The sequence below is a fragment of the Ascidiella aspersa genome, chromosome 4 (assembly GCF_963924565.1).
Source record: "Ascidiella aspersa chromosome 4, kaAscAspe10.2, whole genome shotgun sequence".
In the NCBI taxonomy this organism is placed as follows: Eukaryota; Metazoa; Chordata; class Ascidiacea; order Phlebobranchia; family Ascidiidae; genus Ascidiella; species Ascidiella aspersa.
The window spans coordinates 978210-1048413 of NC_139450.1; the positions used below are offsets into that span (position 1 = coordinate 978210).

The 70204-nt window shown below is 35.5% G+C and overlaps 4 protein-coding genes across 4 annotated transcripts; all 4 read left to right on the top strand.

Annotated features, from left to right (window-relative positions):
- Nucleotides 1-11328: 11328 nt before the first annotated feature.
- On the top strand, nucleotides 11329-15314 carry LOC146146534 (uncharacterized). Its single transcript, XM_083386845.1, has 2 exons — nucleotides 11329-14438; nucleotides 14525-15314. The coding sequence occupies exons 1-2, from the start codon at nucleotides 11329-11331 to the stop codon at nucleotides 15312-15314; spliced, it is 3900 nt and encodes a 1299-aa protein (XP_083242971.1).
- Nucleotides 15315-23740: 8426 nt separating this feature from the next.
- LOC146146535 (uncharacterized) lies at nucleotides 23741-34365 on the top strand. The gene is made up of 11 exons (XM_083386665.1): nucleotides 23741-23889; nucleotides 24139-24243; nucleotides 24770-25308; nucleotides 25666-25807; nucleotides 26277-26424; nucleotides 27289-27464; nucleotides 28343-28483; nucleotides 29026-29097; nucleotides 30643-30842; nucleotides 32105-32809; nucleotides 33261-34365. Exons 3-11 carry the CDS (start codon nucleotides 25300-25302, stop codon nucleotides 33396-33398), a joined length of 1731 nt encoding a protein of 576 aa, XP_083242791.1. The 5' UTR covers nucleotides 23741-23889; nucleotides 24139-24243; nucleotides 24770-25299; the 3' UTR covers nucleotides 33399-34365.
- Nucleotides 34366-34750: 385 nt separating this feature from the next.
- Nucleotides 34751-37344, top strand: LOC146146536 (A disintegrin and metalloproteinase with thrombospondin motifs 1-like). Its single transcript, XM_083386847.1, has 5 exons — nucleotides 34751-35054; nucleotides 35829-35903; nucleotides 36288-36417; nucleotides 37135-37275; nucleotides 37341-37344. The coding sequence occupies exons 1-5, from the start codon at nucleotides 34907-34909 to the stop codon at nucleotides 37342-37344; spliced, it is 498 nt and encodes a 165-aa protein (XP_083242973.1). The 5' UTR covers nucleotides 34751-34906.
- Nucleotides 37345-46744: 9400 nt separating this feature from the next.
- LOC146146537 (uncharacterized) lies at nucleotides 46745-50296 on the top strand. Its single transcript, XM_083386666.1, has 4 exons — nucleotides 46745-46867; nucleotides 47426-47559; nucleotides 49463-49545; nucleotides 50182-50296. Exons 1-4 carry the CDS (start codon nucleotides 46746-46748, stop codon nucleotides 50233-50235), a joined length of 393 nt encoding a protein of 130 aa, XP_083242792.1. The 5' UTR covers nucleotide 46745; the 3' UTR covers nucleotides 50236-50296.
- The last annotated feature ends 19908 nt before the right edge of the window (nucleotides 50297-70204 follow it).

Below are 70204 nucleotides of genomic sequence, written 5' to 3' on the forward strand. Positions count from 1 at the left end.
TTTTCAAAATGAAATATTTAACTGCTAAAAACTATTTTGCTTTGACACATTGCTGCGAATTTTGTATATTTAAGGTGGCACAAATAGCCGACGAGCACGAATAGCTAAGAAGAAGTCTAGCAGCTTTTCCCCGCTTAAAGTTCTTGTTTCAGTGACAATCGTGGTGTCGTTTGCTGGCAGCGGTGGTTTTATAACAATTGCTTTAACAGGTAAGTATCTTTTATTTTTTTTAACAAGGGGTATTTTATTGTTGAAGAGTTTTTTGTCAACAAGTCAGGGCCATATGTCAATCAAATATCTCTTTTTCTATAATTTCCTAACTTTTCTCATATATATCTTGATTGTTCATTGGAAGGGGTGATGTGTTGCAAGGGTAAGTAATATATTTGCTTAAGTAACCCCAGCGCACTGCCTTAGGCTGACAGCTTGAATCGCTGCATGTGCTATTTTGTGGCTGACATTTAACTGTCAATATACTCAACGAGCAATATCTACTGAGTTAGGTGACTCTGTCAATTCAAGAAGTTAAGGACTGGTAGATAAATGTATTTGCTTCTTGGAATCAGGCTTGACAAGGAGTGTGTAAGAGAATCAGGCATAGCCTCAAGGGCCAGGCACTCTAAGCAACTCCAAACTAAACCTTTTTTGTAAGGGCTGCATAACTGTCACCTTATTTTGAATACTAAACCCACCCACCTGTTGCAGCACTACCTTATACGCAACATACTCATACCAATAAGGCTTAACACTGTGCAAATTTATACAAGTAATGATTCTTAAGCTATCACATAATTTTAGTCTAATGGTTCTCGAAAGAGGCATTGAAAACGACCTCAGATGTGCTGGGACCATCTCCTTTACATGAATATTAAATAGATGCGCACAAACAGTCCCCAATAATAACTTTTTAATTATAACGCGACTGAAACTAAATATAATCTACTTATCTCAAGCACGTCTCTACCAAACTTTTTGCCATATAACTGTGCTGACCAAATATAAACAAAGATATGCATGAAATTTATTAATGTTATTGCTAGGTGCCACTGATCTTTGTCCTTATTTGAGAAGCTTGGTTTTACTGCACAACGTAACAACATAGTATTTTGTTCAGGGAGTTTTGACACAAAGTTTTAGGTGCAGAACAATTTAAAACTTGTTTCTTTTTATAACAGGCCCTGAGAATGATGCAATAGCAGAACAATATTTTTGTGCTGCGTACAAAGCAGGAGCCAAGAATCTTTCAGCTGTGGAGCTTAGTGTTTGCCAAAGTAATGTTTTAAATATGTATATCAAAACTGAATCAATATATATTTCAAAGTGTTTTAAACATTGTTGTGGTATTTCACTGTGTTAAACTCTGTATTTTTTTCTATTTGGTCACTAAATAAAACCCAAAAGGTTTTCTCCATTATATATTTATTGTTTATGTTGAACTAGATATCATTGAGCAACCATTTAAAAAGATAAATTGTTTTAAGAGGTAATATTTGGTCACTAAACACAACCCAAAAAGGTTTTATTAGTCATACAAGTAACTGTAAAAAACATCACCTCAGATATGATTTTATTCGGAACTTTAAGGACAAAAATAAGTATAATATATTGATTGTTCATGTTAAGCTAGATATCATGGAGTCATCATTTAAAACAATAAATTGTTTTAAAGGGTAGTATAAATTTTTTGCCTTATTTGCACTAAATAACAAAATAAAACAACTATTGCTTTTATTGCCAACTAATCATCATTATTTGTTTCGTAAATTACAAAATTTTATTTTTACATTGTTACGTATATTGACAATAATTATAGAAATACTGGCAAATAACCCAAGAGGTGAATAATAATCTCGCTTGAATTTAAAGAAGCTTTGGCATCATTTGAGATGTTCAAAAAAATTCATGCATAAATATTTCATCTTTACAAGCTTGTTGTCACAACAAAATTTGCTATTTTCATTTTATTGCTAGTTTTATTGCTAGTTTTGTTGGTGGTTTTTGATTGGTGGATATATATAGAATTTGTTTTCTTTAGTGAATGAATGTGAGTTTGACATAGCCTCATGTGATCTGCCTTGTCCTTTCGGTTACCAGACGGCTGGCAAGGGTGAGATTTGTCCAATAAGTTGTGATTGTACAACCTCTGGTAATTATGAGGGTGACATCCAATTCAGTGAGGATGAACTGCCAGTTATGCTGGAGGTAACAAGTCAAAAGTGAACCTTATGTCTACTTCGGTTTTAAATTGTTATATATTGTTATTTGTAATACATGATAGCTACGGAGTAAGACTTGGGACTTGAGTAAAACTACCTTTAAGTATTGTGAGTGAAGTTATATAACTCCCTCTTTGAGTGGATTACTATATTATTTTACTCATAAATGGGTTGAATACAGGCTATAGAGTTCGGACTCGGGAGATAACCAAATCGACAAATTGGCGGAATTTATTTGTTTATTTTTATTTTCTGCCCTGGCTGGTGGTATCCACTGTAAGATTACTGTGAATGTTTTAATGCATATAATATTTTTAGCATATATATAAGCTGGATGTTGTCTTAAATTTTTATTAAACAAAGGATTATGGAGAATGTTTCGAAGGTATAACCTACAACCTTGTTTGACTTAAAAATAAGTTTTTTTCATATTCATTTTTCTTTCAACTAAAACCTCAAAATCAAGATATCTAGCTAATTTTGGAATATCTGAATGTAAATGCAAAGTATTTTTTTTTTAAAGCAATCATAAAACGATATTGCTTTGCAGAAATTCGGACTTTCTCAAGGCGGAGGTGAAATTTCAATCTTCGCCGGAACAGTGTCGACCGATTCCTCGAAGAACAAGTGGCCAAAAAATAAAGATGGAAGGGTTCCCATTCCATACACTTTTGACAACTTTATAAGTAACTAGCATTATTGCGACTATATGTACTGTGTTAATCTATTTGGCTCTTTAGAAAAAATAGAAAATTACCCTAATTGTGAAACTAAAAACAGATAAAATAAATGGAATGTTGATTGTTTGATATCTTAGACCAGTAATTTTCAAAGTGGGTGCCTTAAAGCTTTATTGCAGTGTTTCTAAACCTTGTTCGCAGCAACCCAAATAATAAGCGTAAGTTTTACAACAAGGCTTTGGGCGACATAATTCTTTTCACTGACTTATGGTAAGCTTAAAATCAACAAAGTGCAAAAAAGTTTATTTATTTGATCCATGTCTATTACTGCTGCAATTTTTGAGATATATTTTAAATATTAAATTTAAGCATGTGAACTAATGCAGTCATCCACCCAAACAACATCAAATGGCCCTGCAATTAGCTTCACGACCAATTGGTTAAAAAACACTTCTTTAGCGGGCCCAACAAAGTTTATAATGCTACACCCTAACCAAAATAGGTAAATTATAAAAAGTAAACGTATGCCAAATAGGAATCATGATCATTTAAAACACTGCAAGCTCGTCAGCCACATAAAATCCTTTAAAGAGAAACTTGCGAATCACTGCTTTCGTCTTTATGATCTTTATTTCATTGTCAATATTGCTGTTAAAAAACAAAAGTATTTCTACCTATGTCTGTCTACTGCAGTTGTTTAAAAACAATCACCAACATTCCTAAAGTAATATTTTTTTCTTTTATTTTAAGGTGGCGAGATTAAAGAAATGGTTGGAAAAGCAAGCAAGGTGTTTTCAGAGCAGACCTGCATTGATTTTATCCCCAAAACTGAAACACACAACAAATGGATTATTCTTAGTGGAAAGGGGACCATTTGCAAGTAGATTAATGTTATTATTGTATATACATTCCAATTGCTGCTCATTAAATGGTTTCTCTAATTGTATTATGTTGTACTTATTTTTATAAGCTGTTTATTATAATATAATATTATTTATCTGTCATTAGTTAGTAGTGACTATTGTTAGTGTGACACTGCAACCTAATTTTTAGTAAGAATCGTTTTCACAATTTTTGTGTTCTTATTTAAATTTTTTTAAGTAACATTTTTTCATTTACTTGTGTATAATTCAGGTCAAATGTTGGCTGGAAAAATGAGGAATCACAAAAAATCTTCTTGGTAGAGCGATGTGCGAATGCTGGAACGGTTGAACACCAGTTTTTACACTTACTGGGGTTCTTTCATGAGCACGTGCATCCATTGAGAGACAATTATATTAGGATTGTGCAAAAAAATATCGCAAAAAGTAAGTCATTAGGTGAAAATCTCCTTCCTTAAAATAATTTATAAACTTTTAAAATTCAATTGATAAACGTTTAGTTATGTCTTTACTTTACCAATAAAAAACAACTTTATATTTAAAAATGAAAACAAAAACTTTTTCGGAGCTAAAACATTTACTTTCTACGGTTAAACTATTTAAATTTAACAAACTTAGTGATAAACTTTCAGTTATATCTAAAAATGTCTTACTCTAAAAAGGCTAAACATTTATTTTATTCAAAAAAAAATATATATATTTCGGAACTAAAACTTCCAGTAAAACTTTTCTACACTAAAACAACAAATTAATTTAAATAGATGAAGAAATAAACTTTAAGAAACTTAAGGATGACGACACAATTGGCTTAGATGTGCGTTACGACATAAATTCGATCATGCATTTTGGCGGTTACTTCTTCAGTTCATCTCCTTCTGAACCAACTATATTGGACAGGGAATCGAGTAAGTATAAGAAGGTGTATGTTTGCCTTGATTGCCAGGAACAGATCCAGGATAGGTTTTGGGTGAAAAACTATATTTTTAGCCGAACTTCTATCTATTTTTACTCCGTTGTTTTTCCGTTTTAATGAAATCTACGGCCAATGACGCCATACATACTATGACGTGTAACGTGTACTCATTAACTTTACAAAGTAAAATTTTGTTAGATTAAACTATTACTGTTGTTATTTCAACCAATATGTAAGTCTGTCTTATGTGCCTTATACGTCACGTACCCTTCTAAATTAAAAGTTTTGCGAATTTAAATTAAATGAACGCCTTTTTTGTCGATTCGATTGACTGGCAATTTGCACACGAATTCGCTTAAAACAGCAAGTGTTTTAAAGATGTATATTTTTATGACGTCACACCAGAGGTTACTTGGTGACGTGATCCATGCAAATTTTCATTTATAAAAAAAAAGCAAATTGTGAAGTAAAACTGTTGCCAATTGCTATCATCTTATCACATTGGGCATTTTAAAACCATTTTTTGATGAATATATAAACATTAAACATTCTTAATAGAATATTTGTTTCATGATTTCTATGTCGCATACAAAATTTTGATTTACAGATAAACCTATCAAATTTCAACGAAAAACGATGACATCCAGTGACGTTTTAGAGGTCAACAGACTTTACGCTTGCGGTGAGCTGCTTTTTGACGAAATTTCAGAACAAATTTCCTGCTTTAAACCTGTTTAATTGTCAGCAGCTTTTAAAAAGTTGGCTCCAATCGGCAGCAACCAACATGCCATGGTTGTGCCACTTGCCACTAGCACAACACAGGTTGCCAGTACGATGAAGCCACTTGACGCAAACTTCGTGTCAACCACAGTGGCCACAGCAAGCACAATCACTGCTTCCAACTCTGGTATTGAAGTTGCAAAAGGGAGTGAAAGTTCCAAACTAAAGGGCGGAGGTAATTGGAGCAAATGGACTGAATACAGCCATTGTTGGCAGACTTGCGGAGAAAAAAATGTTAAGAGAAGATTCAGGACTTGCAAAGACAAGGTTAGAAGATTGATTTTACTAAACCGGACATTAAAAACTACAAGTGGGCCGATAAAACCACAATTTTTCTTTACTTCAGTGGAAATAAACTGTTATGCCAGAATAAAACCTCCACATACGTTTACAGGGGTAAATCGAATCCAACTCAATTTCACTGATAAATCACTTGCGAGCCTAGTGGTCGCACATTCCAACGGTCGTTAGTTCGAATCTCGCTCAAGTTTTTTTTGTGGTAGTGTTTGTATATCGTACAAAAGTTACCTTATAGCTAAACTAATGTAATAGCTGAGTAAAAATAAATTGTTGGTCGCTGATTGCCACGTTCTTGAGTTCAAGTCTCACCCAAGCTAATTAATGTTCAGAATGTGGAGCATTGGGCGCATATATCAGTGTTTTAAACAAGTTATTTTTAAATGACTTTTCAAGTCAAATCTTTTGCAATTTATCAAGTCAAGTCCCAGTTCAAGTTATTAGAGCCAGCTTCAAATCAAGTCATTGGCATAAAATGAAACTTTAAACTATTACAATAAATAAACTTGTCCGATTTTGAGCCGTAACTCAACTAAAAAAATAACAAAAACACAACACAAAGCATGAGCAGCTCGACTTGATGGCCGTTAAGGTCCTTTTACTGTCCTTGTGTTTTTCTGTATTTTTTTTAATGTTTGCAAAGAAGCACAGAAATCAATTGAATCTGAATCTGACAGGCAAATTATTTTATTTAAAAATGGAGATAAAGGCCAAATGTAATTAAAAATATTTGATTGAAACACTTAATTTTAATCCAAGTCATTTGACAAAATTACTTGAGTCCAAGTCAAGTCATTTGAATACAGTGACTTAAGTACACATATGTTAATCGAATTAGGTCATTTTAACAACGGCATATTCCCACGCCTATGTGTTCGAATCCTGCAACCTTATATTTTTTCTGTATTTGTGTACTTTTTATAGGTGAACGGATGTACCGGCGAATTGGTGGAGAGTGAGTTGTGTCCTGCCCTGAAAAGTTGCATTGAGAACCCTTCAGCTTGGGGAGAATGGACTGAACATCTTTCATGTTCCAAGACTTGCGACGGCGGTAAACGATGGAGGTATTACCTTTTATTCAGTGGTTCTTCAATGAACAACTGTATGTACGTTATAAGACGTGGTATGTACTAAAGCAAGGGTTCTCTACCGGGGTGCCATTTCTAACGCTCAAGGGTGCCGAGAGATCTTTAAGAATCTTTTTGCTCAACTCTTACAACTTTTTGTGTAAGATTAAAGTGGAATAAATCTATTTATAACTTCCTACGTTATGTAGAGCAGATGGGTTTTTGTTCCAGTTCCGTTTATTGTGACATTCTAGTGATTTAACTACGAAAACAATCTTGTAGGGGTGCCGGAATCTATTAATTATTTCTGAGGGGTGCCGCAAGCCATAAAATATTGAGAACCACTGTACTAAAGTGACGGTCCCGGTTCGACATATCCAAATTTAGGTGTTTAAAAAAGTTTTTGAATGTCTTTAAATTTTATTTAATAAAACTATTTGGCTGCTATGTTGAAACATCCTTACTAATATTGTCTTTTGTTTATTACGTCAATAATAGAGTTCGCAAATGCTTGGAATCTGAAGTGGAAGACAGGAAATGCATCGGTGATTACTTCCTCATCCTGGATTGCAACACTCAGCCATGCTCCGACTCTAAAGGTGAACATGTGTAGCTAGCAGTGTTGTAATGAATTAAGTCAATGCGCTACAATGCAGTTAAGTCACTGTATTCAAATTACTTGACTTGACCTGAGTCTTTTGACTCTAATGACTTGCCTTAACGTAGACTACGCAAGCTTAGGAATACCACCCACAAACTTGCCAAAAAGCGAGGGGAACAAATCTTACAAATCGTAACAATCTTACGCCTAAGTTCGTAAGGTTCATTGAGTACTTCGGTATAAATTAAAATATTAATTTTAGGGATGACACGCAAAATTGTGAAGCGTTCCTTATTTTGAAAAAAAAAATATTAATTTTACGTCGAACTACAACATCCAGCCATATCTTGGGATTTATTTCAAACGTTTACAAAATGCTACCTACTTAAAACTTCTACTTTGAACTGATGAATCATGGTTGTGCGGAAGATTGCCAACATTTCAGTATAAATTATTGGTAAACAGTTCCACCTGATTTTCCAAATATAAAATAATCAACATTTAATGCGCAGCCAATTTGCTTGCTTAGCCAAGACCCTGTTTGTTAATATTACGTGTTAGTTTTTTGCCTCTCGCTATTGCTCCATTTCTCGCTTTTGCGCGCGCATAATGGCGCGACGCATCGCATACGCACACTCACTTAATTAGGCGTGGTAGTGCGCGCCTCTCACGTAAAGAATGCAACTAGCTTCTAGCCTTTGGGGCCAATTTAGTTGATATATAAAGCTTTTGTTTTGCGGTGCTTGGTGCAGTCACCACCAGCATCATTACTGAAGACACTATACACGCCAGACATCAAACTTTGGTATGTTTTATTTCGTAACCTTTTTTGTTTGTCTATGAAGTATTGAGCGCTAACAATTTCCTCTTTCGCCTTACAGAAAACCTGCACCGATTTCTCTACTGTTTTGATTTGTACGTGCGAAAATTGTACGTTCGCTATTGTCCTTGTAGACGCAAGTAATAATAGAAAGAAGTGCTGAGTATTGCAAAGCTTGATTTCTACAAAAGTTTTCAAAGTCTCCCGTCTTACAGCTGGTGAGGTTGTCCCGTTGCACTGAAGTGCAGCGTACGAAGTACCGTCGCTCGGCAATAAGTGCCTGCGACTCCTGTTGTCCCGTTGCACCACAGTGCAGCGTACGAAGTACCGTCGCTCGGCAATAAGTGCCTGCGACTCCTGTTGTCCCGTTGCACCGAAGTGCAGCGTACGAAGTACCGTCGCTCGGCAATAAGTGCCTGCGACTCCTGTTGTTCCGTTGCACCGAAGCGCAGCGTACGAACTACCGTCGCTCGGCAAGAAGTGCCAGCGACTCCTGTTGTCCCGTTGCACCGCAGTGCAGCGTACGAAGTACCGTCGCTCGGCAAGAAGTGCCAGCGGCTCCTGTTGTCCCGTTGCACCGCAGTGCACCGTACGAAGTACCGTCGCTCGGCAAGAAGTGCCAGCGGCTCCTGTTGTCCCGTTGCACCAAAGTGCAGCGTCAGTGCTTTCGACACGCTCAAGTTCAGCACGTTGTGCCGTTTGCGCTCTTTGTTTCCGTTGTAGTAAAGCACAACGTCCGTCGTCTTGTGTCACCACGCATCGTGCCTGCAGGGCTCTGCTTAATTTCCTGCAGCATTAAGTTTTTCATTGCACGCTCTGACCCGAGGCTTCTCCATTGTTACCCGAAGTACAGCACATTGCGCATACACCGTGGATGCCATTATTGTCGCATGGCAAGCGCTAAACCGATTGTACGTAGACGTCGAAAGTGAGATGAAGCAAGCTGAAGGTCGCCCTACAGTCATCTCGTTGTTACCGGATGTCAACGCCCAATACCTTCACCTTATGTCTCTATGTGGCAATATCCTCGACAACCAAGTCGTGCCAGGATCCAGCTCTACGAAAGCACAGTGTATTATTGGCTACACTGAATTTCAAAAGCACGTGCAAGAGTGGCTTGACCTCGTGAGAAGTTCTTCCGCAGGCCCATTGCATACGCCGCTGCCTGACAGCCCCGCTGATGATGCAGCTCGTCGTTCAGTCCGAGGAAGCATCACAACAAGACCATCGTCGAGGCAAAGCAGCACTCGACAGCGGGAGAGCCGAAAAAGGTTGGAATTGGCACGCCTTACTAGAGTACACGAAGAGGAACGTCTCGCGTCGCAAAAGCAAGCCGCCGAGAGACAACTTCAGCGACAGGCAGAAGAAGCAAAGGAAGAGGCTCAACGTCGGGTAGAAGAGGCGAAAAGAGCGGCTGAGCGGAAGACCCAACGTGAACGAGAGGCATTGGAGCTTGAGTTTCAAAAAAGTTTACGCGAGACTCGTCATCGCCACGAGCTATCGGAGCTAGAAGCTGCCTGCGACGAGGAGGAATCGAACTGCGGCTCTAGTCGTCGAAGAGGGCTCTCTCTCTGTAACTATTCGGATTCCATAAATCCGATTAACCCTCGAGTGTCAAGAAAAGAAGAAGCTGCGGAGTCCAACTGTGGTTCAACTCGCCGAAGAGGGCTCTTGCAACGCAACTTTTCAGGTTCTATAACTCCGCTTCTTCCCGCAATCGAGTTTCCGCACATATCTTCTACTCCCAGATTGAGCGGTCCGGCTAGTCTTGGCCATGTCCCCCGTTCAACTCTTTCTGCTTCCGTTGCAATTACGACGTCAGAACGGTCGACAGTTCCAGTTTTCACTACAACAAGCCACGCACCGGATTTCCGCAACGTTACCCAACGCTCGACCAGATTTCACCCGACCGTCGACACTTTTCGTTATAGTCCTACGAATGAACCCCGAAACCTTCAAAACCCCTCGAAAAGCTTGTACAATACGGGGTCACGCCCACGTGATCACACGAATCATTGTTGCAGAGGTGAAGTGGGCGAACGCTTTCTACCGAAACCTATAGTGGAGAAGTTCGACGGCGATCCGATGGACTATTGGAGCTTCATCAATCGATACACCATACATATTGGCAGGAAGGTCGATTCGTTTGACTTGAAGCTCAACTACCTTCTGCAGCACTGCCAAAAACATGTTTGCGATAAGGTAAAGCATCATGCTGTAAACCGGAATCCGCAGGATGCTTTCGAAAGTACTCTACAAGATTTATACAACCGCTACGGGCAGCCGCACATAGTAGCTCGTCGCTGTGAAAGCCTTCTAAACGAACAACGAAAGCTAGCTGCTAACGATGCCGAAGGTCTAGAGAGATTCGCCGTCCTTCTAACGAACTGCTGCGCAGCTCTTGAGCAAATACGCGGCGCCTCTACAGTCGATTCTGTTGGCTTTATAACGGCCATAGCGGCAAAATTGCCAACTAAATTGAGGGACCGTTGGGTGACTTTCTCTACAAGTACAAGATACAGCCGGTCGAGTTGCAGCGTTTTCAGACTTTTCCGAATTCGTCAACCTTCAGAGTAAGGAGGCCAACTCAACTTACGGAAGAAGTTTTTTGGCGGATCAATACAACAAAGATGTAGCCCCGCATGGCAACAAAGCTGCCACCTCCAAGTCTAAGCGACAATTTGCTACAACTTACACCACCGTCGTCGCACCAACTTCTACTGAGAGCGAGGCTGTTCGACAATGTCCACTTTGTGAAAAATCCCATCGCCTGGTGAATTGCGAATAATTTCGTAGAAAGGCCATCTCCGACCGAAAAGAGTACTTGCGAACTGCATTTCGCTGCTACAGATGCTTGCGCCACGGCCATACTGTTCGAAACTGTCGCAGTGACGTCACTTGCAGACAAAGTGGCTGTAGAAGCCGTTTTCATCATTTTTTGTTGCATTTCGTCAAGACTGAACGTCCCAATATCACAGAAAAGACCGCAGCTCGTCAAAGCTCTGCACGAAGTAACTGCCTACATTCTTTATCGAAGGATGCGAATACGAAGCAACTTTCTGCTTATCTAGACATGGTTCCAATATGCGTTCGTTATGAAGAAAAAGAAGTTCAAACTTATGCGCTGTTAGACTCCGGTTCTAACACGACGTTTTGCGAACGAAAGTTGGCCAGCTTACTGAACGCTACATCTACTGAAAGGTCAACAAGCATCCACCTAAGCACGTTGGGTTCCGCAAAGCGGGAAGTCAATACAGCGTCTATATCGCTATCAATACGCCCCTTGGAAGGCAGTGGGGAGATCTTCTTACCGGATGTGTTGCTCATCGACCAAATCCCCGCAAAGCCAACTGTTGCCCCACCTCAATACGAATTGGATCGGCATGAATACCTCCGCGGTGTTAATTTGCCATGCATTACTGGCGGGTCGGTAATGCTACTGATCGGCAACGACAACGCCCTTGCTCATCGTTGCCTGGAGAGTCGTTTCGCACCAAACCCTCGTTATCTTCCAGACGCTATCAAGACACCCTTAGGATGGCTATTAAAGGGACCTTCACTCGCAACTCGATCAACCGAGGATAGCGCTAACTTCCTGTTAAGAACATCGGGTATACCACGAGAGGTAGACGAACTTGCAAGCGCTATTGTCAATGACGAGGGAGAAGTTATTCCCTCTCCACACGAAACTGACGTAACGCACGTGGATTCTCTCATGCGCTGGATAAGTAACCACAAGGAAGCGGCCGAATTCGGTTTACAGTATTCCAGAGAAGACGTTGTAGCTTACAACATGATGTCTAGACTGGTGGAACTTGTAAACGGCCATTTCCAGCTCCCTCTTCCATGGAAGAACGACTCCGCAATCCTCCCCGACAGTATACAGATGGCACGTCAACGATTGACAAGTTTAAAGAAACGCTTATCAAACGACGCAAGGCTTCGCCAACAATACATCGAACAAATAAAGTGTCTACTCGATAAAGGATATGCAGAAGAAGTACCCTCCGATCAGAGTGATACAACGAGTCGCACTTGGTATTTACCGCACCATCCAGTCATAAATCCACAGAAGCCGGACAAGGTTCGAGTCGTCTTCGACTGCGCTGCAAGATGCCAGGGAATCGCCATCAACGATATGCTAATGAAAGGTCCTGATTTAGTGAACTCACTGGTTGGTGTACTGATGAGATTTCGGAAAGGCCGAATTGCAATAGTGGCAGACATAGAGGCCATGTTTCATCAGGTACTTGTCGAGCCTCGAGACCGTGACGCTCTGCGGTTCCTTTGGTGGCCAGGAGGAGATATGTCCAAAACGCCCTTCCCACATCGCATGACCGTCCATATTTTCGGCGCCCGGTCTTCTCCCAGCTGTGCAACATTTTGCTTGCGCCAAACCGCCAAACAGTTCGGCAAATTATTTCACCCTGGAGTTGCGCAAACCGTATTGAAGGGTTTTTACGTAGACGACTGCCTTGCCACAGCACACGACTCGACTACAGGAGTCCAACTAGTAAAAGACTTACGAAAGCTACTTGCTAAAGGCGGATTTAAACTGACAAAATGGTTGTCAACAAGTGATGACGTCATGGAATCCGTTCCCGTTGAAGAAAGGGCAAAGGCTGTACAGGAAGTAAAACTGGGCGAAGCAACGCAGCAGCGTGTATTGGGAATAATATGGAACGTAAAGGCCGATGAGTTTCAGTTCGAAATCAGCTTCCCCGAACAACCTCTAACACGCCGTGTCATGTTGTCCATCACGAACTCCTTATTTGACCCGTTGGGGTTCGTAGCGCCGGTCATACTCGAAGCAAGGCTGATCTATAGAGACCTCTGCCATAAGAAGGTAGATTGGGACGAACCAATAACAGGCTCCGAAGAACAGCGATGGAATACATGGCGCCACAGCCTACGTCATCTTCATGACGTAAGGGTTCCTCGTTGCTTCGAAGCATTGAATATCCGTCCTTGGACAGGAACTCAACTTCACTTTTTCGCTGACGCTTCCAATTCTGCACGTGGCGCAGTCTGCTACTTACGAAAGTTTAATGAACAAGGTGACGTCAAATGTTCACTCGTTATGGGAAAGTCCTTGTTGTCGGGTGCTGGAAAACACACTATTCCAAGACTGGAATTGGAGGCTGCACTGGATGCCGTAAAGCTATCCCGCCGTATCCAGGAAGAATTGGAAATCCACGATTGTCCATGTATCTTTTGGACAGATTCCTCAATTGTACTTCAATCGTTAAGAGCAGAAACCAAGAATTTTCCGACATTTGCACGAAACCGTCTATCGCAAATCCTCGAACATACGAAATCCTACGACTGGATGCATGTTCCAACCGAATTAAATCCGGCCGATCAAGCTTCACGAGGAATGTGCGCCCAAGCTCTGGTAAAGTCTGGAATGTGGTTCAACGGTCCGCCTTTCCTACAGCTTTCTCCCGACAATTGGCCGAACCGTTTTGCCCAACCACCGACCGCTTCCCCGCAATATAAAAGCTTCAACCTCGATAAGACACCAAAGCAAGTGTTCCTGTGTACGTCCGACGTCCCGGCTACCGATCGCATAATCTTACACTTTTCTTCGCTCTACCGTCTGAAGGTTGCCGCAGCGTGGTTCTTACGAGTGAAATCATTTCTATTGTCCCGAAAACGAAACGAACCCGAAGCCAGCCTTGATTGCTCACCCCTTCCTGTTGAAGAGTTACAGAGAGCAGAAGAAGCTCTAGTGAAATATGTACAACACGAAAACTTCCCGCAGTGGATGAAGTCCGCGGTGCCTAGACTAATGGGAAAGCCCACGCCTCTCTACAAACTTAACCCAAAATTGATAAACGGGGTATTACGTGTAGGAGGAAGGCTGCAAAAAGCACAAATTCCCTTCGATTCCAGACACCCAGCAATTCTCCCACAGCTTTCGCGTCTCACATACCTCATCATCGACCACGCACATCGAAACATAACCGGTCACTCTGGCGCCAATCACACGCTGAATGCTTTGTGCCAATACTACTGGATCTTGAACGCCAGAGTAGAAGTCAGTCGCGTCATACGCGAGTGTTTGTTTTGCATGAGAAGAGGTGCCAAACCAGGGGAGCAGTTGATGGCCGACTTGCCCACTGCTAGACTTCAAATCCGACAGCCACCTTTCTCCCATACCGGAGTAGACTACTTCGGACCGTTCAAAGTTAAACATCGAAGAAGTACTTTGAAACGATACGGATGTATCTTTACGTGCATGACCACTCGTGCAATACATTTGGAAGTCGCCCAGACCTCACTACGGACTCTCTTATCAACGCGATGAGGCGCTTCATTTCCAGACGAGGTCCAGTCACCAACATATATTCCGATAACGGAACTAACCTGGTGGGAGGAGAAAGAGAACTGCGTGAAGCAATACGAGAATGGAATCTGGTTCACGTACAGACCTTCTTCAGGCAACGTGAGATTAATTGGCACTTCAATCCTCCGAGCGCTAGTCATTTTGGAGGCGCTTGGGAGCGTATGATTCGATCGGTACGCCGAGTTCTATTGGCAGTGGCGTCCGACAAGCAACTTGACGACGACGCAATACACACACTGTTCATAGAAGTTGAAGATGTCGTGAACTCCCGCCCATTGACGAAAGTTCCATTGGAAGCCGGAGAAGACCTTCCTCTTACTCCAAATCACTTGCTGAAGATTAACCCTGCGATCAGCCTTCCCCCGCTCGTCACCGATGCAAGCGACTGCTACACCCGACAACGCTACCGACTTACACAGTACGCCGCCGACGCATTTTGGAGGCGCTGGGTAATCGAGTATCCGCGTACTATAATTGCAAGAGGAAAGTGGCTAGACAGAAACGAAAACTTACGACCGAACGACATCGTTCTAATAATGGACCACTCCACTCCTCGTGGTCGTTGGCCTTTGGGCCGTATCGTTAAATTGCACCCGGACAAACACGGAGTTGTCCGCAGTGTTGATGTTACCACATCCGGATCAACATTGACCCGACCAATCGCAAAACTTTGCGTCATCTTTCCAGCAGCCGCAGACGATGACCAGTGACGGTGATCGGAAACGGTGATCCCCGATGTACATCCATTATCCCTGACGTCCATCCATGCTACTCTTTGAGTAGCAAACATCCACGCTACATCCGTAGCAACGAACATTACGCTAGCCGCGAACGGCAAAACTTTGTTTTTGTATAAAAAATATGTTACTTATCGTACCCTATTTTTTGGGGGGAGTTTGTTAGTTTTTTGCCTCTCGCTATTGCTCCATTTCTCGCTTTTGCGCGCGCATAATGGCGCGACGCATCGCATACGCACACTCACTTAATTAGGCGTGGTAGTGCGCGCCTCTCACGTAAAGAATGCAACTAGCTTCTAGCCTTTGGGGCCAATTTAGTTGATATATAAAGCTTTTGTTTTGCGGTGCTTGGTGCAGTCACCACCAGCATCATTACTGAAGACACTATACACGCCAGACATCAAACTTTGGTATGTTTTATTTCGTAACCTTTTTTGTTTGTCTATGAAGTATTGAGCGCTAACAATTTCCTCTTTCGCCTTACAGAAAACCTGCACCGATTTCTCTATTGTTTTGATTTGTACCGTGCGAAAATTGTACGTTCGCTATTGTCCTTGTAGACGCAAGTAATAATAGAAAGAAGTGCTGAGTATTGCAAAGCTTGATTTCTACATTACGTTTTTTCAGCTTCTTGGGGTCAATGGAATAAGTTTGGAGAGTGCAACGAAAAATGTCTCCAAGTTCGTGACCGAAAATGCACAAGGGCTGGAAAACGATCGTACGAATGCCCTGGTGAGATATTTCAAGTAAAATCGTATTCTACCAAATAACTAACCTTTATTGAAATAAAAAATGATTGGACATTTAGTTAACAATAATACGATAATTGGTTGATTATAAAAAAAGATAGTTTAATTTCAGTTTTCTTGAATTTTAATTTAAAAAAAATATAAACATCTTCCATTAAAAAATTATTTGAAAAAAGAATTTATTTAAAGATAAACTATATGTTAAAAAAGCCAGAATGTTTCACTTGTCGACATCTCATGGACCTAACCCTCCCTACATTTTTCAAACTACTAAAAAAAAACAGCGCCACTTTTACTATTGTTTTTTCAAACTAATACATCTGTAATTTATATTGCATATAACAAAAAACAAACAGTTGGCGTGTAACTAAACTCTGAAAAATTGAAATATTGTTGTTCTGCTAAGGCCGAACTTTCAACGTTGGACATTGCACAACCGGATCTTGTGCAAAAAAATCCAGCGACGAAGTCAGTGATGGGGAATTATTGCAAGATAAAGCTGGTAAATATTAAGTACAAGTTACATATCCTTACACACCTTTGGAAGTGTTAAATGTATTTTAACCACACTCAACAGCTGTGAAATAAGACCCTTCGTGAAACCGAAAGTATTTAGCGCATAAAGGTCTTCTAAATATATAAACTGTTGCTACCAGGCAGGGTAATATAAATCAAAAACAGCTCCTTTGGTAATTTTAATTCTATACTAACGTTTCGGCAACCTTTGCAAGCCGCTTTCAGAAGGTCTTTTAAAGTTAAGAAACATTTATAAAATACATTGTGGTTGGATTTCAATTTAAAACCCCGTCAAAAGCAACCCCGTGAGCAATTTCGGCTAAAAATTGAAAAAAAAAAAAAAAAAAAAAAAGGGCGAAAAAAAGAACATTCCTGAAACAATAAAAAAGTAGTTCTCGTTATACAACCTTAAACTGTTGGTTTGTTTAATATTTATTTAATATAAATATTGTTTAGATGTGAAGTGAGTAAAAAATGTGTCATATGTAGGGCGATTAGTTTTTGACCAAAAAATAAGAAATTTTGACCTGAAAAGTTACAATTTTGACGAATTTTGACCTAAAAATAATTTATTTTGACAAAATTTTGACCTGTTAGAAATACATTGATTTAAATAACCTAGGCGTCGTTAATCACGCGTTGTTTATACCGTATATTGCTCTAATGAAGATATAATACGGTTAAAATGACTTTGAAAATAATACAAAACTGTTTTTTTTTTAATTAAACCATAAATTAAAAGAAGGAATAATTTCAAAAAACTGACGATAGTTTTTTTTTAATTTTGTAAACGACTTATGTGGAATTTTGTTCGATTTTGACTTAAAAAAATTTGACAAAGTTTAACCTAATGTGTAAATTTTGACAAAATTTGACTTTTTTGACAAGTCAAAAAATAATCGCCCTAGTCATATGCATACCACAATAGTGTGCTTGCCAATCACAAAGAAATTCCGAAATTGAATTTAATGTCATAATTCCATGAACAGCAACTAACGCAGCAATTTTAACGTAGGTAGTGTTTATAGCAAGTAACCAAACAAGCATTATAGAAAATTGAATTATTTGTTAAAAACGCGATAAGAAGTTATTTACAACTTAGACATTTAAAAAAAGTTTACACTTAGCAGAGATAGAAAGAAAATTGTGGTATAGTATTAACAGCGTTATTTGAGTCCGTTTAAAAATATTAAGAATTCAAATTGAAAGTGGCTTAGCTTAGCAGTTTACAAAGCTGTACTTTCATACACTTCTTGTTATTGCTGATGTCAGTCCCATACGGAATAACTTAATTAAGGAGAGGTAATAATCTAAAGCAGCGTTTCTCAACCGGTGCGCCATGGAAGGCTGTCAGGTGCGCCACGAGCGAAAGGAAAAAATAATGTAGGTCTTATTATATAAAACATATATTTTTGTACTTTTCTATTAAGCTTAGCTCATTGATTCCACAAGCCTTTTAAGTAGAAAACGCAATAAGACCTACAAAGCAACAATATCTGAATCAGATAATTAATCTATAATAGGCTACCATAGTAGACCTATTAAGACCGCCGACATAATAACGCCATATTCGCAGTAATAACCACTACAGAATAAGATCTAAAATAGTCTAGATAAGACCTAAAAATTTCGAAATAAGTCCAAAATTATTCGCAATAAGACTTAAATTGACAAAATAACGTTTTTAGTTTTAAAGGCTGGAGTCCCTTTAAAGATATGCAACTATAAAACTTATATAATAAAAAAATTGCAGGCAATTTAAGAGAAATACCGGTACACTTCAAAAAGTTTGCGCTCGCTTCGCTCGCAAGGTGCGCCGCCACGTTTACAGACGACTCTAGGTGCGCCCCCAAGTAAAAAGGTTAAGAAACGCTGATCTAAAGTGTTATGTGCAGTGCTTAGTTCAAAGAGTATCAGCCGGTTAAAAACTGAGAATTTAAATTAAAAGTGGCTTAGCTGTGCATTTTACAGAGCTGTAATTTCATTTACTTGTTACTACCGACATGGTATGGTAATTCAGGTGTATTAGCTCCATCGATGCCAGTCTCATACATATTTGATAACTTAATTGCAGAAAGTCGATAACCTAATGTGTTATGTGCAGTGTTTAGTTCAAAGAGTGTGAGCTTGCCCGAGCTGTGTCCGTCAGTGGAACGAACAAGTTGGTTGTTCGGAGATTTTAACAACGATAAGAAAAGTGACGTCATGTGTGGACATTTGGAGGGAGGAAATATGTGAGATCTTTTCTAGGGATGCCAAATACTTTGAGTTTTATTCAGATACCCTATATTTTGGTAGGAAATACGGCTGGTCCGTCGACAAGTAATACTGTCAAAGTCAAATTTACAAAATGGGTTTCGTTCCGAGCCGTGTTAAAACCATGTTATGCCGTACTTTGTTTTGACTTTTAGAGAAAAGTTTGCTTGCCTTTAGTTTTTAAACTGTTATTTGTTTCCAAAAATATCTTCTGAAGTAAACTTTTGCATTGAACTAATAACAACGGCGAAAACCCTACAAAAAATCGTATCGAACCAAAACCGATACCAAACTAGTATCGGGAGAGTTCCGATATTTCTTACTCAGTATATCGGCTCCGATCCGATATTATCGAACATCCGTATCGACAAGTGGTTCGAAATAATTTCCATTACTGCATTTCGCATTAGCTTCATGCTTTAGATTCATATGCATAAGTAAAGGCTTTTATATTATGTGGGGCCATTAGTCAGACAGATTAAAATGTACCTTTAAGACAGTTTTTGTTAACGCAGGCCCCTTAGTTTTTTTGCGGAATTGTTAGAGATGAGGCCACAAAGCAAGTAGACCTCAGAAACCTGCAGTTTTCGGTTTAACAAATTTGAAACTGAAATGGAGTCTAAATACGTTCCATAACAAGGCACCAAAGCGTTGGATTCATTTCATTTTTCAAATTATACACTAAGATTATATTTAGGCTTTCATGGACCCCCTACAATTAGTGCACACACACCCAAGGGATTACAGACACCAGTTTAAGAACCCCTGCTTTAAGGGGACGTATTTACCAAATGCTTTTCAATTCTTTAGCATTAGGAAATAAGCAACCCAACAACTGTTAACGTTTATTTATATCTTATAGGAAGGTTGGTATGAGTCGTGAAAGTGACGAGGTTTCCTTCGTTGAAAGTGACGCTGTATTATACGATTGTGGGGAAGGTTCAAAAATGGCGGCAGATTTCAACGGAGATGGTTTGGACGACATTTTATGTACAAGTGATGGGTTAGTAGCATGTTATTGCCAAAAAATGGTCTTTAATATTTCATGGCAGTGTTGTATATTATATAGTAAACCTTATGTAACTTAACGTTCCACTGTTTACATATTGTTTTTGATATTCAGTTCTTAAATTTTTTTTTAACTTGAAGCTTTTTTTTCATTTTGCGTCTTTAACTTTTATTGATATTCTTCAAAATACCCCTCCAAGTCAAATTGTCCGAATGGCATATTTTATTTATTATTAAGGCAAGTTTTTTTAAAACCTAATAAATCGAAAAATATGATTTTGATTTTTGAAACATATTACAAGCCATAATTAGTTGATATGGCTTAGAAATGTTGATTAAACTTCATTAACGAAGTTACTTCTTTATACTTTAAGTCCTACCGTAAAAAAATTATACTTTTAAGTGAGTGGTTCCCAACACGTTTTTAAGGCGACCCATTTAAAAAAAAAAATTTGGTATAATCTTGCGACCCAAGCAAATACAAGATTGCGTTGCAAACAAACTGCACTACAAAGGAGTTACTTTTTCCGAAAATAATATGTTTATTAAATCACTAATGAGATAGTTGTGCTCGCTTGCTCTCAGTGAGTTTTTGAAATCGAGGCGTTATTTCGCTTGAGCATATAGAGTCACGCATGTCAGCTTTAACTTCCAGCCGGTTTCGCTAATCAGGCGACCCAAATTTGGGTCGACCCATGCGTTGGGAACCACTGCTCCTACCGCATGACCAAAAAAAGAAAACATGACGTCTTATGACTTTTTAATTTTTTAATAAAGTAGACGACAACATAGTTTTTTTGTCACTTTTATCGGACTATAAAAGGCCCTAGTTATCATATAAACTTCGACGCGACCAAGTTTTATCGATTGTCCTGTTTCGTAAAGTTGTCACTTTGTAACGCTTGTTTTTTTTTCATCGGATAGGAATTTCCTCGTAAAGCTTTTAAAGAACGGTGAATTTCATTTTGGATTCGATTACACTCTGGAATTCTGTTCAGGGGGACAATTAATAGTAAGATTATTTTCTAATCTTGTGTTTATTTATAAAAATATTATTTTATTTATAAAAATAAATAAGTAACTTCGCAACTTTTCGGACCATATCAGATTCCTATTTTTAATGGGAATGTCTGATAATATCGGATCGGAGCTGATACCCGATACCAATTTATATTGAGAATTTACATTTTTATTTTAAAACGTAGTAAATTTATTCATAAAAGTAGCTGAATGACTTAGGGCCGATAAACAACTGAACCCTTAAAGCAAATTTTGTCGTATAAACTTTAAAAAAATGCCTTTGAAGGTTTCAATTTTAACTATTTTGCTTGTTTAAGTAAGAAAGTATTTTTTGTTAGTTTTAAACATCTAATAAAACCTTATTTTTTTTTTACATTTCAGTTGAGATTTGTCGCAGACTTTTACGAATTAAAAAACTCAACTTATCGAAAGCGGCAAATAAACTTAGCATACACTAAATATTATTGCATAGCGGTAAACCATTTAACTTGCACAAAATAAAAAAATGCCACATGAACAAAGTACAAGTCAATTATTGTATTATGTTTTTTTAAACTAAAGTGCAATGCGTAGTATGTCAAAGCCCATACAGAAGTAGCATTTTGTAAACGTTTCGAATCAATCTTAAGATCTGTAGGGTGTAGTTAGACGCGGAAAGAACACCAAAGCTAATACAGAAGTGGATAGCATTTTGAACATTTCGATTATCTCTTTTAGTCATTTCCAACATAGTGATTTAGTGCCTTCTCACTATGTTGAAAATGAATAAGGGGATATTCGAAACGTTCAAAGTGATAATATTTTTACTTCGCTTACAACAACCTCCGACAATTATGCTCTAAGTACAATAAATTAAAAGAAATATTTAACTCAAGTAAAATCCAATTTATCGCAGGCCTTGGACTTCAATGGCGACGGCTACATTGACTTGCTATGTTGGGACAAACTTAAAAAATCTGGCAACCTTCAAGTAAAACAAAACAGATTGCGAAAATGATGTTGACAATCTTACTGGTAGTTGAGATATATGCGAACATGCCTCTTACACCAAGAGTTGAGCGTGGAATGCTAGAAGATTAACTGCGTATTTCCCTGGCGTGGATATATATTTTATATTTTGTATTACTCAATTTTTGTATCTTGCTTGTATTTCAATTTCTTAACAAGAAAATCTACACTTTTTAGCAAAAAAAAGTACAAAAACTAAAACAAACGACAAAAAATTCTCAAAAATAATGTGGTTTTATTACTTACCCATACAAATACCTTTATGCAAGGATTAGGCTTTGTGGGCTTGTGGAAGTTGGTCTGATGTTTGTTATCAGGAAAATATACTACAACACTATATTTCTTTGAAGATATCTTAATCTAAGAGTGCACTAATTAATGACCATGCACCCTATAAATACAATATTTACTGGTTTTACGTTATTTTGTATTCTCTGTAGCTGTACGTAAGATACTAAAATTTGATTAAATTTACAATAAAGCTGCCACCAGTATTGTTTTACGTGGAAATGTGTAAGTTTGTTAACGACTTCTGTATAGCCTAATTGCTAAAATTTGTCGTGTTTTTCACCTTTTTTTCAAAACTATTACCTCGTGCATTTAGTCGTCGTTACCATTTTTTGAAAAAATGTGTTATTGCACAGCATTTATTAACAGACAACTAGCGGTTTTTAAAGTGAGACAGTTTCTGCAAAGCGTTTTTCATTTTTAAGGGAAAATGTATTTTTTAGGTTTGATTTTCCCGCCCTATATAAATCTTTATGTTACTTCTTTGAGGTCGCCTACAATCACAATTGGGAATTAGTAACTTTGTACAACTTTATGGTGCATACAAAACTAAAGCTTATCCTTGAAACAGCTACTTGGAGACTCAGGTCTTCGTTAAGTCAACCTACTGCTTTGTAGTATACTACTGAAATCAAATAATTTTACTCGATTCAAAAATGGTAATGGTAGTGTACAAGACCTGGGCGAACTTGTTTTGGGGCAATATCCGAAAGTTGTGCCGCTAATAAGCTGAAATTTGTGTACAGTGTTTGTATTGGCTTTAGAAATTCAGCAAACACACTTTAAGCGAAAAAAAACATTATTATTCATTTAGCAAAATAAACTTTCTAGTTAAAATCTTATTGGGCTTTGCAACGACGTCGTTGAGCTTCGCAATAAAAACGAAGTAATGGAATAATTTTAAGTTAAGGGTATTAGTATTCTATGTCAAAATACAACATAACGAAATAAAACGTAAAAGTCGCTTGCTAAATTCAACCATGGCTTGGCCATTTTATGTATATTTTATATAATATTATTGCATAAATGCAGTTTCCTTGGTATTTTTGCCCCTGACCTAGAATCCCACCGCATTAATTTTAACACTAACGAAACAAGATGTCAAAGTTAAATTGCAAGAAAAGCACTAAATATTTAAGTTTTGTTCGACGCTGGCCTAGAATCCTATCATATTATTAAAACAACGCACAATATTTGGGTTAGGGTGTCAGTTTGGGTGAGGGTGGGTCAAGTATTAATATATTCATTCACCCACCCTAACCCAAATAATGTGAGGTGTGGTAGGATTCTAGACCAGCTCCGTTAAAATTCTGCTTTACCAAAGCTATCGATGTTCTACAGGCCCTAATTTGGGAGGTCTGCATATTTTTAAAATATACTTTAATACAGCTAAGTGCAATTTTAAAATAATTTTCGAAGCTGATTTAGAATTTCCCCACATTTTTGTCCAGGTTTACATTTTTAGACCAGCACCCAATTTTATTTTTAAGGTCATTCTATATATTTTTATGTAGGCTTCTAATAAATAGTATTGGATAATTGGTCACCTCAATAAGGATAGCAGTCAACATTTAGAAACTGCTGTAAGCACATTTAGGCCAACATGCCTTCGTTCGAAGATCCTTCCAAGAGGAGAAAGCATCATCCTTCAGATTCGGGTCAACGTGATAGATCAGAACGTGGGGAAAGTCGGCAAAGACCAGGTAACTTTCTTTTTTATACCTTAGGTTGTGGTTCTTAAGTCAGATCAACTGGCCTAACAGTATTGTTGTTGGGATGGTTAATACTTGTATTGATTTGATGGCTTAAAGATTAAAAAAAAAATATGAGTTTAACAAGATACTAGAAATGTAAAAAATATATTATTTGGAATATTATGTTTAGTTTAACTTAATGCTAAGTTGTTTACTGTACAGAAATATAGATAAGCTTTTCATGTATAATTTTTATAGACGGCAAGACCCAAGGTCAATCTAGTTCTCACCGAACATTGTTGATTGCTGTTACAACAGTTATTGTTCTTGCTGGTGTGATAGCAGTGGTGTCAGTTTTTAGTTGTAAGTATTGCTAAATAATTTTCAATAATATTTTACAGCAGTGTTTTAGAGTTACTACTGAGTCCGCGAGCACATTAACTTTTTTTATTCAATTTTTATCTGTTCAACTTACACACATTTCTGATAGTTAAACCAATCAACAGGAAATAGGGAAATTGTGGTTAATTATTACAAGCCTTGCATATAGATGCATTTGAAGCCAAAACAAAATTGCAAGTGTGTCAATACATAAATGGAAAAATAGTGGTTTGTCAAAACGACTTTGTGTTAAATAGTTGTTGTCAAAACTACTTTGTATTTTCTCTTTACCTTAAGCCAACAAACACCTATTCTACTAGGAAGTCAGTCGGTGGGCCAATAAGGCTGAGAACCAATGTTGTTATAGGTTGGCTTTTCCTAAAATAAAAAGTTGTAAAATAGAAACTAAAACCAATAAAAGCAAACTTATTTTTACTGAAAAATGCATATTTAACAGCAATCCTTTATAATTTTTATTGACATTTTTAATTTGTTTGTGGATTTAAAGTTGGGTCAGCAGAAAACGGCAGTTTTGAAGATTTTTGTGCGGATTTTGATGCTGGATCGGACAACTTAACTGGAATTGAGCTTTATGGATGCCAAAGTAAGTGATGTTTATTGTCAATGCATGCTCACTGTGTATGTATTTTGCTTAAAGTATTTAATTCATTTATAACTTTTGTTATGAAATAAAATGTTATAAATAAAATATTTGTATTTTACCAAAACTGAATTTGTGTTTTAAAGGTACTTTAATTCTGCATTTTAAACATTTTTTTTCTTTATCCTTACAAACAAGCATGTAGCAACACATTAGCTTAAGTTAACTGACTGTATGTCTGCCAATGTACATATTAAATCATTTCACACCTTGTCTAAGCTCTTGCATGTAAATTTGACATCACTGCCTGTGATGTTCCGTGCCCGTTTGGCTTCCGTGTTGCCGAATTTGGTGATGTTTGCCCTATAAGTTGCGAATGTGCGAGCAAGGGAATACACGAGGGGGACTTGATATTCAGCGATGATGATCTTCCTGTTATGATGGAGGTATGTTGTTCGAACAAAACAGGATTTTTGCGTTTATTGGCTAAATAAGTATGTTTGTTTTATCTAGAAACGACTGTCTGTTTTGTTTTGGCTGTTTATATATTTAACAAGCTTGAATTTACATTTTTTTTATTTAAAAATTACCTACTCGATTAGTATGAATTGTGAAGATATTCTACACTGATTTAAAACATATAAAACGTTTTTCTGTCAGTGAAAAAATTAAGGGTAAGTGTCAATCAGCAAATGCCTGAATGATTATCATGCTTTGAAGAGCGACTGAGTGCAAAATTCTACCCTTGGACTGACATCAACTTTATAAGATCTCTGATACTTGAACAGTCTTTCTCTTGACAGAATTATGGGTTAATGGAAGAAAAAGAAAAAGAAGAAGTGTCACTTTTTGCTTACAGCGTTCTCAGCAGAAAGGCTGGAAAGTGGAAAAAAACTGTTGGGGAACCACGAATTAAGATTCCTTTTCTCATTGATAAATCACTAAGTAAGATTTGTTAATGCAACTTATTTTAAACTAGAATATTAATTTAATGGAACTTCAGATTAAACACAGTTCTTTTAAAAGCAAGGTCACTCAGTTCAAAATAAAGTACCGAAACTCCATTTTGTTTAATATTAATTTTAAAAATTTGAGAGTTGATAAAATTATTTATTTTCCACCCACATCCAGGCAAAATCACATAAAATTTTATTAAAAAAACAGCTCTAGACTTAAGTTTCTACAATATTATTAAGGATCCTTTTGAATTAATTTTTTCCATATGGTTAACACTGAGCTATGAATATCACAGTACTTCTCTATATAGTTTTATATTTGCATTAACTTGAACAGCATTTCTCGTAGAAATCATATTTTTAAAGAAACTGTAATTAAATGAGGTGTAAAATGGCGCACAATGCTATACTGTTCTTATGGAGATCTTTGCAATAACTTTTGAAAATTTCTATTGCAGCTAAAATAATGAGAAAATTCGTTGTTCAAGCCCATAAAAATTACGCTAAAGAAACGTGCATTGACTTTGTTCCAGCGAAAGAATATGTGGATGCCTCAACACCTTATGATAGAAAGATAATTTTGTTTTTGGATGGCAAAGGATGCTCGTAAGTCAGATAACAATAAATTGCACAAAAAAACTTCTCTTTTATTCCATTTGAAGTGTCTTCAGACAAAATACCTTGTTGTGTATATTCTATTCAAATGGGGTGAGCGAACCTGTTCAGAAACTTTAATTCTGGGCATTTCTGAGGTGGAATAAGGTTGTATGTAGGAAACATGAGGAGGTTGTATGTACCGACAGGATGCAGCAGGAAGCAGTGCTGTGGTTGTTTCTCGACTTGCTCCCCTCTGAACTAGGGTTCCTCTCTACATTCCCGGGATTTTCCACAAATTACTGATCCCGAATCCCGGGAAAATTTTGATAATCCCGGTTATTCTGGAACATAGCAAAACTAAAAAAACTGTTACCAAACCTATTAATGTCCTTGACTTTAGTTACGCTTACCAACAGAAAAAACTCAATTGATATTTTTGTCGGGATTCCCGGGAATTCTTATTTTTCAATCCCGGGAGTGAAAAAATCCGAGAAAAAGAGGAACCCTACTCTGAAACTGTGGAGTTAGTTAATAGATGACAGAATTTAAACTTACTTTACTAGCAATGTACCAGCACTTTTCCTGTATTCACAAACTAGTCAAGAACAACCTAGAGACTGTTGCCTGCTGCATCTTGTCCGTACGTACAACCATATATTAGAGGAGTTTTTTATTAATAACATAACCATTTTTTTAAGTTTGGAATTAACTACTGCTAAGGATTTTAGGAGACTGTGACTATTTATTTTAACTGCTAAGTCTTGGCTGTACACCCTCAAGTAGGCTATATTTTGAATCAAGCAAATAATGTACTGACACTGTTTTGCTGTTTTTATGCCAATATGTTTCCAATATTTACGTTTGCTTCTTTAGAACCAGGCTTGGCACTGATGACTCTGTAGGACAGTATCCAATATATCTGAACGCACGGTGCAGCAAAGTTGGAATTGTTCAGCATGAGATTATGCATATGCTTGGATTCCACCATGAACATTGCCATCCTCTTCGAGATAATTACATTGAAATCTTCTTTGACCGCCTTCGGCCAGGTGAACTATATTAGTTGTTGCTTATTTAGCTGCTTACCATTTTGGTTTAACTGCATTTATGACATACCTTTTGCAATTCTAAATCAATTTGAACATTACAACCATTTGAACATAACATACTGGTACAGTTTTTAACCTTTGAAGGTAAATAATACATTCAGATCGAAAGATAAATAGGTTTTCTGTCGCAAATGCAAAGTTTTACCTAATAACCTAAAATTATTGTCTTTTTTAACAATTATTTATTAGAAAAGTGTTAATCAGAACAGATTGACCATTTTTTACTTGACAATTATTTTTAAATATTTAATAAGAATATCAAAGCCCATACAGAAGTAGGTATCATTTTGAACGTTTCAATTCCAACATCAATGTAGAACCTTTGGTCATTTATTTTCCAAAGTTTATTTTAAGAACTTTAGTGTCATTGGCCTAAGGCAGGGGGCGGCACCTATATAATCTTTGACAAACTAGACACAAGTCCATTTCAAATACTTCTTGTTTATTATAGCTATGCTCACCAGTTGCGCCCGAAGTTAAAAGGACCTATTAAGGTTATCACGTTTCCTCAAAGTAGTTTTATTACACTTTTCATTAGTAGTATGGTTGGCATAGTTCTTCTAATTCAAAGTTGTTTTAGGATTTTAATAACACAATTCTTTGTTAGCATTTTGTGCGGCCCGCAGAGACCTTTCTAAGTTTGGGTTTCACCTGGGACTAGGAAAAGGTTGCCGACCCTGGTCTAAGGAATTAATAATACTTTGTGTGTTTTTTGAATGGTGAATTTAGGAAATTTTGCCAAATTTATTACTACAACTGACAAAATAAAATATTTTTATATTCATGTAGTTTGTTTTTAAGTTTTATTTATTTAATAGGTGTTGAGCGAAATTTTAAGAAGATGGCCAAATCTGATACAATTGACTTGAAAGTTCAGTACGACAAAAAGTCTCTTTTGCATTATGGTGGCCGCGCTTTCGCATTAGACTCCCAAACAACTATTATGGAAAAAGCAACACGTAAGTCCCTTGATAGGAGGGTGCTGTTTTAATTTCCATCATGTTAATAAAGGCTTGTTTAGTCAAAATATATCCTTGACATTTGCTGGCTTTGCATTATGTGGTAAATTACAAGCATCCTTTCCTAGTTTTTTACCGAAACTGTAATTTTAACTTAGAATCTAATTATATTTTATAATTAGGTATATTGAAGCAATGAGCAAATAAATCCCATTGTAGTGTGCACATAATTCTTAATAAAAAAAACATTTAAGGCCCCAGTTGTTTTAAGTTATGTATATATATATATAAAAATGGACCCAGTTATTTAATTGTATTTGCAATTTAAAATATAAGGCCTTTGGTAATAAAAGAAGGCTGTAAGTGTTTTTTTGTAAGTTTTAATAACCTGAATATTTAAGTATTGGTAAATTAAAAAAATGAAAATTAATAAAAAAAAAATTCTTGAAAATTAGATAAACTACCTTCTAGTTGTATTAAATTTGGTCAACTGCATAAAGTTGTCTGGGTAATGGATTTTTGGCAGTTATAATATATTCCAGAAATACCTATCGTATCTCAAAGAGAAGAATTTACGCCTACGGATATACAGAAAATAAATACCTACTACTGTGGTGAGTAAGGATAATTATAGTTCAAACTGGTGAACAATACACTTTTATTTACTCTAACATACAACGTTTTTATATTATTTTAATACCTAGTGTTGTAAATCACTACACTTTAAACCTGTGACTTGGGTAAAAAAATTAAACCAGAGTCTGACTTCGGTCAAATGTGCAATTTCATTGAGTTCCGAGTCCAGCCCTGACTCTACAGTCAGTATTTCACCAATTTACGTGACTAAAATAACGTAGATATTCAGCAATCCACTTTAGGGGTGTCATATAATTCATTCACTCACAATACATGGTTGAAAAATATTCCACCATATGTTATTCCACCTTTTTCCAGTTGACGGCCATAGCAGTTTTAAAATTTTGTAATGCGTATGCGCATGTCTGACTTAGGGCTTGGGTAGTTTTAAGTGGCCTTGCTCGAGTGTGACTGAGACTCCGCAGCCCTGCTTTAAACTGTAGGTTATAAGATAAACCTTACATAACTTTTAGCCATTTTAATTCCCTTTTTTATACTAGAGTTGTATAGGCGTCGGTCTGATGCAATATGCAATAAATTGGTGCATTGCTGCAACATTTTTCAATCCAACTTAAGAGTTTTCTTTGTTATGTAAAACTGATAATAACTAGGCTTTATAGCATTAAAGCAAATTTTAACCAAATCCTCTGGGATTTTATTATCAAATTATACATAAAACGTGGTGAGTGACCCAAATGAAGATCTTTGAAAACTTATATTTTTTTGTAAAAAAGTTCTATAAATTATCTGTGAAAAGGCTTTGTATGTATTTGGATTTTTTTTCAAAAAATATGTGGCAACCCTGGGCATTGGTCATCCATAACAGGTGTTGAATATAATATATACTCGCACAACCAATAATACCAAAGTAGCATGTTGTCAAGTTGTATGCACAAATAGAAATCTTCTTTTATACTAGTGACTCTTCATAGATTTGCCTGGTTATATGCCCACTGTTATATGACATAAATCTTAGTTTTTATTGTTTCTATAAGACCAGTTTACAAGACAATTCTATGCTTAAGGCTTGTTTACACTACAGCTGCACTAAGATGACCCAAGCGAAATTTGTATTTAAATTCTATTGTGGCGGCTTTTCACACTTTGCTAAACTCATGCCCCGTGCAGCTGGAAAAAGGTACGGTTTGGAGCGATTTTTATGTCCAGCTCAGCTCAACACAGCTGTAGTGAAACCAAAATCACGCCAAGCTCAGCTCAGCGCAGATGTAGTGTAGGCGGGCCTTTAGTCCCTAATTTTTTTGTTGCGGTGTTGATTTTAGGCAATGAAGTCTTAAGCTTAAATAACAAAGATAAAATGTATAAATTTTTTAAATTATATGTTAAGGCACGTTACTTTGTAAAAAGGTCAACATTTGAAAATGTAAAAGCTTAATTTTTTTTAATTTAGCCCACTAGGCTTGTAAAACTGGCAGGAATGGTAATTTTTTAGCAAATTGGGGCAATTTGAAACTCGCTTTTAAAACTGTCAACAACAGCAATTTTTCTTTTTTTCACTTTTATAGTAAACTCGAAGCACTACATAGATGTTGAAGCTGCCATTGCTGCAACTGCTCCACCAACTGTAGGTTACGACATACACCATTGGTCGGCGTGGTCTTTGTGGACCAACTGTTACCTCACTTGTTCAGCAACACGACCTAAAAGACACAGATACAGGACATGTCAAGAAAAAACACGCAAATATGGAATCCAGTACAGAATAGTAGGTTAAGCTAGATATGCTGTAATTTTATATTTGCTTGATTTTAATGTAAAGAACTTAACGATAGAATAATATAAAATGTTTAGCCAATACTTGACACTAAAAAAACTGTATATATATTTTGAAAGAAAAGTGCAAGTATGATTTGATATAAAGGTGTATGTTTTTCCCCAGTCAAATAGATAAGGTTACTGAAACTTAAAAAAATAATGCAGACATCTCCTGCCTTTACCTTCAAGTATTTAGGTTCGAAATAATTTAAAGCGAAATCTACAGGTTGAAGAAAAAAAACACTTTTTGTGATGTAAATTCACACAGCAATATATGAAAATGCTATTGTATTGTTTCTGTTTCTCTATATACTGTTCGGCTTAATTAGAGATGTACCGATATCACTTTTTTGGACCGATAACCGATTTTTTACAATTTTGTCAACCGTTACCCGATACAGATTTTTTGATATTCCTACGAAATGTTCAAAATTTGAATCAATTTAAAATAACATCCAATTAACGTTTTACTTTTATTATTATTAAACTATTATTTCGCATATTAACTTGGCGTGATGCTAAAAATTTTTTTCAATAAAAAGGGTAAGTTGTTTATTGCATAGGAAGAATTATATCATATTTTCGTCCTAAAATATCGGCCTACATTTACAAATACCGATATATTGGTAAGAGCCAAATATCGGCCGATTTTATCGGTAAACCAATATAACAGTTTATAACAGAGGGTTGCTCATCCAGCCGTATTATATAATCAATCAATGTTTTGACGTCCTATACAGAATGTTTTCATCGAGATACTGACATATAATGTAAAACAGATTCCTTAGAAAGCGACAAATAACAAATTATGCGATTATAAACATCCACAAGCACAACATTAACTTTTCTGCTGCTCAAGTGTTAATAAAGGAAACTGATTACCACAAGCAAGTTTTTCTTGAGTCGTGGAACATTATTCACGTGCCCAGATGTTCTAATGCCGATAATTTACTGGACGCTCTTACACCACTGAGCTTGGTGTGAGTTTGTAATCGTATATTTTGTTATTTGTTGCTTTCTAAGGAATCTGTTTTACATTATATGTCAGTATCCTGATGAAAACGTTCTGTATAGGACGTCGAAACGTCGATTGATTATATAATACTGCTGGATGAGCAACACTCGCTTATATATAGGTTTATCCCTTGGCTTATATGCCTGTATAATTCGCATAATAAGTACAACTTTAGATGGAGTTCAATTGTGTTTTAGGGAAGATGTCAAGGAGAACGTTCAAGATCAGAGGATTGCCCTGCAGTGCAGACATGTAATGGTAAACCTACCATCACCAATACTGCAAGTAGCTCTAGTAGTAGCTACGGAAGTACAGCAACTGTCAGTAGACCTGGCACTAGCTACGGAAGTTCAGCAACTGTCAGTAGACCTGGCACTAGCTACGGAAGTTCAGCAACTGTCAGTAGACCTGGCACTAGCTATGGAAGTTCAGCAACTGTCAGTAGACCTGGCACTAGCTACGGAAGTTCAGCATCTGTCAGTAGACCTGGCACTAGCTATGGAAGTACAGCAACTGTTAGTAGACCAGGCACTAGCTACGGAAGTGCAGCTACTGTTAGTAGACCAGGCACTAGCTACGGAAGTACAGCAACTGTCAGTAGACCTGGCACTAGCTACGGAAGTACAGCAACTGTTAGTAGACCAGGCACTAGCTACGGAAGTGCAGCTACTGTTAGTAGACCTGGCACTAGCCATGGAAGTACAGCTACTGTTAGTAGACCTGGCACTAGCTTGGGAAATACCGGTAGCACTGGATACGGTAACACCGGTACACCTGGATATGGATCTACTGCGCAACAGCCAGGTGCTGCTGTCTGGGGTCCATGGCTTCAGTGGAGTTCATGTTGGCAAACTTGTGGAACCACAACTCCAGTTCATACAAGATATAGATCCTGCAAAGGAGTAAGTATGTTTTTTGTGAAAATGTCTAAAGCCAAGATTTTAACAATGGATTTCAAATTTGGTAGGAGTCTGTTCTGTTAAATAAAGTAACTAAAGACCTTATTCAACGCAACTGCTAAAGTAAAAGAGGTTCTAAAATACTTCAAGAGTAAATTCTATGAAATTATTTCCAACATGCTTTTCTAAAGCATCAAGCATGACTAAATTTAAAGTTATAGGAAATTTTAAACAGTTTTATACAGTGTAGCTAAATATATTTCCTTGTGCAGTCTAATAATTACGTTGTCACTCGCTGTAATTTGGTAATTAAAGTACAACAAAAAACAAAATTACAACATCGTAAATTAACATTTTTGGAAAAAAAGTTTTTTCTTACACACAATAATACATAAAATGCAAGTGTTCAAATTTTGCATTCTGCTCAATTATGTTGTATTTATTTTCTGTGTAGACAGGCTGCATTGGCAAGGCGTATGATTTAAAGAATTGTCCATCAGTGAAACCTTGCGCCATCGTGACAGCCTGGCAGCAATGGGGTGCGGCAAGCAAATGTACAAAAACCTGTGGTGGGGGGTTTCAATACAGGTAATTTGATCCAGTGCTGCAGAGTCAGACTCCGAGTCGGATTGTTTTGCTAGAGTCGGGACTAGGGTCTTGACTCTTGAGTAAGACTACATAAAACTAAACGAGTGCAGAGTCTGATGTTCGCATGCGCGGTTCTGATAACACTTCAACCTGTAAAAAGTGTAACAGCAAATGATGGAATATTTTCTAACCATGTTTTGTGGGTGGATGAATTGAAATGTGACACTCCTGTTTGGATTGCCGATTATCCTATTTCAGTTAAGTAAAGGGGCGGAATACAGGCCGTAGAGTCAGAGCCAGACTCTTGGGTCAACAAAATTGCACATTTAGCCAGAGTCGGACTCGGGTTGAATTTTTTGACCGGAGTTGTTTCAGTTATTTTTAACCAAGTCATCAATCCAGATTAATCAAGTTAGGCTGAATAAGCTACATACTAATTAGAAGTGGTTCTCAACCTTTTAAAAATGATTCTAATAAAACCTTATTTTTTCGCTTTATCTAATGGAAACTCAATTAATTATGCCCTTTTTTCAATATTTTTGTTGTTGTTTTTTTAAAGTTATCTAAAGTTAACATATTTTTGTAACTTGACAGTAGAATGGAATTTATTTGTAAAGTTCTGCAATCTGAATAAAAACTGGATTTAATGTAGCCTACGGCCTACGCGGTATTGTTAGTCTACTACAACATAATAAATCTAGCCAAGCAAAGGTATGCATGTAAGTGAGGAAGAAACACAATATTAATTTCTGCCCATTTGTAAGATGGCTCTTAGCGGTTACTCAAGTAAGAGATGTCGCTCTTGGTCTCTGACTGGTCGGCCAACCTTGAGATAGATGGTCTTCCTACTTCCATCTTAAAACTGTTTAACTTTTTAGGTATCGGAAATGTTCGCAGCATGGAAAATGTCCCGGGTTGAATTACTCTACCAGGCCTTGCAACACCCAAAAATGTTTCGCCGGTAATTCAATATATATGGATATTCATGGCATTCACCTTTGATTGATCTTCCTTTTGGATTTTTTGTTATTTGTAAATGCATTCTGGTAAAGTGCCTTTAGGTTTTATACACCATAAGACGGTAAACTTTGATCTAGCAGTGCTAGCTTTCTTTAAATTCATTATTTTTTACATGTTTTTGCACACTGCCAATGTATCTTGTGATTAATGTTGACTTAGAAATAATTTTGACCTGACGTGTAAATTTTGACGAATTTTTGACATTTTTTAACAAGTCAAAAACTTATCGCCTCCACATTTCAAGCTACTCTAAAATGATTAAAGTCACATTTATTACATTTTTTTCAGCAGTTATATCTTTTTTTTTTTTTTTTTTTATGAATAAATCTAAGTATACCGACACATATTTATGCTGAATATGCCTCGCTTAATTAATCTCACTCATTTTTCTTCAACACTTTTGCGGTTTGTCCAACATATTACACAACAGGTCAAACTCCAGCAACCGGTGCAATCGGTGGGCCCGGAACCTGTACTTGTCCCGGTTCCAACATGGCTGCAGACGCTTTAGTTGAGGTACCGGAACCAAGTTGGGGCCTGTTCGGTCCTGCAGAACGCTGCTCCAAGTCTTGTGGCTCCGGGAAGCAGTATCGCTATCGCAAGTGTTTGTTGAATGGAAGGCCAACTACTGGTTGTCCAGGTAAGGGTATATATAAGAGAAAATAAACTAGGTTTATTCAATATTTAAAGGAAGGTATACATTTGCAACTTGAATTCAATTTGCTAACTATGAGTGTCCGGCAATATCGGACAAATCGTTTGGATGAAATCGTTAGCAGGTTTTCTAACATTTGATTTTTATTAATTACTAACTAATTATCTGCTACACAAGTAGGCTATATTTTAGGAAACCATTATGTTTTCTGAAACATTAAAAAAAAGAAACTCCAGTCATAGACTAAAATAAGAACAACATGAACGTCAAAATACAACACACTTCGAAAAATACCAAAATAGGACTAGTCTTAATCGAAAGTCCCAAACCCGCCGTAATAAGACCTAAATACCAAAATAAAGCACAACATTTTACCCAACCCCACCCCTAACTTCATTACTAACTCCCCAAATAATTTTAACCCTAACCCAATTTGTCACCCCACCCATTATCCACCAATAACCCAAAACAGGGCAAACAGTTAGGTACCAAACAGCATCGCCCTAACGGCACCGGTCAAACTACGGCGCCCTAACCTTTTTGTGGTTTTATTGAAATTTTAAACTGGTATAAAATCATAAACATAGTTTTTTTCTTATTTTAGATAAAACATGCAAATACAGGCTTTGTTTAACCTTATGTACATTTTCAGTATTCTTTTTTTCTTGCTAGCAAAATTAGGTAAACTGCAAAAATTAGTGAATTATATCATCAGTGAGTGTTTGTTAAATGTTATGACATTTGTCTTTATGTTCTCAGGTCAATCATATGCTTTGCGATCGTGCAACACCCAGCAATGTCCGGGCGGCTTTGGGGACGAAAGTAGTGATGAAGGTATTTAATTATATAGAATGACCAGTAAAAGCTTAAATCCGCAAAGTCTTTTGATTCTTCGAAAGAATGACGTTAAATTGACTTACGTTTTGAAAAGTCTAAAAAACTCTGTTTTACAACCATCTTGAACTTATTTTATGCCCATCCATCTTAAGTTATATTGTAGAAGGCGCTGTTAAAAAAAATAAAAAAAATGTTTTTGTGTTAAAAATGACTCTCATACTGTTTTGTTAAATAATATTTAAAAAACACCAAGTGATTGAATTTTAGGTCTTAAAATTTTTTTTTATTTGAAAAAAAGTCTTTTAACATATTTTATAAAGTTGTGTGGCAAGCCTGTAATGGATGGAGGTTGTAGTTCGTTCATTTGTTTAATTTGCACAGTGTTTGATGTGGTCAGTGAAAGACTTCTCCAAGTTTGTTCAGCAACAACTAAGAACATTTGGTTGTTCGGCAACTTTAATGCAGATAAAAAGATTGACGTTATGTGTGGAGAGAAAGAGGGAGGAAATATGTGAGATTATAAACAAAAACGATTGTCAAATTACATTTTAAAATAGTTTAAAGTCGGGGATTGTTTTACAGAGACACTGTGTTGTAAAATTGTAGGCAATTGAATGGTAAAAGAAAATACTTAAAATCAGGGCTGCGGAGTTGGTTAAAACCAGCCGAGTCCGACTCCGGTCCAAAAAATAATATTCAGTAAATCCACTTATATTATATATAATTAATCCACACACAATACAAGGTTTAAAAACATCCATTATGTGTTATTCCGCCTTTACGGTTTCCAGTTGGCGGCCATATCAGTTTTAAAATTTGGTACTGCGCACGTCGGACTCGGAACTCGGGTAGTTTAACGTGGTCTTACCCGATTCCCGAGTCCGGCCCCGCAGCCCTGCTTAAAATCGGATCCGATTGCACTATACTTGGTACTCCTCATATACTAGAGTGGCGTTGAATGTTTGAACCGTTTGTGAACCTAAACAAGTCTCATTTACTAGAGTGGTGTTAGGAAATTTAAAATGTTTTTTGATTTGACAGTGATTTTTACCTTGAAAAGTAACTTAACTAAACCTTGGCGCTTGAGCAAATCTTGGCCTGATACCCTTGAAAAATAGGGAGTTTTTATTTCATCTATTGTGCTTGTTTGGACTCAGTAATGACAGAATTTTGTATTGTATCAGATTGAGATACTTTTTGTACAAAATGTAGTTTTCCATACTTGCAGGAAAATGGCTGTAAGTACATCAGGAGCCGACTTTTTTTTGGTGGATGACATGGCACCAGTGGAAGATTGTGGAACAGGTAAAAGGCTGGCTGGTGATTTTAATGGCGATGGAGCAGATGATATCTTGTGCAAAACTTCAGGGTTAGTCAACTTCAGGCGGATACTCTTAAGAAATATTTAACAGTTTTACATCATTTTTATTTTAGCTAAAACATGTGAAAACCAAATGTATGTAGTCGTTGAGTAATTGTATCAGATTATATATTACAATATGTCACTAAAACAAAATTTAGGTATTTTTCTAATTAATTAAGCAAGCGACAGAAATTTTTTGTCTTAGTTTTACAAATCACTGGTACAATTATTGCTAATTTTTCAGGCAAATTCAATTCAAATTGATGAGAAAAAGTGGCGAATTTGCTTCTGGTTTTGATTTCTCTTTATCGTTTTGCAAAAGTGGAGAAATAAAGGTAGGCTACTAAACAGATTCAACTTTATTACTGAAAATCTAGAGCCCCAAAATCTTATACAGAATGAATCAACGTTTATTTTTAGGTTTTGGATTTCACTGGAGACGGTGAAAGTGACCTTTTGTGTTGGAACAAACATGAAAAATCAAGAAGCCTTTTAATAAAGCAAAATAAAGAGTTTTGATTTTGTTTTTAATAGATTTAACAAGATCCTGTGAAATTTTATTTACAGTTCTAGGTGTATTTTTCTCCAAAAATGCCTAGAAATGAACACAAAATATTTGCCACTGACGTTTTCTGTTGATTACAATTGTGTCAATCCGTTTTAGAAGTTTGAGATTATGTTTCTGTTGAAGTAAATCAGTTGTCATTTAACCCAGTGATAGCCAGTTGTAAAATAATGTTCTATTTAAAAAATAAGTCGTAAATTAAACCTTTTTAACTGTAATCGAATAAACCTGCTTTCAATTAATGATATCTGATGATATATTGTATGCCATTAATGCCAGATGATAATACCGGTTCTTGTCCGATACTATGGTGATATCAGTGTCTATTCTATGAGCCTACTAGTGAAATTATACATTTCAAAAATATTTAGATTTTGTAATTTTTGCCTGGAATGTCAGCTATTGAAATAAAATACTCTTGGTAAAGTCATTTGTAGATCATAATTGCAGTGACAGAATCATAGTTTAAAGATAAGCTACTGTGATATTTGAAAGACCAAAAGAGTAGATTATAGTTTAATAGATAAACGTAAAATAAACTGTAACTGAACGTAATGTGAACAAAGAATCATTTTGTTCGTGTTCATTTTATTAAAAATTAGTAGTCTACAACGTTGTTACAATCTATGAACTTAGTCTCTATTTGTAGAACAAACTTAGAATGATATATTAGAGCTGTTTATTTAGTACTATGTTGTATTTTGTCCAAAGCTAGGTTAAAATACACTCTAGTAGCGAACATCTGAACAAATATTTCTCCACCACAATAAACAAGGAGGTAAAAATATATTCAAGTGTCTTCGATGGACCTGAATAGAGCACTAATTTTCATATGTTACTCAGATTCGTTCGAATAGCTTTTATGCTACTTTTGGGAAATATTAAATAATAGTGTAGTTCGTTTCAACTTTAGAGCCTGTTGCTCAGCCCGATAAATTTTACTTATAATTTCTATTATCGCTGACACACAACGGATATCACACTGGTATTTTGGTATGTGTAGTCTATGTTATATTTTAAATGATACCACTTGTCTATGATGACAGGATAAACTCATTTTAAGCATTTTTAATTAAATTAATAAGTAAATAAAATTGGTATTGGGTAAAACCATAATTATATTCTTTCTGGTGAAAATAGTTTTATTTTATATAATTATTTTATGTTTTGTAAATTGCCATGGTTGCATAGCAAGAGACTGTGTGACCAAGTTTTATAATCCCAGTAGTATACTATTAACAATAAAGTATACTTGATTGATTTGTGTGTTATTCAGATTAAGCTGGTTGCATTCCTGTAAAATAATTACATCATATTATTTTCAATGAGCTAAATCACACAAACTGTTTAAAAAATTTCACGTATTTGTGATTGTCTGACCTGACGTCATATGATACTTAGTTAGTGCAATAAACTTGGTCATATCCGTTTCCTGGTTATCTTATTCAAAAAATAACAACGTAAAAGTCGCTTGCTAAAGAAAGTTCGCGATTTGAGAAAATGCTGTAATTGGCAATCAAAACCTAACAGTTTTTCAATAATCCTTTTAGCGAAAAGGCCAACATGCCTTCGTCCGAAAATCCTTCCAAGAGGAGAAAGCATCATCCGTCAGATTCGGGTCGACGTGATAGATCAGAACGTGGGGAAAGTCGGCAAAGACCAGGTAACTTTTACACCGTAAGCTTTGATTTATTTTTCTTTTTGGAAATGGCACTATTTGATTAAAAGTAGGTATTTCAATCGCTCTTTAACGCTTGCACATGTTAGTAATTATATGTTTGTTTAAACTACTTTGGGTTTCGCGTCTGGGTGAATAGCCTCTTCCTATTTATATAACTGTGGTTCCATTTGGTTTTTAGTATTAATAGTAGTTTCAAATCAACGATTGTTTTTTAACTTGGCAAAAATGTCAAAATTTTGTTAAAATTTACATGTTAGGTCACAGTTTTTTTTAAATATGTGAGGTCAAAATTAATAAAAAAATGCATCCAAAAATGTAGCAAGCTTTTTGAAATTGTCATTCAGTTGTAAAATTGATCAAAGTTGAGTTTTGAATAAAATTCAACAATATTTTAACAGTACTCATTAGATCAATGGGCCTATATGTTATACATGATCCTGCAGAATTAACCACAAAGGCCTAGATTATTGCATTAGGTTCAGCGCAATTTTTTTATTGTATTTTTTAGCTGGTAAGTCCCAAGCTCCATCGAAATCAGGTGTACCTCTTCGGGCAATTGTGATTGCTGTTACAGTAGCTATTGTTCTTGGTGGCGTGATAGCTGTGGCACTGGTTGGTTGTAAGTAAAAATTTCATGCATTCCATTTTATTGTTTTTAATAAAAAGCTGCTTCTAAAATACTGCCAAAATATTCTCAACTTTATGTAATGATTAACTGAAATCGTTTTCTACTAATTTATATCAATTAAAATAAGTTTCTTAAATTAACAAATGATTTAATCCGACTAAAAATTAATCTTATACATACAAATTAATACTTAAAAAACAAATAAATCTAGAATTTCACACAATGTTTTGCTGTTTTGTACCCTTGAGCTGTGATATTTATGAATCCAAGACAATAATCACCCTTTTTGTTCACAACTTCAAGTTGTTTTTGTCCTTTTAAGTTGGTGGAGGGGAAGAGGAAAGTATGGATGCCTTTTGTGGTGGATTGAAAGATGGCACTTCCAACTTGACCAGCCTTGAGGTCTATAGCTGTCGCCGTAAGTAGATATATTGCAAATGTTTATGCTACTGAAGAATATGTATTGATTTAATTGACTTGTTGTTTTGACTTACGTTTTTTAGGTTTATCTCTTTAGAGAAACTAGTGTTACTTCAAACATTACTTAAAATAAAAGTACTTATCCTATATATATAAGTTATTAAAATATTGTGGGGGCTCTAACTCTTTTTATTTGCATATATCAGAAGTGTCCAACTCAAACATGCCGGCGTGCCAATTTTCGTCTTATACCTTCTTCGCTTGCCAAAGTTTAATAACTAATTATTTTTAATCTAAAAAGCGCTTTTTACACATGAAAAACATTTGTTTAATTAATCTAGAAAACCATTTAAAATTGATCAAACTGCTTCTTTGCAGACGTATGTTTTCAGCCAATTTAATGATAGATTGGCCTTAGGCTATGTAGTAGCAATGCGCATTACTGCATCTAAGTGTCCGTTAGTGAGCTGACTTTTGCTTTTTCCCACCATGCTATATAATTATGTGAATGCTAGCCTCCACTACAGCATAATGTTATAATATCAGAAGTAATTGCTAGTTGTCATGATTCGGCAATTGTTTTATATTGTGAATAAACTATGGCAATTGGCTGAATAACAAATTTAGTATTTTGGGTGGGCTTGCATGCCTTTTTTATTAGGTCGCATACCACATTTAGCATGCATAGCGCCTGTTGGACACCCCTGTCATATATGTTTAGATTTAATTATATTCCACTTGTAATAAGGGCTTGAATGCAAATTTGACGTCAGCACATGTGATGTTCCTTGCCCGTTCGGTTACCGCGTTCCCAACATGGGCGACATTTGCCCTGAAAGCTGTGAATGTGCGAGCAAGGGAATAACTGAGGGGGATGTGATGTTTAATGATGAAGTCCTGCCAAACATGATGGAGGTATTGGTGTGAAAATAAATCAGTTGAATATAAACCTGTGATTTACTTTCGCATTAAGTATCAGTTATAGCTTTGTATAAAAAATATTACGTCAAACATTTTTTGCAATGGTGTTGATTTAAATTATTTTTGTCAGAAATCTTCATAATTATTCATGGTGAATGATCATTCTAAAGATTTAATGAACAACCCTGCTTTAAAAAAACATTTATTTTGGTAGAACTACGGCTTGACTGAACCAACACAGAATGATGAGGTCTCACTTTTTACCAGTACTCTTGGAATAGATGTTGGCAAGTGGAAAAGAGAGCCTGGGGAAACAAGAATAAAGATTCCCTACTTTCTTGATGATGACAAGGCACCCCTAGGTAATTGGTGCACTTCTTTTACTGATTTCATTTCTGGCAATTTTTCAGTTTATAGCTTGTTAATGAATTGCGAAGCCAAAAAGGTTGAGTAGGTCAACATCATCTCAATTAAAACGATTTGAAACACACTATTTGTATCATCTTTAGTTAATGTTAACCTTTTGGTTGCTATTTATTGTTTCACTTTTTAGACCCGAAATTGGGGAGTTTGGTTTTGGAAGCCCAGAAGAGGTTTTCTGAGCATACGTGCATTGACTTTGTGCCAGCAAGGCGATATGTGGATGCCACAACACCTTATGATAGAAAGCAAGTTGTGTTTACGGATGGCCTAGGATGCGCGTGAGTTGAGAGCACATACTGAAGTTGCAAGACAATATTTTGTAGTTAGTCGTAGAGTAAATAGTAAATCTTATACAGAAGTAGTTAGCATTTTGTAAACTTTTCGAATAAATCTTAAGATACTGTGTGTATCTTTGCAACTTGCCTGACATATTGTCTTAGAGCAGTGTTTGTTAACCTTTTTCACTTGTGGGCGCACCTAGAGATATGTGAAAATGACGGGGCGCACATTGCGAGCGAAGCGAGCGCGAATTTTTTTAGATGTACCTGTATTTCTCTTAAATTGCTTCCCATTTTTATTATATAGGCTTTATAGTTGCATATCTTTAAAGAGACTTCAGCCTTAAGACCAAAATAATGACAACGTCAACTTACATAATTCCTTAGCACCGTCGCGGAACGTTAACTTACAAAGTCAGCGTTTTTTAACACTACCATGAGTTCAAAGTCCAACCGTGCGGTCAGTCCAAATACGTCACACATGGCCTTTAGAAAAACGCACTTATGAATGGAGTCTATGTAGCACCAATGCAAAGCGAAACGTTTAATTGCAAAGTCAGTGTATTTTACGACTAGCGTTGGATCAAAGTTCGACCGAGCGGTCAGTCCATTATGTCACACGCGGCCTTCAGAAAAACGCACTTATGAATGATGTTTATCAGTTCCAATTACCCGATATAAACGGCAAAATTGGATTCGAATCCAAGGATCCAATATTCTACTTTGAACATCCCTAATCAGGACCATATTATTGCAACTGGGTAAAAAAAAATATAGCAGCCAAACAATAAAGACAAACTCAATCAAACAGTGCTTTCTGTATAGGTTATCTAAACGTCAGTACGTTTAATAAAACACATTTCCTGGACGAACAATTTTACAATCGATACAATGCTTGGCAGCAACACAATATTGATTAGATTTCAAGCATGCTAGTGTATTTTTGCAGAACATATATTGGAACAAGTACGGGTGGCGATTTTCCAATATATCTGTCACCAATGTGTAATAAAATCGGAGTTATTCAGCATGAGATTATGCATATGCTTGGATTCCACCATGAGCATTGCCATCCTCTGCGAGATGACTACATTGAAGTCCATATGGAAAACGTTAAACCAGGTCGGGTGCAATTTGTAAAACTAATTCATTGCTGAAACGTTAAATAATTTTTGCTGTTAATGCAAAACGTTACATTTTAAGTAGAAATTAAGAAAGGCTGTTTTATGTTTCCTACTTTATGTTAGGTATGTACGAGAATTTTATGAAAATGAAAAAATCAGGATCTTATGATTTAAAGGTTGAATATGACAAAAAGTCTCTTATGCATTATGGTGGAACGGCTTTCGCAGTTCGTTTGAGAAAACCAACTATTATTGACAAGGCAACAAGTAAGTTAGTTTTTGTTTAGTTTGCTTACTTTTTGTTTATTTTGTTGTCAAATAATTTTATTTTAAAATCGATCTACATTTGTTTTCACTGCTTCAATAAGTTTTAAAGTGCATTCAATGAAAGATACACACACATGCTCCACAAGTATGATCTAGCCCTTCTAAAAAGAAAGTTTATTCGTGCTTGTAGCGGTATTGGCTGCTAAGTTACGTACAAAGCAAATGTAATTGGCCATTAAGTAATGAACTATTGTTTCAGATCGGGCTATTACACAGCAAAGAGTGAAATTCACAGAAAGCGATATACGGAAAATAAACACATATTACTGTCGTGAGTAATGAATGTAGTAATAAAATGTGTATTCGCTAATATATATACCTAATGTTGGACCAAACCAAGGCTCGGGTATTTTTTGTTTTAGATTCAGCTCTTACATATTTTCACATTCCTTGTTGGAATAGAGCTATTCTTTTTACATAGTTTCAAACCATTAGTTAAATAAATTGATAAATTGCTTTAATGTTGTGTTTTAACCTTCAGTAAGACACTACACAACATAATATAGCTGGGTTGTGCAGCATTTGCTGATGTTAATGTGCATATATGTACATAAGAGTTAAGTTGATAAATGCATCAGCCATAATTGCTATAGTGTTAACCCACCTTGCTTTTTTCATAATAAATAAGGAAGTTCAGCCAGTACAGTAATACACTTGCTAGTTTTTTTTGCCTTGAGTTGCTTGCAGTCTTATTGTTGTCTCTGGCAATCTGTGTGTACTGGGCTTTAATGTGGTGGAATTTTTTGGTTATTTTTAAGTCCTTTTTTGCTAAATTAGTCAATCAATTCTCATACAAACTAATTACTGTACACAAACTGTCTAACAATATATTACCGTTGAAATTTAATGTCTGTAATATTTGAAAATCAAATCCGAATACCACGGTTTGTAAACTACTGGTCTAAACTAAACATACAATGTTTAAATTTCATGGAACTCACAGTTTAGAGTGTTTTATTTAATATCAAGGTCTCTTTTAATTTTTTGTTGTATCAAGCTGCATTTCTTTTTAACCACTTTAATTGTAATTTTGCAGCAAACTCAGAACACTACATAGATTTTGACGGTGCCATTGCTGCAACTGCTCCACCCACACCTGACTACGGGGTACAGCATTGGGCGTCCTGGTCTTTGTGGACCAACTGTTACCTCACTTGTTCAGCGACACGACCTGCAAGACACAGATACAGGACATGCCAAGAAAGAACCATACATCATGGAATCCAGTACAGAAGGGTAGGTTATATACATATGCAGTGTTTTAATTACATAACTCAATAACTGAAATTACTTGACTTGACTTAAGTCATTGGGGAAAATGACTTAACTCAAGTCTTTTGGGCAAATAACTTGGATTAAAAAGTGTTTTCATCAAGAATTTTTTTATAAGATTTCTTATTTATCCTAATTTTTCTACATAACACAATTTACTTGCAATAAATTGCTTTTTTTTTATTTTCACTTGAGTTATTGCTCATAATTGAGATAGTTCACCAATTTTAGTTGGTTAACGTTATACTTTTCATCACAAGGTCTTGATTTATAATTGACTTGCTATAACTATGACTTGACTGGGACTTGTGATTTAGACTGGGACTTAAATCATTTCATAGTTTACAACATTGTTGTTATGATGTATTTTCATATTGCATTGCTTTTAGCAAGGTTTTGAAAACTAGACTATTCTAGTTTTCTAATTCATCAATTTTGGGCAAAATAAAGCAAAAAAATATGAAATTGCTTGCGTGCTATACTTCTAATTTACACTTTACCTAAAGTGCTACTTCGTCCAATGGCATTTTCAGCCTCTCAATCGGCTTTTAAGTAAATTTTACAGTCTGAAAAACATAGGCTATGCTAATCCAATAAAGGTTAGCACACAAATATTTACCCTTCACAGTGTTTTAAAAATAAATTAAAAATTAAACTAAGTGCATTGCAAACAACTAAATGTAATTCTGGTTTAATTATAGTTGGTTTTCTATGTTTCCAAACTTCAGTAAACCTAATCTAATTTGAGAAAACTAAAATAATCTAATTTTTAGTCCTAATCTATATTTTTAATCGGCTTTTGGCCAATGTCTGATTGTGTTTAACTTTACATATGTATTAAGTATGTTGGCTCAGTGCATATAACCAATAGTAGAATATGAAGCTTTATTTTTTTTATGTCATCAGTAGGGCGAATATTTTTTGACCAAAAAAATGGGAAATTTTGACAAATTTTGACCTGAAAATAATTTGTTTTGACAAAATTTTGACCTGTTAGAAATACATTGATTTAAATAACCTAGGCGTCGTTAATCACACGTTTTATACCGTATATTGCTCTAATAAAGATACAATATGGTTAAAATGACTTTGAACTTATATCAAAACTAATTTTTTTTTCAGACATTTTGATTACCCTTTATTTTGAAGCATGTGTATCACAAAGCAAATTGGATCAACATTAATTTTTGATTTACATTAAAAGCATCTATTTAGGTTCTCTAAACCCAAAAGCTAAACCTAAATAATTTATTGAAAAATTGTCAGTGTACCCCAAACTAGCAACACCATTACTATTAAATTTTTTTGCAGGGAATGTGTGAAGGTGAAAGTAGGGAGAAGGAGGATTGTCCAGAGTTGCAGCCGTGCGATGGTAAACCCCCCATTCCTCCCACAACCAGACCCCCTAAGCCTTTTCCCCGACCCAGTAGACCCGGTGTTGGTAGCACCCACCCTGTCGGTGCCTATCAAAGTAATTTTAACAGTGGTAAAAATGTAGTTGTTGGAAGCTCTGGCTCTATGGGAGCTGGTGCTAAACCCAGTGTTGTAAACCCTGGGACTGGTAGTGCTGGAGTTAAACCAGGCGTTGGAGCCCCTACACTTGGTAAGGAAGGCAGTGGACTTGGAGACAGCAGCAAGACACACAATAATGCTGGGTATGGAAATGCTGCAAGGCCTGCATATGGTGCTGCTCGAAGTGGTGGTCTGCCTGCATATGGTGCTACTGGAAATGCTGGTAGACCTGCATATGGTGCTACTGGAGGTACTGCTAACACCGGTAGCACTGGATACGGTAATACTGGAAGTGCTGGATACGGTAACACTGGTACACCTGGATATGGATCTACTGCTCAACAACCGGGTGCTGCTGCCTGGACTCCATGGCTTCAGTGGACTTCATGTTGGCAAACTTGTGGAACCACAACTCCAGTTCATAGAAGATATAGAACCTGCAAAGGAGTAAGTAAAACTTTAAAGGTGTAAAGTTATAATATTAACAAATGAAAACTTACGATAAGGGTTGGAGTAATTAATTTTCACAGATGCTGCAATAGGATCAAAAAATGTCACAGAGTGCCAGGTCAAAAAGGGAATATTAAATAAACTTGATAAAGTGTGATACTTTTTAAAAAAAAGCTGTAAATATTCTTGTTTTGACAACCTGGTAAGAGTAGGAATATATGGGAAGTCTTACAAGGGTATTATGCAACATTCACATGAAATCTAAAATGCAATTCATGAGAAAACTGTATGATCAATTTAGTTCTTTTTGTTTTAAAATTAGGGTTGGTTTTTGGTGAATTGATTAAAAACATGTCTCTTTTGAAAACATTATGTTGGTTTATTTTGACAGCAGCTATGGTTTACACAACTAAACTACAAAACACATTTATTAACTGCTAGCTTTATTTATGGACAAGTTATGCCTTGATAAATTCTTGGTGCTCATCATCAAAACACGCCACACTGTTGTTGTGTTGGGGTTTTATTTAAATTAGGTTCACACTTCTATTGCAGACTGGCTGCATCGGCAAGCCTTATGAAGCACGCAAGTGTCCGGCAGTGCAACCTTGTTCGATGGGAACAACTTGGGAGCCATGGGGTCCGGCAAGCAAATGTACAAAGAACTGTGGTGGGGGATTTCAATACAGGTATGTAATTTTTACATTCAATTTAATTATGACAACTCAATTTCAGGTGTCGGGAACCTGTGGTTCGCTTTTTGTGACGCCGTATGGTTCTTTTGATAAATGAATCTTGCTTGCAAAAAATCTAACTTATAATTTCTTAGCACAATCTTAAATAAAACTCCATGCGGCCTGCCTCATCCACTTTCTTAACTTTATTTGTCGTTTTTACCACACATAATAGCTAATTTTCGGCGTTTCGAGCAAATCCTATTTGTCCATTCTAAGGAATTTCTTATTATCCAAAACGCCCTATTTTTCAACAGAACTCCATAATCAAAGTTACGCAAACTTAGCTAATTCATTTTGGGTGCATAGCATTGAACGAGAACAAAATAAACAGCCCTGCCTAATTTAGTATTTTTTGGCAACCTATACCTAGATGTTAAAAAAGGATTAGGTTCCCGACCCCTGACATAAATAATCAAAAACTAATGCAGTACCAGATACATACCCAATTGAATAAAAGTCAACATTAAATAGCATAAAACTGTGGCGTGAAACAGATTTCAGGTTTCTTAAAGACACATTGTGTATGGATATTTTACAAATGCCAGGTCATGTGCAATAACTAAGTCCCAGTCAAGTCATCAGTTTCCCAAGTCAACTCTAAGTTAAAGCATAGACATATCGTATTTTACGGACCATAAGGATCAATTTAAATCCTTTTTTTCCTCATAAATTGATCGTGTGCCTTATAAGCCGCTGCGCCTAATGTATGGATCAAGTACACTGTACTTGATTGCCTACACTCAAATCCAGTACCGATAGACGAAAAAGAGGAGCGCGGAGAAAAAGTGGGAGGAGTAGGAGAAAGAGCGAGCGGTTTACCACGCGGATGAAGTCTCTGCTTTTTTGTTGAGGCCTCAGAGTATGCGGACGCCCGGGCGATTTGTTTTTTTCTCATAGATTGATCGTGCACCTTATAGCCTGGTGCGCATTATGTAAGAACAAAAATCTAATCACAGCAATTTACTGACAGTGCGCCTTATAATCGGGTGCGCCTTATGGTCCGTAAAATACGGTAAATTCAAAACATTATACTGCAACTTAAAAACGCACTCAGTATGGCAAAATGCTGACCACTTGGGCATATCGAGGATGTACCAGGCCATGCATCTCCACCCAAGGCTTAAACTATATGTATTGCTATTTTAAATAGGTAAACACACAAAAAATCCGAACTTTGGCCTTATTTTCCTATGAATGTATCTTTGTTTTAGGGAAATGGTTTCAGCCGACAGGCACTATGCATACTATGGCATGTTGCACTGTGTTCCGACTGCATTCCATAATTTGAGGCCGCCAAAGATTCCAACATATAACTTGTTTTGCCGAATTTTTGCGATTTATAATTATATATCTTTGACAGGAAAGTAGTGTAATGCAATCAAGCACTGTGTGACGCTAACCTGGGCGAACAATTTCTATTAAATTATATTATAAATAACGCTATTTCGAACAATATATATATATATATATATAAAAATTTCACCTAGTTTAACTGAGAATTTTTTTTCGTGCTTTTTAATCTGTTTTGAGCTGCATATTTGCATACACGTTCGTCAGCTAATCTATGTAACAGTGTCCCCCCCGGTTGTACTTTAGCATGCCCCTTATGCATTTGTTAATGTCACAAAAAATTCTGTGCAACTTTTTCTTACCTTATTTACTCATTAATGGCCTTGTTTATCGCCTAAACATGGCAAGGTTAATTCCTTCCATACCCGAACAAAGCTTTTAACTTTAGAGGCACAACTAAAAAACCAAAGAATGTTTGCCAAAAATGCTTGTCATCAAAGGCTGGCAAGATTCTGCAAGCCTAAATGCAGCACAAGTAAATTGTTTGATGTGCAAAAAATTTCAGGTATCGGAAATGCCCACAATCAGCAAAGTGTCCTGGGATATCTTATGCGACAAGACCATGCAACACACAACCATGTTTTGCCGGTAACTTATGTGGTTTGATCTCACACATGCTAATTTTAGTTTAACTCTTAAGGTATTTTAGCAGTTTGGCTAACTGATGTTTTGTTAATAAGCATATGGTAAATTGTGCATTTTATTCATATAACAACAAAAAAGCAATTCCAGAGGACTATTTTGTGACTTAAGTGTCAGCAGATCTGTGTATTTTACTTAGCCTTGTGTTTGTATGCTGAACATAGGTATACACAATGTGTATACTGTAAACATGCCCTTCTAGAGCCGTACTGGCCAATTATGGAACCCATAATAGTACACAAGATGCCTTTGGAAAGCCTTGCCTAAATCTGTTAGCCTGATTAGGATACTATTGCAAGCAACAGTTCTGAATTAATTAAATTAAAAAGTACTTTGCCTATGTCTTTCACCGTTTTAGTTTGTTTACTTTTTTTGGAAAGTTTAAAAGTTATTTCAAACCTTTCAGTAAGCTTAGGAACTTTTGTTTAATAAAAGCCTGTATTTAATTTTCTTCCCTAGGCTAAATTATTACTTTAATTCCACGAAAATATTTCAGTTAAACATATTTGATGCCTTAAATAACTTAACATCCAACCTAACCATCCTGTTATTTGCTGTTCATTTTAAATGTTTATTCTACAGGTCAAAATGCTGGAACTGGGGCTGTTGGTGGGTCTTGCACTTGCCCCAACTTAGCTTCTGATGCTTACATCGACCAAACCAATCCAAGCTGGGGCCCGTTCGGCCCTGCGGAACGCTGCTCCAAGTCTTGTGGCTCCGGGAAGCAGTATCGCTATCGCACGTGTTTGTTGAATGGAAGGCCAACCACTGGTTGTCCAGGTAATGGTAACTTGTTTATAAGAGGAAAGAACTTCGTTTAATTAATATTTTCAAACAGTGTATATTTACAACTTGAACTGAACAAAAATTGCAAAATATGGTTGTCCGATAGTATTGTGTAGGAGCCATTACCCGATGCCTGGTGGTATCAGTACTTAATCGATACTAGGGTGATATCGGAGCCTATCTGATACTAAATTAATGTAGGAACTTCAGCCATGATTTGCTAACCAACTCAGCAATTCTACTTTTATATGTAAATTTATCAACAAATAGTTGATTAGCAACTGGATGTGATTAAACTTCTTTATTCTATATCTAATATGGGTCTAATAATAATCTGAAAAATTACCCTTGAAATTTTTATTTCATCTATCTTATTCGTTTGAGCATAGTAATGCCATTATTGTTGAATCACCCAACTTATGTAATTTGGTTGTCGACAACAATGTGTTTGCAAGTATACAACCATAAAAATCAGGCCAGAGTTAAGTTTCCAAAGTTGTGGCCTCAGACAATGCAGGTTTGAGTGGTGAACCAAGTTGAAAAACAAAAATATAACCATGGCCTTCTGTATGCTCATAAAATTAGTCTGTGGTGAGATTCAAACTCAAACCCTTGGGCATACCTAAATCATCTCTCCACTGAGCTGAACTACAACACAGATAAATAACTGTGAACTTTGTTTGTCTATAAAACTAAGCTTCACTTCTCTCATTTGTCCAAAATTATTCCTAACTACTATTAGTTTAAATATTCGTTCTTTAATTATATATATATATATATATATATATATATATACATAAAAAAGATCTACATAAAAAATTGCTAGAATAAAACAAGGGCAGTAGAGATCACCTATAGCAAAAGTACAGTTAAAATATTGATACTCGTGTAAAGTGTTGAGATAATGATGTTATTTCTCAGGTCAATCATATGCTTTGCGATCGTGCAACACTCAGCAATGTCCTGGAGGCTTTGGGGACGAAAGTAGTGATGAAGGTATTTATTTAATACTGTGCTTGTTTTTCCAAGTTTAAAAAGATCCAGCTTTATTTTTTACAAACAGAATATTAAACCTAGACCAAAACGGCATCATCAGTTTTTTCTAAAAACTGCAATCACAGAGAAAATGCAAAACTATTAGAAATATTAACAGCTATAAAATAACACAACCAGGAATACTTCACAGTTCAGATGTAAACCCGATGCTGTAGCAAATGAAGTAAAATAAATCACAATTATAATAAATATTTCTTGAAAAGTGTAGTAGAATTTATTTTAAGGGTAGTAGAACCACTTTATGTTTTTTAAAGTGTTGTTATGTGTCCATTTAAGACAGTTGTAGATTTTTTTTTATAAGGTTACGGTCGTTTTGTGAAATAACCACCCTAATTTAAAAAAAAGAAAAAAAGTCGTTAGTGAGTTGTTGGAAAGTGCCGTAACTTCTTCACCAAACGTAAAAAACAAAATGAACTAAATATGAAAACTCCTTTAACATAGAATATCCAATGCTTAAACATGCAATGAGAAACTTAACTCATATACAAATACTTTTACTTATATATATTTACCATAATATATATTAAAATTATTCTGTTTTGTCAACAAAAACAAAATGTGTCAAAACTTTTTTAAAGCGAAAACCATTAAATTATTTTTTCTCAAAACCATATATTTCAACTAACCACAGTTTTTGTTATTAGTGCAAATATACAATGTTACTCATAAATACAGTAGAATAGCATTTATGACGGCATTTGTTTCTAATTTGCACCTTTTTATGGCATTGTCTTTTAAAGGCAGACATCAGGTGAAAGTAAAAACTTTTTAATAAAAAGTGGAGTTTTGAAAAATGGTGTTTAATTTCAGTTGCATTTATTCTGTTTAATTTACGCAGTGTTTGATTTGGTCAGTGAAAGAGTTATCCAAGTGTGTCCAACAAAAACTAAGAACATTTGGGTGTTCGGCAACTTTAACGCAGATAAAAAGATCGACGTTATGTGTGGAGAGAAAGAGGGAGGAAATATGTGAGATTTTAAACATAAAAAGTTAATCTTAGGACAAAATATAACCAACAGTTCAGTTTATTATTATTTATTTTTTTACTTCAGAATTGTACTGCACTAAAAATGTAACCATTGACTAAAGTTATTACAACAATGTCGATGAAAAACAAGCTTTATGGTGTTGACAGTCTTGTGCTGCCAAACAGAAAAAGCCGACATACAAAGAGCTTTATATATAAACACAGGGGGGCCTTGCACAGTATGAGGTTTATAGTGTTCTATTCTTGCAGGAAAATGGCTGTAAGTACAACAGGAGCCGACTTCTTTTTGTTGGATGACATGGCACCAGTGGAAGATTGTGGAACAGGTAAAAAATTGGCTGCTGATTTTGATGGCGATGGAGCAGATGATATCTTGTGCAAAACTTCAGGGTTAGTCACGTTCTGGCCAGTAAAGGAATTTAAGTGTATCCTTATAAATGTTTCACTTTTTTATGTAATTATTTGTGTTGTAGAGGCTTAAAATTGTGAAAACCAATGTATTTAGTGCTTGATTAATTGTTCCAGATTATATGTTCCAATATGCCACTAAAACAAAATTTAGATATTTATTTCAGAGAAATTCAAATCAAATTGATGAGAAAAAGTGGTGAATTTGCTTCTGGTTTTGACTTCTCTTTATCGTTTTGCAAAAGTGGCGAAATAAAGGTAGGCTACTAAACAGATTCAACTTTATTACTGAAAATCCAGAGCCCCTAAATCTTATAATAGGGCTACCATATTTTCAACACCCCAAAAGAGGACATTTTTTGCCTGCAAGTAAAACGAAAATAAATTTGTTACGCTTGAGAAAATCGTGCCATATCCACAAGTAATGCATTCTGCTTCGGAATTAATACGTCCCTTTATGAAACAAGGATACTTCTGGCGTAGCTCATCAGTAAACAGAGTTTTCCTCTCCGGCATTATAATTATAGATTTTTTTGCTTCATGGTTGGCTATATTTAAAGAATAATAAAATAAAATGAAAACATCTGCTGAAAAATACCTGTATGCTATAGACCAGTGGTTCTTAACCTGTTTTCAGCCAATTTTCAGAAAGTTTTCAGAAAATGCCAGTTTTCAGAAAATGTGACGAGTGACGACACACAATACAACGGCAATATTGCAAAAACATTATCGATTCGCGCAAAAAAGTTCAAGTTCACCTGTTGCTAGTCTGTTATCATATATAAAATATGGATAAAATAATAGTTTGAACGGGAGATGACTTTTATCGTTTATCTATAAGTTGGCAAAATTCGAATTAAATAGGGCCGTTATACCTTCGGTGATATGAAAATATGCAATGGCACTTAAAGAGACGTAGCGCGAAAAGTTTTTGCAGTTTCAATATAAAAGTTGCCAAAAAAGATTTTGTACAGCGCTGTAGGAGTGGTGTACAACCCAAACGAAACAATAGAATCATTGCATAAAATTTAACTTAGAGCTTGCGCCTCCCTATGAATTGCTTGGCGCCCCCCGGTTAAGAACCGCTGTTATTGACTAACTAGACAAGCTTCTGTATGAAATGAGAACATAGACTACCATACAGTAACAATGATAGTATGGGATTGGCTAGGCCTACAAAACTCATAACTTTGCTTTATTAATGGGCCTTTTTAGATGTGAGGTTCTGTTGCCATTTTTCTGGCGCAATGTTTGCAATAACAATTAAGAAGGTAGGGCTTATAGGGCAATTTGTCGGAAAACCTGTTTTAAACCAGAAATTCGGCATGTTTCATGGCTACAGTATATTTTTGGAAATAAATACGTCACGCTATACGGTAAGTATATAGGCTAAGTAACTCGAAATGTCAAAAAACGTCCTCGGAGGACCATTTATTTTGAGAAAAGAGGACTAATCCTCCTAAAAGAGGACATATGGTAGGCCACTCTTATAATGATTTAATCAACGTTTATTTTTAGGTTTTGGATTTCACTGGAGACGGTGAAAGTGACCTTTTGTGTTGGAACAAAAATAAAAAATCAAGCAGCATTGCACTAAAGCAAAATAAAGAGTTTGATTTTTTTTAATAGTTTTAACAAGTTCATTGTATATTAACAGTTACACGAGTATTTTTTCTCAAAAATTGCCTAGAAATGAACACAAAATATTTGCCACTGACGTTTTCTGTGGATTACAATTGTGGCAATCCGGTTTATAAGTTCGAAGTTATGTGTCTATTGAAGTAGATTGCTGCTGATGTAACTCCAGTGATGGCCAGTTGGTTTTAATATAATATTATTTTATTTGAAAAAATGTCGTAAAATACAAAATAAAAAAATGGTTGAGTATTGTTATTTTTGCCAAAAATATCAGATAACGTAACAAAATGCACAGTCTGGTAGAACCTTACTTCCAAACACAGACACTGGTGCAAATCAACCTAATAGGTGAAGCTACTTGCATTTCATTATTATATTGACAAAATGATAGTTTTTAAAATAAGCTGTTGTAATATTGCATAAGGTCTATATTTAATGGAGAAATATGATTAAGCCTACTTGTTTAAATTAATGTTAACTAACTGATTTAAAGAAATCCCAAGAGTCATTTTTTATATTAATGCAATATGTAAAACAGTGATACAATTTTACAAAACACTTCAGAACAACAAATATATGCAGAACAAATTTGGGATGACATATTAGAGCTGTGTATTTAGTACTATTTTATATTTTGTTTCTGGCTAGGTTAAAATATACTCTACATCAGGGTGGTCCAAGGTTGACAGCATCGCGGGCCACTATATTTCTTGGAAAATTCTTTGCGGGCCACATAAAGTTGGCTATATGTGTGCCAGGAGCGGATCAATAATTTCCGTTTTGGCCGGGCCAAAACGTTTAAAAATGACGCCACAAAGTAACTTTGAAGAACATATAAGCTCAAGAAACTTGCTTCTATCGTCAAAGTGTGCGCAAAATAAAATAGAATGTTATGAGACTGGGGAAAATTGTGCGCGCGAAACGCGAAAAATTTGCATATTTAACAAAAAATTTAAGTTAGAAGACTGCATTTTATAAGCGTAAAATGTTCACGTAAACCGAGTACGTATCTTACTAAAATTTTAAGAGAGATGTTGCATACTACACAATCGCTAAATTACAAAGACGTTATCGTTTTGCGCAAAATAGTTTTATTAACCAAATTAATTTGGCTGAAATTGCATCTTGGAAAGGGTCAGGACGTTAGCCTAAAGTCACAGTGAAAACCTGTAGAACAATCCTTTCGAGCAGCGCGATATATTTTATCGATTATTTACTTCAAAACGCAAATATAACTTATAAGTTCGCAAAACATCACTTTAGAAAGTTCCATAGGACGCACTTCGGCTTCTCTCAAACCGGTCTAACACATACCAAAAATTAATTGCGTTCTTGCCACACCCTGGATCCGATTTTGGTGAGCGATAGGAAACTGTTTTTTACATGGTATACCCGGAAAAAGGTAATCATAACCAAACAATTGCAGTATGCTTACTGTTCGTTGGTTAGCTTTCTTTGAATAATCCCTCAACGGTACGCATTGCAATAATTCAACAGTGCTTCGCGGGCCATGAAAAATGATGTCGCGGGCCAGATGTGGCCAAAACTTTATTCTACAGTCTACATTATGAATAAACTGCTATCGACTTATTTAGTTCAAAAATGTGAAACCAATTGAATTTACCAAGTGTTCATATAAGTTGCCCAAGTTATTCAAGAATTTTAACGTTATAGCCTGCCTTCTTTTCACCGACTGACATCACACAGGCAGTATTTTGGTATGTGTAGGCTATGTTACAGTTTTTTAGGCGCCAGTACACCCTTTTTAAAACTCATAAGTAAATATAACAAATAATTTTGTAAAACCAAAATATATTGTACCCTTTGGTAAAAATAATTCTATTTATGTAAATAGTTTATGCGCTGGAGTCACTTGCTAATTGCCATGGTTACATAGCAAGAGACTGTGTGACCAAGTTTTTTAATCCCAGTGTAAAACTATTAACAACAAAGTATGCTTGATTGATTTGTATGTTATTCAGAATAAGCTGGTTGCATTTCTGTAAAATGTTTAGTCGAAATCATATGATTTATAATGTGCTAAATCAGACGAACTGTTTTGAAAAAATCCTATCTGTGATTATCTGACGTAATATGATACTTAACTATAGCATTAAAACTTGGTCATATTCGTTTCTTGGTTATCTTATTCAAAAAATAACAACGTAAAAGTCGCTTGCTAAAGAAAGTTCTCGATTTGAGAAAATGCTGTAATTGGCAATCCAAACAGAAGGGTCGGAAGCTAATAGTTTTTCAATAATCCTTTTAGCGAAAAGGCTAACATGCCTTCGTCCGAAGATCCTTCCAAGAGGAGAAAGCATCATCCGTCAGATTCGGGTCGACGTGATAGATCAGAACGTGGGGAAAGTCGGCAAAGACCAGGTAACTTTTCCACTTTTACACCGTAAGCTGTTGATTCCTTTTTCGGAAGTAGACAATATTTGTGTGGAGGTAAGACCGTATCTCTCTTTTACGCTTACACCACCTGTTATTGAAGATATGTTTATATTTATTTAAACTACTTTGCGGTCTGGGTGAATAGCCTCTTCCTATTTGTATAACTGTGGTTCCGTTTAGTTTTTAGTAATTTTAATGGATTCAAATCAAATGTGCGACCCTCTTTAGTGATCTGTAATAGGTAGGGCGATTATTTTTTTACTTTTCAAAAAAGTCAAAAATGTCAAAATTTTGTTTATATTTACATGTTTTAAAATTTAATATTTCAATTCAGTCGATTACCAAATTAATATTTTAGGCAAAAATAAATCAATATATTCCTAAGGTCAAAATTTTGTCCAAAAATATAATTTTAGGTCAAAAAATACTCGTTCTTGTAATCAACAATTTGGAGAAGAATGGCTTGGATTAATTTTCTTCATGTGATTGTTAAATTGTGTAAACACCACACAAATTTGCTTGGTCTTCAGATAGCATTTAAAATTATTTATATATTCGATTTTTTCAAAGTTTTATTCATAGATTTTAGTTAAGATTGAATTGTTTTTGACAAAAAAATATTGTAATTTTCAGCTGGTAAATCCCAAGCTCCATCGAAATCAGGTGTACCTCTTCGGGCAATTGTGATTGCTGTTACAGTAGCTATTGTTCTTGGTGGTGTGATAGCTGTGGTACTGGTTGGTTGTAAGTAAACATTTTATTTTTTTTAAATTTAAAGCTACTTAAAAATGCCGCCAAAGTTTTGTTTAATGAAATGATTAACTGAAATAGTTTTCTATCAATAAAATGTATAGGTTTTTAAATTAACAAATGTGAGCTGGCTGTTAATAGATCTTTAAAAAAAACTAATACTTAATAAACAAATAAATCTAGAATTTCACATCATGCTTCCCCTTTTCGTATTCTTAGGCTGTGATATTTATGAATCCAAGACAATAATCACCCTTTTAGTTCACAACTTTAAATCGTTTTTGTCCTTTTAAGTTGGTGGAAGTGAAGAGGAAAGTATGGATGCCTTTTGTGGTGGAATGGAAGATGGCACTTCCAACTTGACCAGCCTTGAGGTCTATAGCTGTCGCCGTAAGTAGATATATTGCAAATATTTATGCTATTGAAGATTACGTATTGAACTATTGATTTTAATAACTTGTTTTTTTTTACTTGTGCTTTTTAGGTTTATCTTTCCATTTAGGTTTTATCTTTTCCTTTTTTTTCTTCTATTGATTAAAGAGTTTCAAAGAATTTTATACAAACTAGTCTTCCTTTAAACATTACTCAAAACACAAATACTAATTCTATATGTATATATATTAATAAATAACACAACAGCTTTGTTACTTTCTATCTGCATATATGTTTAGATTTAATTATATTCCACTTGTAATAAGGGCTTGAATGCAAATTTGACGTCAGCACATGTGATGTTCCTTGCCCGTTCGGTTACCGCGTTCCCAACATGGGCGACATTTGCCCCGAAAACTGTGAATGTGCGAGCAAGGGAATAACTGAGGGTGATGTGATGTTTAATGATGCAGTCCTGCCAAACATGATGGAGGTATGGGTGTGAAAATAAATCAATTGTGTTTCTCCAAATATGTGAAAAATAGCTTTTTTATTTTTAAAATAACATAAACAGGTCTTTATGTTTTTCCTTTTATTAAGGTGATTTACATATACAATTAATTTACCCCCTTTGGGAATATACACCATAGAATGTTGCAAGGTAGGTCTCTAAAGGAATTATAAAAATCACAAATTTTAGTTCAAAAAAATAATTAAAATTTTGTTTGCTCGTTGTCCACCAGGGTGTTCGAAGACCACGCTTGAAAACCGTTATTTGAGACAACTTGTTCAATATCATACAGCACCATTAGTAGCTTTAAGAGAAAAAATGTAATCCTCATTCTTTGCGTGCTATGCTAAGTTGTATGCGTTTTGGCATAGTTTAGTTGTTAAGTTGTTCTGTACTGTTAATGTTTTAAAAGACAAGCACATTGTCTAATCCTTGAAAGACAGGATACAGTTGAGATAGAAAGTTATCCAATGAAAATGTGCTTTATACCTGCACAAGTGAGATTTACGCTCACATTAAGCTTATTTTATATGCTTCAAAAAATGCTTAAGTCCAACACTCTTAGTAATTCTGTTCTATTTTTTTTTGGTCTAAAAATACCTTTATATTTATTTATGTTGAACGATCATCCTAATTATAAACAAGAACCCTGCTTGAAAAAAAAACTTTTATTTTGGTAGGACTACGGCTTGACTGAACCAACACAGAATGATGAGGTCTCACTTTTTGCCAGTACTCTTGGAATAGAAGTTGGCAAGTGGGAAAGAAAGCCTGGGGAAACAAGAATAAAGATTCCTTTTCACATTGATAAACGGGCACCCCCCCGTAAGTGGTGCACTTCTTTTACTGCTTTCCTTTTAAGCAATTTTTCCTTTTATTTTTTCAATTTTAGATCCGGTTGTGGCGAGACTGGTTTTGGAAGCTCATAAGAGGTTTTCTGAGCATACGTGCATTGACTTTGTGCCGGCAATACCATATAAGGATGCCTCAACACCTTATGATAGGCTGACAGTCACGTTTATGGATGGCAAAGGATGCTCGTGAGTCAAAGAAGTTGACTAACCTCTTCATCGGTCCTTAACTTAACCATTATATGGACCTAAAATTACTATAAACTAGAAGCAATTAACCATAAATGCTCTTACATCATTTGCATCGGATGCAATAAAGGGTTGGGCCATATGTCGTACAGGCTGCCTGTTATAAACAAACTAAATTAAATTGCATTGTAAAATATAAAATAAATTAGCAAAATACTACTGTATTGTGTATGTTTTACATGGTTTTAATTATTATTTTGGATTAACCAAACTTAAAATATCATCCATTTAGCTAACCTTGTGACAATGTTACCCGACTTTTGTAACCCAGCATTTGCCTAGCATTATTGCCTTTTAAGGCAGTTAGCAATTTGTATATAATTTAAAAAAAGTTTCGTCCAACGGATGGTAGACTTACTTTAAACTTGTGAAATATAAACCACAGCCAAGGTTTAGATTCTTTCATGCAGAAGGCTTTTTTCAAAAAGGATGGTCTCTATTTAATATAAAGCAAGTATGCAAGAGTCGAATAATATAGTATTCAACATGCCTACCCTTTTTCATTTTGGCTTGGCCTGCTTACAGACAAGTTAAAACACTATAAACCAGTGGTTCCTAATTTCTTTTTTATATTGCCCAATTCAAACCATCAACCAATTATTGCATCCCATTATAGAATTGCTTAAATAACAAAACCATTGTAATTTTATTTCTGTACTAGTAACTGATAACATAATACCAAACTGTGAGTTAGTTTTACATTTTACTAAGTAAAAAATAAATTACAGTAATACTGTGTGTAATTTAACATCTCTGCACACACTTGGAACAATTCTTGCACCCCTTGAGGATCTGAGCACCCCTGGTTAAGAAACCCTACTATAAACGCTTATTTGTTTCTTGTCCTAATACATTTTAATGTGCTCATGATTTCTGCAGCACTTTTATTGGCACTGAAAAAGGAGATGGAACATTTCCAATATTTTTGAACGCACGATGTGCTCAAGTCGGAACTATACTGCATGAGATTATGCATATGCTTGGATACCACCATGAGCATTGTCATCCTCTGCGAGATGACTACATTGAAGTGCTTATGGATCGTATTAACCCAGGTTGGTTGCCTATTTCTGCTGCAATTTAAAGATGTAATTGATTTGTGAACTTCAATAGTTTTTGCTTTTGATGCAAAAGCTGGAATTTTTAGCTGGAATTTGACAAAGATAATTTTTTGTTCGTAGGTGTTTTAGAGAATTTTAAGAAAATGAAAAAATCGGAAACTTATGACTTAAAGATTGAATATGACAAACGGTCTCTTTTGCATTATGGCGGAAGGGCTTTCTCAATTGGTTTAAAACCAACTATTATAGACAAGGCAACAAGTAAGTTAGTTTTGTTTATTTTCTTAGCCTTGTTGTATAATTTCTATTCAAAATCGATCTACATATTTGTTTTTTTAGTGTTGCTTTGATAAGTTTAATTTTCATAAGTTTTAAAAAGTGCATTGGTGCTTGTAACACATATTGGCTGCTAAGTTATGTACAAAGCAAGTGTAATCAGCCATTAAGTAACAGTGTTGTAAACAAGTCATTTGAAAAATAACTTGTTCAAGTCAAAGTGCTGTTAAAAAATAACAATTCAAGTCCCAGTCCAAGTCATCGGTTGCCTAAGTCAAGTCCCAGTCAAGTCATTATGAGAGCAAGTCAATTTCAAGTCATGTCATTGACATGAAAGTAAATTGTTAAACTATTGAAATTGGTAAAATTGTCCGATCATAAGCAACAATTTAACCAAAAACCTTACACAGACGCAATATACAGCACTTAAAGTGTTTAATGTGCAAAACTTAAAATAAATTTTAATGAAAAACACTTAATTTAATTTCAAGTTATTTGACATAATGACTAAAGTCCAAGTCAAGTCATTTGTCCAAAAGACTTAAGTCAAGTCAAGTCATTTGAAAACAGTGACTTAAGTGCACTTAAGTCAAGTCAATGACTTAAGTCATTACAACACTGTTAAGTAATGAACTATTGTTTCAGATCAGCCTATTACACACCAAAGATTGAAATTCACAGAAAGTGATATACGGAAAATAAACACATACTACTGCCGTGAGTAATGAATGTAGTTTTAAAATATGTATTTGCTAATATATATATACCTAATGTTGGACCAAACCAATGCTAGGTTATTTTTTGTTTTAGGTTTGGTTTAAGACAAAATTTAAAAGTAAGTTTGTATTTACTACAAGCTAGTTTTTTGTCAAGTTGCTGGCTATCTGTTTCTTCTGTGCTTCTAACCTGGTGGATTTTTTTCACCCCATACATTTTAAAACAAAGTCATTTCTAAGTCGTTTTAAATTGATTGGTTATTCAGTTCTCATGCAAACTACTTTTTTAAATAAAATCTAGTTAAAACTTTCCCTTGAACTTCAGGGCTCAGTGGACCTCAATTTGTAAACCACTGGTCTTAAATGAACATACAAGTTTATGATTCATGAACTCGAAGTTAAGAGTGTTTTTATTTGTCATATCAAACTGCATTTTGGAGCACAATGCTTGTAGCCTATAGTAAGACATAATAAGAATATCAAAACCCATACAGAATAGGTATCATTTTGAACATGATGTTGAAAATGAATAAAGAGTATTTTGAAAAAAAAAAACGCATTTCAACTACTTGTTAATTTTGCAGCAAACTCAGAACACTACATTGATCTTGACGGTGCCATTGCTGCAACTGCTCCACCCACACCTGACTACGGGGTACAGCATTGGTCGTCCTGGTCTTTGTGGACCAACTGTTACCTCACTTGTTCAGCGACACGACCTGCAAGATACAGATACAGAACTTGCCAAGAAAGAACCATACATTATGGAATCCAGTACAGAAGGGTAGGTTATGTTCTTATCATATATTTTCTTATTATGTTGGTTCTAGCCAGGTTTAGACAACTAGACAACTCTAATTTTCTAATTCAACAATTTTGAGGAATGTGAGTCTATTTCTAGTCTAATTTGTAAATTGCTTGTGTGCTCTGAATCTAGTTCTATCTTATTTTTTTTACGAAAATTGCTACTTTGTCTAACAGCATTTTAGTATCAAAAGTCAACTTTTTTTGTAAGTGAATTTTACAGTCTGAAAAGCATAAGCTATGCTAAAATGTATAAAAGTTAGAACACAAATATTTACCCTTCACAACAAAATTGCGATTTAAACTAAATAAATCAGGAATAATTAAATGTAATTCTTTATAATCTAATTTCTACTTCTTATATAATTTGGAAAAACTGAAAGCTTCGATTTTGGTTTTATTCAAAATTTAAAGAGCTAAAATAAATCTAGTTGTCCAAGTCTGTTTTGGCTGAAGCCTGAATGTCTTGTGAGGTTTTTTTCAAGGAATTACTTACTCAAAAATTAAATTTAAGTTACTCTCCGTTTTGTAGCATGTGCATCACAAAGCAAAATGGGTCAATCTAGATTTTTTTTTTTAAGCCTAAATAATTTTCTACAAAAAATTGTCAGTGTGACATAAAAAGCAAAGTTGTCAGTGAAAAACAGTGACTTTTTTATTTTTTTTCAGGGAATGTGTGAAGGCGTAAAACAAGGAAAGGAGGATTGTCCAGAGTTGCAGCCGTGTGATGGCAAACCCCCCATTCCCCCCACAACCAGACCCCCTAAGCCTTACCCCCGACCCAGTAGACCTGGTGTTGCTAGCACCGGCATTGCCGGTCCCTATGAAAGCAGTTTTAGCAGTGGTAAAAATGTAGTTGTTGAGAAGCCTGGTGCTATGGGAACTGGGCCTGGTGGCACTAATGGTGGTAATCCCAGTGTTGTTAACCCTGGGACTGGTAGTGCTGGAGTTAAACCAGGCGTTGGAGCCCCTACACTTGGTAAGGAAGGCAGTGGACTTGGAGACAGCAGCAAGACACACAATAATGCTGGGTATGGAAATGCTGCAAGGCCTGCATATGGTGCTACTCGAAGTGGTGGTCTGCCTGCATATGGTGCTACAGGAAATACTGGTCAACCTACATATGGTGGTCAACCTGCATATGGTGCTACAGGAAATGCTGGTCAACCTGCATATGGTGGTCAACCTGCATATGGTACTACAGGAAATGCTGGTCAACCTGCATATGGAGGTACTGCTAACACCGGTAGCGCTGGATACGGTAATACTGGAAGTGCTGGATACGGTAACACTGGTACACATGGATATGGATCTACTGCTCAACAGCCGAGTGCTGCTGCCTGGACTCCGTGGCTTCCATGGCCTCCATGTTGGCAAACTTGTGCAGCCACAACTCCAGTTCAAAGAAGATATAGAACCTGCAAAGGAGTAAGTAAAACTTTAAATATGTTAAGTAATAATATAAACCAATCCCAATTCAAGGTTAGGGGCTGGACAATTAGCTTTTACAGATGCTGCACTAAAAACAGAAAAATACCTTGTGGGCCAGGTGAAAAGGAAATGTGAAATGAACATAATAAAATGTGATTCATTTAAAAAAACTTTAGATATCCTTGTTTTGACAAGTTAATAAAAGTGTGAATATGTGGTGTTACCTTATAAGGGCAATATGTTTAATAAAATATTTCTTAATCCAAAAAAAGGCGTTTTTGTGATTAAAAAATTGTTGTTTACCGGCCAAATTAAATATTGCTACTACTCTGAATTTGTTATAGATAATACTCTGTTGAACTCAATTTAATCGGCTAAAACAAAAGGGTTAAAAAAACTGCAACACACTTGTTTATTAATTTAACTTTATTACAAACTAGCATATGCCATCATGCTACAGTAGTTTCCAATCTCATATATAAAATGCGGATGAAAAATTAAAATGTTATTCTAATGATAAGTATATAATGATCAATTTAGTTCTTTTTATTCTAAAATCTAATGTTGTTTTTTGGTGAATTAATTGGAAAAATTTCTCTTTTTTGAACATTATGCGAGGTACTTGTGACAGTCGCTACGATTAACGCAACTCAAATAAAATTACCTATGAAGCCTATTTACTATCTGACAGCTTTTTTAGGAACGATTTAATGAATTTCTTTTTTATGAACGATTTGATGAATTCTTGATGCACATGATCAAAAAACACTATGTTGTTGTGTTACGTGCTTAATTAGCACTACAAAATTATCACCGGTTGCTAATTACGCCGACTGTCAATTCTAACATTCATTATTAATTTTGCGCCTTTGTTCTTAAATGTAGGGCTAGGAATTAGGTTTTCGCATTTCGAGACATGTATAATTGTATATTAACGTAATATTCTTGTGCGCTGTGGTGTTCGCCGTTAATTGGACTTTGGACATGTTTTTTTTCCTGTCTCCAAACATTTCTGCAAATCTCACAATCATTTATCGCTTGTTTTCCGGCGCGGTTTAACTTCTCACTAAAAGGTCCGCCCAATGTTATCTTTCCACGAAACGGCCGCCCTGTAAGGCAGGCCTGGGGTTTCCGGGAGGGCGTCGGTTCTCGTGAAAAGGAGTTTTGTTTTAGCGTATATTACGAGCGGCTTACCGCCTACAGCGGAGAGAGACGTCTGGGTGTAGCCTTGTGAAATTAGCGAGTAAAACCTTAAGTTTCATTATGCTCTGTCTGTCGCCTTTGTAAGTAATTGTGTGTGTCTAAGTGTCATTATTGTTTGTGGTGTGGTAATATTCTACTCTTGCAACCAATACATCTGTACATTGGGTTTTCTTGTTGTGGTCTTTAATATAAGTTCTCCTTGGTAGGTTATTTATTGCCCGGAAATAAGAACTCACAGCGACTTTATAGGAGGTCCAGGTAATTTTCTAGAATTACTAGTAAAGTCGTAACAGTTGTGTTGGGGCTTAATTTAAATTAGGTTAACACTTTTATTGCAGACTGGTTGCATCGGCAAGCCTTATGAAGCACGCAAGTGTCCGGCAGTGCAACCTTGTTCGATGGGAACAACTTGGGAGCCATGGGGTCCGCCAAGCAAATGTACAAAGAACTGTGATGGGGGATTTCAATACAGGTATGTAATAATCTAACTTTTTTTTTTTCTTGGTATATTAAAAAAACAAAAGAGCACTTTCTAATGGTTATTTATTAACTGTGAATTATTTATTACTGCTGGACTATAGGCCAATGATATCTTTTTAAGAGTTTGTGCTATTTTTTTACCTTGAAAAGTTTTTCTATTTACTTTTCAAGAATATCAGTAAAGTAAAAAAAAGTATAAAAGTAAAAAGAAAATTCGTTAAAAGTGAAAAAAAAAAAAAAAAAAAAAGTAAAAAATGAGTAAATTTCCAATAAAGCAAGCAATCTTAAAATTACTCTACAATGTTCACATAATTAATGGATTTGAAAACTAATGCATTCATAGGTTGTTATATGTATATATATTGTTGATATGTATGCATCTATTTGGTATAAAATACACATAAAATATTTTGCTATAATAAAATTTCTTTTTAATGAATTCAATTATAAAAATGGATTTATGTGTGTTTAGCTTGTAAGAAAAAGGTAAACATGAACTTCAGTTTTGCTGAGCTATGGCGAAATAAATTGAACTTAAAAAAATCGCCAAGCGAACAAAGTGAACATTAAGTAGCATAAAGCCGTGGCATGAGAACAGATTTCGGGTTTCTAAAAGAAACATTTTATATGGAATTTGTGCCTAATTTTACAAATAAGTCAAGTCATCAGTTTTCCAAGTCAACTCCAAGTCAATTCTGTCATAAAAAAACTAAACTGTAAAAATTAGTAAACTTGTCCAATTATGAGCAATAAGGCAACTTAACGAAAATGCAACATATAACAAGTAAATTGTTTGATCTGCAAAACTTAAGAAAAATAGCACTATTTAATAAAAATGCAATTTTCAGCCCAACCAACTATTTCATTTCAGTCCAACCAGGGCATTTGTCCAAACGACTTGTCAAGTCAAGTAATTTTGCCCAAAAGACTTACAGTGACTGAAGTCAAGTTAAGTCATTTGAAAACAATGACTCAAGTCAAGTTAAGTCATTTGAAAACAATGACTTAAGTCAAGTTGGCAAAGTCCTTAATTTGTTACTACACTTTAAACCAGTGATTCTCAACCGCGTAATTTATTACTACACTTTAAACCAGTGATTTCTCAAAGAAATCATGAATCAATGAATTGTATCAGCAAGAATCCCGAATACGAAGTACTAATGTTACCGGGTACTTCCATCCGGCTCTTTAAAATAATTTTGTGGTTTGTTACGTCACAATATATTTAGTCCTGATCGACAAGCTATGGCAAACACTGTTAATTAGTTAGCCTAGGCTAGCGTAATGTATATTTGTTGTTTTCTAGTTGCTTTCTTAATATTTTTTAATTATATGCCTACTGTTGTTTTTTATGCGGCTCCTTGCAAACCTTAGGTTTGAAATGCGGCTCTTGCTCTAAAAAGGTTGAGAATCACTGCTTTAAACCATTGTAACTTTTCAGGTATCGGAAATGCCCACAATCAGCAAGGTGTCCTGGGATATCTTATGCGACAAGACCATGCAACACACAACCATGTTTTGCCGGTAACTTATGTAATTTGATCCTACGCATACTAATTTTAGTTTAACTGTTTTGTTTCTATTAGTGAGCATAAGGTAAATGGTGCATTTTATTTCTGCACAACAGAAAAGCATTGGCAAATGGGTATAATGTGACCTAAACATCATTTAACCTTATGCATTGTACTTAATCTTGTGTTTTTGTGTTGTTAACCTGTTCTCTAGATGTTAATGAATTAAAAAAGGCCTTCTAACTAGTGGTTTCCAAGTGCTCATGTTAATGATAATTCTAACCCTAGTTAAGACATTAATTTAACTATTAGTATCTTAGATAAAACGTTCATTAGGAAACATATGGCTGTGTAATGTAAAGTAACTTTCTTATTAGTTATAACATCACGATGTCTGTTAATTTGCCATTGTCTTCCCAAGATTTTGCCTAGTCTTTTACTTCCGATTTTAACACTTTTTCGTTGCTTTCGAAAAGTTTAGGATTTATTCCAAAACCTTTATGTTAACTGAAAAATATGATTTCAAATTTCTCTAAAAAATATGATTTTCAAAATTCTTTGAAATACTACTTAAAATTCGCGAAAATATTTCAGTTCTATTAAAAAAACATATTTAGTGGTTAAGCACATCTAACCTAAACCTTACCGTACTTTGTCAACTTTTTATTCTACAGGTCAAAATGCTGGAACTGGGGCTGTTGGTGGGTCTTGCACTTGCCCCAGCTTAGCTTCTGATGCTTACATCGACCAAACCAATCCAAGCTGGGGTCCTTTTGGTCCTGCGGAACGCTGCTCCAAGTCTTGTGGCTCCGGGAAGCAGTATCGCTATCGCAAGTGTTTGTTGAATGGAAGGCCAACTACTGGTTGTCCAGGTAAGGGTAACTTGTTTATAAGAGGAAAGAACTATGTTTATTTATTATTTAAAGAAAAGTGTATATTTGCAACTGAGATTCAAAAAAATTTGCTAACTATGGGTGTCCGATAATATCGTATCGGAGCTGGTATCCGATGCCTGGTATTACTATCTGTATTTTGGCCAATAGATATCTAATTATATAGAAACATCAGCCATGATTTGCTAACCAACTCAGCAATCCTACCAGAAAATGTAAATATCTAATAAAATAGTATAGTAACAATTTGAGGTAACTAAACTTCTTTGTGCTAAAGCTAATTTTGGCTTAATAATCTGGAAAAAATGACCTTGTAACGTTTTGACTTCACCTTTTTTGCTCATTTGAATGTAGTAATGACATTCACGATCTGTAGCGTATTTTCCAACATCTTATACCAGTGGTTCCCAAACTTTTTTGGCTTGCGGCACACTAAAAATATCTTAAATATTTCGAGGCACACTTTTAACAGAACAACATTTTACCATTGCCCTTAACACACGACAAACTATATGTATATGCTTCAATATGATTAATTTGTAATGGGTGATGCGTATTTAAGTCTAAAAACTGCGTGTTTTATACCTTTTGGTAATATAAATCACTTATTTCCAAAAACTGCAAAAAAATTCGCGGCACACTAGACGATCTCTTGAGGCACACAATTTGGGAATCACTGTCTTATACTGTTGGATAAGATTGTTGGCAAGAATTTGTTTGTAAGTAAAGATTAGAACCCTAAAAAGCAGACCAGTGTTAAGTTTGCAAAGCTGTGGCCTCAGACAATGTAGGCTTTAGTGGTTTATTAAGTGGAAAACCGTAAAATTAGTCTGTGGTGAGATTTGAACTTAAACAACACAGATAAATGAACTGTGAATGTCGTTTGTCTTCATAAACTTACTTTAACTTCTGTCATTTGTCCAAAATTATTCCTAACTACTATTTGTTTAAATTTGTGTTGTTTAAGAATTTCCTGCTTTCTTGAGACAGACTAAAGACCAACACATATAATTTACAAGGGCAATTAAAGTATTCTTTTGCAAAAATTCAATATTGACAGACTAAAGACCAACACATATAATTTACAAGGGCAATTAAAGTATTCTTTTGCAAAAATTCAATATTGATACTATCTCATGTAAAGTAATTGATATAATGATGTTATTTCTCAGGTCAATCATATGCCTTGCGATCGTGCAACACCCAGCAATGTCCTGGAGGCTTTGGGGACGAAAGTAGTGATGAAGGTATTTATTCAATACTGTGTTTGTTTTTCGGTTTTTGTGGTAATGTTTAACTTTTGTTAAACTAAGCAACTTTGCGAAATGTGTGTTCCTTAGTTGTTTAAAAATACATACACAGCGTTACCCATAAATACAGAAGAATATCATTTATGACAGCATTTATTTTTGGTTTTGCACCTTTTGGGGCATTATTTTTCAAAAGTAAAATAAATATATACAAAAAGATATGTTTTTATTGTTTAACAGCTTGTTTAATGTCAGTAACATTTAATTTTAATTTACGCAGTGTTTGATTTGGTCAGTGAAAGACTTATCCAAGTGTGTCCAACAAAAACTAAGAACATTTGGGTGTTCGGCAACTTTAACGCAGATAAAAAGATAGACGTTATGTGTGGAGAGAAAGAGGGAGGAAATATGTGAGATTCGTTTTTTTAGATGTATTAAGTTAATCTCAGGACAAATGTTACTCACAGTTTATTTTGCTATACCTTGCTCAAGAAGTGTACTGCGCTAAAAACGTTTCCATCACAAAAAAACAGTTATCAAATCAACACAGTCTTGTAAACAAGTCATTTTGAACTGACTTAAGTCCCAGTCAAGTCATTTATAAAATGACTTAAGTCCAAGTTAAGTCTTTTTGAATAAATAACAAGTCAAGTCTCAGTCCAAGAAATCAGTTGCGCAAGTCAGCATGCCTTAACGAACTAACAGTGTTGTAAACAAGTCATTTTGAAAATAAAGTCCCAGTCGATTCTTTTGAATAAATAACAAGTCAAAAAAGTCCCATACCAAGTCATCAGTTTCCCAAGTCAAGTCATTATAAAAGCAAGTCAACTTCGAGTCAAGTCATTGATATAAGTCATTACAACACTGTAAACTTAATGGTTTTTATAGTGTTCTATTCTTGCAGGAAAATGGCTGTAAGTACAACAGGAGCCGACTTTTTTTTGTTGGATGACATGGCACCAGTGGAAGATTGT

Bases quoted from the DNA above. Each gene is read 5' to 3' on its own strand.
- LOC146146534 (XM_083386845.1), top strand. From the start codon at position 11,329: ATGGTTCCAATATGCGTTCGTTATGAAGAAAAAGAAGTTCAAACTTAT. The intron at 14,439-14,524 runs GTTCAAAGTTAA...TACATTTGGAAG, and splicing joins GGAGTAGACTACTTCGGACC to TCGCCCAGACCTCACTACGG.
- LOC146146535 (XM_083386665.1), top strand. The intron at 26,425-27,288 runs GTAAGTCAGATA...TTGCTTCTTTAG, and splicing joins TTGGATGGCAAAGGATGCTC to AACCAGGCTTGGCACTGATG. The intron at 27,465-28,342 runs GTGAACTATATT...TTTATTTAATAG, and splicing joins CTTTGACCGCCTTCGGCCAG to GTGTTGAGCGAAATTTTAAG.
- LOC146146536 (XM_083386847.1), top strand. From the start codon at position 34,907: ATGGCTGCAGACGCTTTAGTTGAGGTACCGGAACCAAGTTGGGGCCTG. The intron at 35,055-35,828 runs GTAAGGGTATAT...TTATGTTCTCAG, and splicing joins GCCAACTACTGGTTGTCCAG to GTCAATCATATGCTTTGCGA. The intron at 36,418-37,134 runs GTGAGATTATAA...CCATACTTGCAG, and splicing joins GAGAAAGAGGGAGGAAATAT to GAAAATGGCTGTAAGTACAT.
- LOC146146537 (XM_083386666.1), top strand. From the start codon at position 46,746: ATGGATCTACTGCTCAACAACCGGGTGCTGCTGCCTGGACTCCATGGC. The intron at 47,560-49,462 runs GTATGTAATTTT...AAAAAATTTCAG, and splicing joins GGTGGGGGATTTCAATACAG to GTATCGGAAATGCCCACAAT. The intron at 49,546-50,181 runs GTAACTTATGTG...TTTATTCTACAG, and splicing joins CACACAACCATGTTTTGCCG to GTCAAAATGCTGGAACTGGG.